Source organism: Lontra canadensis, unplaced genomic scaffold (genome assembly GCF_010015895.1).
Source record: "Lontra canadensis isolate GAN:19392208 unplaced genomic scaffold, GSC_riverotter_1.0 scaffold118, whole genome shotgun sequence".
NCBI classification, from domain to species: domain Eukaryota; kingdom Metazoa; phylum Chordata; class Mammalia; order Carnivora; family Mustelidae; genus Lontra; species Lontra canadensis.
Genome location: NW_022631112.1, coordinates 1,854,038 through 1,917,223, shown reverse-complemented (window position 1 = coordinate 1,917,223; position 63,186 = coordinate 1,854,038). Strand labels below are relative to the sequence as shown.

General features: G+C 39.5%; 1 protein-coding gene across 2 annotated transcripts; it reads right to left on the bottom strand.

Moving 5' to 3' along the window:
- Nucleotides 1-2,532: 2,532 nt before the first annotated feature.
- CAPRIN1 (cell cycle associated protein 1) lies at nucleotides 2,533-40,379 on the bottom strand. 2 transcript variants are annotated; one of them, XM_032841016.1, is made up of 19 exons: nucleotides 40,193-40,379; nucleotides 39,390-39,599; nucleotides 26,116-26,178; nucleotides 25,918-26,004; nucleotides 22,259-22,497; nucleotides 22,088-22,170; nucleotides 19,230-19,367; nucleotides 17,619-17,671; nucleotides 17,455-17,541; nucleotides 15,282-15,437; nucleotides 15,090-15,198; nucleotides 13,165-13,226; nucleotides 12,588-12,698; nucleotides 12,212-12,361; nucleotides 11,157-11,307; nucleotides 8,263-8,457; nucleotides 7,277-7,377; nucleotides 6,193-6,256; nucleotides 2,533-4,654 (listed from the first exon to the last, which is right to left on the bottom strand). In XM_032841016.1, exons 2-19 carry the CDS (start codon nucleotides 39,597-39,599, stop codon nucleotides 4,590-4,592), a joined length of 2,124 nt encoding a protein of 707 aa, XP_032696907.1. In that variant the 5' UTR covers nucleotides 40,193-40,379; the 3' UTR covers nucleotides 2,533-4,589. The 2 variants fall into 2 exon arrangements, with proteins under 2 accessions (XP_032696907.1, XP_032696908.1); XM_032841017.1 differs by lacking the exons at nucleotides 7,277-7,377; nucleotides 40,193-40,379 and having other exon boundaries at nucleotides 2,536-4,654; nucleotides 39,390-39,617.
- Nucleotides 40,380-63,186: the final 22,807 nt, after the last annotated feature.

Genomic DNA, 63,186 nt, shown 5'->3' with positions numbered 1-63,186 from the left:
TGTAGGTTACTTAAGGACTAGATACAGGGTATGTATGAAAGAAAAAACAATGGTAGCCGAAGTATTTGCCCTAAGCAAATGGATGAATGCGGGTTAATTAAGAGATTAATTTGGAACACTCAAGACATTCAAATAGAGATTACAGACTAGGACTGGAGTTTTCGGGAGTTTGGGACCTAGGAGTATGTAGAAGTGAACTAAAGTGATTGTATTCAAAGTCCTGGGATTAGATGAGATCACCTAGGAAAGATTCTAGCTGGAGATCAAGGTCTCACAAGTGGATTACCCAGCAAAGAATACTGATTACTGAGTAGTGGCCAGCGAGACAGGAAACATGTAGAAGCCATTCACTACCACCCTCCACTTTATGTTATAATAATTTCTCACATGGGCTACTCCAATAGACATATCTAGCCCCATGTATTTTGTTCTCAACAATGCATTGTGTATTCTTTAAATGGCAATTTTATTAGGTGACCATCCTTTAACCCACCCCTGGCCCCATACACAGTTTAGAAACCCTTTAGTTTCCAACTGTTAAGAGACAAAACTTAACATGGAACATAACTATAAAGCCCCCTATAGTACCCTTTACCTGTTTCTTCAGCAACTAACTATTAACACCCACCCTTCTCCCACTTGAGCAGACAGCCTTCTCAATCACTGGAGATGACACCTTTGGACATTACTCTCCACTTCTCTGCCTAATTACTCCTCATCCATCAAGTCTTAGTTCAATTATCCCTTTCACCAAAGTCTTTCCTGATCATTTTGACTAGGTCATAAACTATCTGAGTCACGGCCTTTATACTTGTCATCAATCACGTTGCTCCATCATGGCATTGGTACGTTTTTGTGTCACCACATCATTATCTTTGATGAGGTTGTTCAGTGAAAGCAGGAACCACAGTGATTTTTGTCACCACTGAATACTTAGTGCTTGCCACGATGCTCGGAAAGGACACCCAGATTTGCCTAATGAAGCCTTCGTTCAGTGGCTTAATACAGTGTCTCCCGAATATAAACACAGTACTTAAAGAAAACTTGTATTTATAAATAAAAATACAACACTGAGAATTGCCTTTACTAGATCAGGTGGTCTTGCACTGTCTATACTCAATGAGCCACTCTTCCACATGAGACTGATTAGACCTTGCCAACATCTGTTAAATTAAGGTATTAAGATCCTGACTGAAAGAAGGTATGGTAGTCCAGTCTCTTTAGAAGACAAGGCTACCAGAGAGACTTCTTTTAAGCTTTTTCCTTCTCCTCTTATAAGTAGCACTTCAGAGCTTCGCTGGATAGTATACACAACTAATGTAGACTTCACTCAAGGACAGTAAAGAATCAGATTTTAATATTTAATCTAATGTAATTTAAGACAAATAGTCTTTTCCAGCATTTTTATAAACCCCAGAATGGGAAAAGGTATAGAGATAAGCCTTAACTAATTTACATTCATTTTCCTGATGGTTTCCCTCCCCGTTGACTATACAGAAGGGATAGGCTCAAGGGCAATACTGATTCTTTGAAAATAATTTATAGTCAGTAAAACTTAAAAGTGCTTAATAAGAACTCAAGTAGGATGAGAATTCAGGAACTTAAAGATGAAATGAAGAAGGGTTTGAACTCAGTGCTTCCCTGTATCTCACTCCCCTAATTAGATATATTACTGCAAATATAATGAACAGTACAAATTTCCCAAGACACTGAGGAAACTACTCAACTGCCTTCTATATTTTATGAACTGGTTGTCACAGAGCACCTCAGTTACTGAGGCTTCTGAGAATAAACACAAATTTTCATGCCTCCTTTAAGTGGAAAAGTTTCCCACCATAACAGAGATGCATATATAGGAGACAAAAGAACTGTAGAAGCTAACTGATTAAAAATGTTTAAAGGATATTTGTTTTAATATCAGGATACAGTGATTGCAAAAACCCTTCCATATTCTTTAGGGTATTAGGATCTAGAAACAAAACTGCTCTAACCAAGGTCATCAATGACATTCTACTTAAAGCTTAAAAAAAGGAGTCTCATTATCCACATGAGATGATTGATACTGTACATTTAAAAAGTACCTTATAATGTGGAGTCTTACTGTATCAAGAAGCTACAGTGACACATGTGACAGTCATTTCCTTGCAACTCTGCTAAAATAATCATTTGACCAAACAAAAGGCCTTCTGTAGGTAGGACAAGTATTCACATATTATGCAGGATGCTTAGTACCAAAACTCAGACCTTAACGGGACTTTTAAAAAGTTCTCTGCCTCATAACGAGGCACTCCTTTGAAAAATATAGTCTGAATTGTGACACAAAAGCTTAACATTTAAACTGTGATGATAGAATGCCAAAAAAAAAAAAATTCTATTTCCAAAAGAACAAACGATTCTTTAAAAACATACATAGAAATAATAAAACTGCTAACACCTTTTACACATTCACAACATCTACACTAATGCATAGAAGTTTGAAACCTAGAACGCATTTCTCCCCATCCCATCTCTAAACTGATTCATAGAGATCACTAGTATAAAGAACTTATTTACTTCCATTTTAAATGTCATGAAATTGTTTTCTACACAGATAGCAAATTTAGTTTTATATATAGGATTGTAAGCATACACATCTAGGGATTACCCAGTAAACCATGAATATTTTATCTATTGCCCATAAAATACAGCTAACATATGGTTGTGGTACATCCCAGGCAGATGTCATTTAAAGCACACAACGGGAGGTGCTAGCAAAAGAAATACTTGTTTGCAAAAGTAAACAGAACCCTTCCAATATGATGTACCACAACCACACATGAGAAAAGTCAAGAACTTATTTTATTTTAAAATAAACATTGAAGATATGCCCCCTTCCCCACCACCCTACAAAAAACTTTTTGAATGTGGAATGTTCAACAGCCTATCCATTTTAGTAGGTTACAAAACCAGCAAAAACTCCAGTTGTCTATGAATGTTTGAGAATAGTTTTGTGTCTTGTTTTTGTTTTTCTTTAGTAGCTGAGCACCTACTGGAAAAATTCCTTAGCTAAAGGCTAATAAAACAAAATTCCATTTCTGCACAGAAAATACCATTCACTTAGTATTAGTAGCCTTTGCTGAATAGATGGGATTAATTCTCCATGAAGTCAAGGTGGGATATGACAAGCAGCATTAAGTTCATAGGCACACAGAACTAGTGCTCAAACTGCTAGCACAAATTCCAACAGTACATAAATTACTAAACTGTCATCTCCATCAAACTTGTGACTCTCCCTATGCATCTAAGTGAAGGAATCACCACTTTGAATATAAATGCCTCCATGAGAAAAAGGTAATTCAATCAGGGTTAGACAAAAGATAAATGCAACTACAGAAATAGCTGCTGGAGATAACCATAAAATTTGAAGCACTAACAGTGCATGGGGTGCACCACCTAAGCTGCTAGCTGTTGAACACCAGTGCTTCAAGATACAACTTTTATAAACATGTTTTATTTGTTTTGCTTATACCATCAGAACTGAAACTACTGTCTGTCATTTCCCTAAAATAGGGAAATCAATCTAAAACACATACTGGTGCTTTGCAAAAGATAGCAATTTAAAAGGGTGGTAGCAGCAGGCATTTGATATTTTTCTTTTGAAAACCTTCAGGCTGCAGGAAAAACATGTGACCAAGAGTGTTATGATTATCCATTAGATACTTTCATCAGTACCTGTACCAATTTAGGTGACAATACAGCAAGATTCAAGGATTAGTGACAGACAATGGACATTATAAGGAATGATATATAGTACCAATCCTTACAAAAGTCATTGTCGAAGAAACTGTTAAGTGTTCAAAAAGGTATCTAAATACTTCACATTAAGTACAGAAGCGGCCATCCAGATTACATCCCATATTTGTTGCATATTTTTCAAAAAGTGCCAATCAAAGCCTAATTTTGCATTTTGGCTTTGTCTTATACAGTATCAGCTGTTAAAAAGCAATTTACATGTGTTTTTAACCACAGTCGTTTGGCCAGAGGATGAATAGTGCTGTGTCAAAGCTGGTAGCCAGCCTTTTATATTAAGGGCCCATGCATAATTTGGTATGCATCTAACGTTCAGTGCTCCAATTTAACTGGAAAAGCTGTGAAATGCAGTTGTTCCGCCAAACCACACTCCACTCCTTCTCGAAGGGAAATATTTTAGTTTTGTCAGTTACCACTGAATAACTCTAGGGCTGATTTATAGATTTTGTCCAATGTCAAAAGTCAATCTTGCTTTTTCCAAGCCACTTCAAATAACTATGGAGATATCACCCTGTAAAGTGTATTATGTTTTACTCCTAAGCAAGGGTGAGGAATCTGAGTATCATGTGCAAGGCTCAAGATGACGCTTAGGACAGAACATGCAGAATAAAAATAGTTTCCTTCCATATCCAGGTAATATAAAGCTGACAATTGTAGTCCTGTCTTTATGGGATGAAAACAGTCCCTTTACAATAAGTTTCCTGAAAGGGAGAACAAATAGATAATAACTCTTCTGGTAACATATTATGGTACACTGGCCAGTGTGTTTTTGGCGTTTAAACATAATCCTGTGAATCAGATTAATTCACTTGCTGAGTGTTCATTTGCGGCATCCCTCTGTTGGGTCTTGGGGGCCCTCCACGACCTAGAAGACAAAAATGGCATTTGGTTTTTCTTTCAAATATTATTTGCTTTGCCTTCAAGCAGATTTTCATCTGAAGTCAAGAAGCATGTGGGCAGCTTGTCACCACATTATTAGGTTTAAGAAGTCAATTCTTCAGTGTTCACCTGTCCTGGAAGTTGTCATGCGCAAATTTGCTCACGTTCTCTAGCTAAAAGAAGAGTAGAGCTAATGGAGTATTCCACCAGTACTCATTCATTCATTCATTCAACAAGTATTTATTGAGTGCCTACTATGTGCCAGGCACTGTCATCAGGCGTTGGAAATAGATACAGCAGTAAAGACAGACAAGGTACCTGCTCTCATGGAGCTTACATTCTAGTGTACACTCTAGCTTACATTTCAGTAGTAAGTAACATCATACTATCAAAATTAATAAAAGCACCAGAATGAAAAACAGACCTTGTTACCTAAACTGTTAAAAAGAAACTACATAACATTCAAAATTGTATAATGACTTGTAACAGATAAAGTAACTTTTTACATGCTGTTAAAACAGATTTTTAGCTACCGGTCAACTCAACTTTCATAGAATATACTACAAGATGAGAAAGAACATAACCCACATTCACATGCAAATATCCTTTGATACTTCAAGTCAGTAATTCCCAAGTGATCCATTAATTTAAAAATAAAATGCACCTTTTTGCTGGCCAGCTTCTACTAGCATTGAAATCAAAGTACTTTGTAATTCCTCCTTAATATACATTTTATACATGTTATGGCCAATATCTAGAGGAAACCTATTCAATTTAACTTCCCTTAAATCAGAGAACCATTTAGAAATTCAGATCATACAAAATGCTACCTGTCTAATTGTTACACAGGTTGACTTCCTGTACAAATAGGAAGCAGTTTTCCTCTGGTAATAGACAAAATCAGAAACTTATTAAGCCTGCAATTTTTAAAGATAGTTCAATAAATTAGTTAGGATTTTGGATGTTTTATTTAGAAGTCAGAAATAATCTGACACTTGTATCGCTATTAGTGATCCAAAGGCATTGAAGTTTCAACTAGGTTCTATCACTTCTAAATGGTTCTCTAAATGTAACTATGGCTTATCTGGCCATTAAAGGATTTCTGACCCTAAAATATAATATGCATGTTCAAAAATGAAAGAGGAATAATAAATTTATATAAATGTTCAATCTCATTCCAAAAATGTCTTACAAAAATGTTTCAGTAAGTACTTCCTAAAAACATTTAGCAGGTTTTAGGACCTGAAAAATAATTTGCAGTTGGAAAAACACTTTTTCTGAGGAGGAGAAATGTTTTAGTTTTCAAGACAATTTATATAGTAACAGGGAAAGTCATTCAAAAAATTAAATTTGGGTTCAAGATTAGTTTTAGAAACAGAGCATTTCATTTAATCCCTAGCAACAAGTCTGGTAATGATAAATGTATTCCTAACATGTAACCTACATGCAGACTATGGAACAGCTCTTCCAAGGCCAGAACAGAAGCTCCACTTAGGAGCTAGGATCACCACCACAAAATATTACCTCGTGGGGCTCCCCGTGGTCCACTCTGCCCAGAGCCTCGCTTGAAATTCTGCTGATATCCATCCTAAAAGACAAGCTAGTTAGTACTGAAGGAAATGTAATTTTTTAATGCTTACTCATCATCTATCTATTCTTACTGACACAGAACACAAAATTCTTCCTTATTATTTTTTGCACATTTCAATATAATATAGCTAGAGAAGTTATTCTGTAATTGTACTTGTTATTCTCAATATTCAATGAGATGTCTCTGCTCTTAAAAATCATTTTTTTTCTCCTACACAAACTTATTTTTATTCATATATAATTAACATATAGTATTATATTAGTTTCAGGTGTACAAAAGGGTAATTCAAAAATTTTATCCATTTCACCCATTCCCCACCCACCCCCGCCCCTCTGGCAACTACCAAGTTTATTCTCCACTTAAAAGTGTTTTTTTTGTCCACCTCTGTTTAGTTTCTTAAATGCCACGTATGAGTGAGATCGTGTGGTGTATTTCTTTCTCTGACTTATTTCTCTTAGCATCACACTCTCTAGGTCCATCCACTTCCTGCAAATGGCAGTATTTCCTTTTCTCTCTTTTTTTTCTGTGGCTGATAATATTTCATTATATATACCAAATCTTCTTTATCCATTCATCTAATGATGGATAATTGGGGATGTTTCCACCCATACCTTGGCTATTACAAATAATGCTGCAATAAACACAGGAATGCATGTATCTTTTTGAATTAGTGTTTTCATTTTCTTTGGGTAGATACCCAGTAGTGGAATTACTGGGTCATATGGTAATTCTATTTTTAATTTTCTGAGGAAACACTACACTGTTTTTCACAGTAGCTGCACTAATTTGCAATCCCACAAACAGTGAACGAAAATCATTCTGTTTTCAAGACTCTATTAAATGAGCAACTATGCTGAGTGCTTAAGAAAAAGTTATCATTTTCCATAATGAAGTACCTTGTATAAAATTAAAAAATCAGCCCCAAATTACTTAATTACTAAAGTACAAACAGCCGTATCAGTCCACTTCATTGGTGTATTTAGGTCAGGTTTGTATTTTAAAGCAACTTCTACCTACCCGCTGATAGCCAGAGTAGTCCCGGGGAGCACTGAACTGAGGCTGTGTATAACCACTGTTTGGAGTGTTAGAGAATGAAGGGCGGTAACCATCATATCCTCCTAAAATTTAGGACAAGAACATAATTTTCTTATCTATACAAGGAATTTTTATTTCCTACTACTGACCAAAAAAAGAACTGAAAAACTGTAAGCCATGCTAATTATTTAAACTAATTTCTAGTTTCCAATCCTGATCCCATCTGCTCCTGAATTTCTGAGTATTAACTTACTTGGAAGATGACACTTTTACCCATTCATGCACACACACCCCCGCACAAAAAAATCCCCATAAAGTCTGATAATTAATGGAAACAAGTATCACCTAGAGGACACAGAAGTCAGGGATTTGACACCTAAAAAAATTCATTCCTAATTTTGTCGGTTTAAATGCCTAAAACAGGACCGCCTCAGCAGGCTCAGTTGGTTAAGCACCTGCCTTCAGCTGAGGTCATGATTTGGGGTCCTAGAATGGAGCCCCACATCAGGCTCGTGCTCAGCAGGGAATCTGTTTTCCCTCACCTGCTGCCCCTCCCCTGGCTTGTGCTCTCTCTCACTCTCTCAAATAAAATCTTTTATAAAAAATAAATAATTGCTGGGCGCCTGGGTGGCTCAGTCATTAAGCATCTGCCTTCAGCTCCAGTCATGATCCCAGGGACCTGGGACTGAGCCCCACCTCGGGCTCCCCACTCAGCGGGAAGCCTGCTTCTCCCTCTCCTGCTCCCCCTGCTTGTGTTCCCTCTCGCTATATCTCTGTCAAATAAATAAAATCTTTAATAAGTAAATTAATTAAATAAATAAATGCCTGTAACATACTAAAAAACGTTTAAGTTGTACATAAGAGACTAACTCAGATACATATCTTTCCCAAAAACCATACAACATATTTCTATGTATTTTATAAATTAAAAAAAGAACATAAATTTGCTGCTGCTTTTTTTTTTGTACCTCTGAATCCATTGGCAGGGCCCCTATATCCATTCATCAAGCCTCTAGCACCACGAGAACCACCACGAGACACACCACGACTGTTGTAATACGGCTGACTGCTACGTGGAAATCCAGTGTTCTGCTGGGGAGGCTGCTGGTGGTTACCAGTCACTTGATGGGGCTGGTCCTGGGAACCATGGTAGGTGCCAACCACTATAATAAAAAGAAAAAATTTATACACACACACACCCCGCATACACATAGCTCATTACAAACTGTTCTCTCAGTTTCTGGTTTAAGAGGTGCCTTGTACTTCCTCTTCAAATTGTCTTTAAATTTTCATATTAATAATAGTGATCACTATACATTAGTTAAGTCATTAAATCCCTATTTTCCTCCTACCAATATATTAATTAGCTAAAGAGAATATAATTATCCAACAATAATTCCAAACCTTTAGAAGCACACAAATGTGTAAGAGCACAAAATTCTATCCTTCCAAATGAAACAAAACCTGTATTATTAAATATCTTCTAAGAGGCACCTGTCTATTAGCACAAGAGACCCACAATAACTCAAAATATCTTACATACTGGAACAGTACAATTATCATTTTGTATCATTTAATTATTTCTTTTCACTAAAAAGTTCCTTTGTGGTAAAAGTTTTCATATCCTTTTAAATTGCCCTTGCTACTTAGTGAAACATACAAAACCATGCTCTCCCACACCTAGGCAATCATATGGTGGAAAATCCAGTCAATTATAAAGATAAATCAGCAGAGGCCTTCAGCTTATACCCCCCTTAATGCCTGATTCCACTTCAAGTCCTTTTAAGTACAACCAATTTAAAAGACAGTTAAATACTACTCACACTGGCACTCAACCTGATGAGGTGAAGAGAAGATTCTAAAAGGTTTATGCTAACCTTGCACACCCCTTCCTCCTTCCACAATGGGGAGAAGTCTAGAATCTAAAAATCTTCAAAAATTAAATCCTGAGGTATCTTTCTGATACTACCCCAATGTTTATAATTCATAGAGGAGACAAAACGGGATGTAAACAGTGCCTTTGGAAGGTGAGGAAGGTAGAGACTAAAGGAAGGCCTACACCCCAAGAACAAAAACAATCAGCAGCCTCTTGCCAGCCCAAATCTCCCATGTTTAGGCAGACAGAAGAGGTGGTGTGACTCTTGAAAAACTTCACCTGATATATTTTATATCCTGAAGAAACCCCAAACACATTTATCAGTGTTCAGAATGATATCTGGAGTGAGTAAGCCCAAGTATGCCTAGGAGGAGAAGGAGTGGTGGCTCCTTTTTGAACTATGTAATTAATGGACCAATTATACTATTCACAGTGTGATCTTTCTATAGACTGCCTTTCACTACGTTCCCCAAATTTAAAATTACAGGCAACTATCATGATTACAGGTAACATTTTCTATCTGAAGAGATTCATTCACATGCATGTAGAGTGGTCAAAAGTGAATTTTCAACTCAACTTTTTATCAGTAAGAATTTTATTAGTCTTGGTCAAATCTCACTGCAAGAAAACTCTTAGTGGTACAATTAAAGTGTAATCTTTATTTAAAAATACCAGAAATCAGGGCATCTGGGTGGTTCAGTTGGTTAAGCATCTGTGCCTTCGGCTCAGGTCATGATCCCAGGGTTCTGGAATCAAGACCTGCATCAGGTGCCTGCTCAGTGGGGAGTCTGCTTCTCCCTTTGTGCCTCCCCCCAGGCTCATATCTTCATTTTCTCTCTCTCGCAAAAATAAATAATAAAATCTTTTAAAAAAAATGAAAATACCAGAATTCTTTTTAAAAAACAGAATTTCTATTAAAGTGTTTGTATACCATAAACTCCAAGTCCATAAATAATAGCCAGGTTCTTGCCTTATCCCTTTTTCATGTTGTTCCTGACTAAACAGTACAATTTGCTATGGAGCAGGTGTATTTGGGGCCTTTAGACATTGTGCTGACATGCTTATGAGCACATGGCAATAATTAAAGGAGCATGAGGGCATGAAACCCAGTTTTATCCCTCAGCAGCTGAACACAAATAGCGTAATGGATAAATATCAGATTATAGCTGATTCAAACTCCTTACTAATTACTGGTGCTTAATATTATAGGAAATATGTAAGAATTTAGTACTGAAAAATCCGTAATGTTGATCCAGGTCTACCAAGAATATGGACAATTAAAAGATCTCATAGTAATTTAAATCAGTCTGATAAAATTAAGCTATTAACTCCTATGATTTTAGAAAGGTCTGCTAGTTTGCTATGGGATTCCAATTAAACAACCTGGGATCTAAATAACCACAGACCTAAAGCAGTTATTTCATGCCTTACAAAAGTTAAGAAATCCCCAGCTACATTACTACGATGGGTGTGGTAACCAGCCAACTTATGAATGACCTTACTTGCCAACAAAAGACTTTGTTTTAACCTAGTCTACCAAAGACAGCTACCATGGGATTTTTGCTTGCTTTATTCTAACTAGTGTACTGACAACCAAGCCAACTCCTTACTGCTTCTTAACTGTATAACTAACTGACTTACTACCTACCAGGTATCACACTATTTGGCTTTAATTAATTAGCAATCAAAGTTGATCATAATTTAAGTAACAAGCTTAATTCCACTAAAATCATAGAATGAAAAAGGGATATTATGAGCACTTACTGATCAAAAGAAAATTGGTGTAAGGCCTCCAAAAAAAGTACAGGCACATAAAATAAATATGGACTCAATTGAATTCAGGTTCTGTAATGAAAAATCTGTAAGGTCTACTACTAAAACAAAAATTCTTGGACCCTGACACTCTAAAAATCTAAACTCTCCTACCACCATCAGTTAACTGTGTTGGAGGGCAAGAAGCCAAGGAAGAGACACTGGTTTTCCTACCTGTTTGAAGCTGTTCTTGCTGAAGGTCTGTTTGTTCTACTTGATGAGGCTGACTAGAAAAGCTCTGGTTGTAACTGGCCTGGTACTGATTTTGCTGTTTCAAAGTTTCTGGTTCATTAACAGGAGGAACCGGGGCATTCATATTGAACACCTGTAAGTAAATAAAGTAAATGATTACATCATCCCTTTACGCTAATAATTTCCCTATTTTTAATAAGGCAGACCTCAATGCTGGTTTTACCTCAACTGTAAACGCATTATAGTCCCACACACACACACACACACTCACTCTACATATACAGTATATATATTTTTAATATACAGACATACACACCACACAGCACTTAAAGGAGAGCATAAGAGGGGATGAAAATCTAAAAAGACACAAAAATAGCAGCTTGGAAATGCAATTATAAATGAGAAAGCTTTTTAAAGATGCAAACCACTGATACAATGTCACTAACAGAAATTAATTCTATGAACTTTAACTTTGAGTTGAATACTTCATTTTTATTTTTATTGACATTTTTAGCAAGTTACTACTTTAATATTTAATTCTGAACTTTCCCATGAGCACGAATTTAACTGTGTCCCATTAATTATGGTATTTTCATCAGCATTTTCTAGAAACCCTGCGGTTTAGAGATGAAAAACTGAAAAACCACAATGAACTATAACATGTGAAATTTACTATGAGAAATGTCCATAAAATAAAAGATTAAGCAAATATGGAAAAAAGTAGACAACTGTTAAATCTAGGTAATGATTTATATATAAATATTGTAGTAGTCTACTTTTCTGCACATTTACTTTTATTAATCAAACCAAAAGGGATGAAACTATAAAAAACAAAGATGTGAGCACATAATTCCTAAGACTCAAATACTATCTCTGGGATCAGGAAAAAATTAGAGTTTATGTTCAATTAAATATACTCTACAGTTTGGAAAGATGCAAACTCAAATACAAAGGTAAATGAAGACTTTTTTTGTTGAGACTCTGGCATGATCATACTACACAATAGGCATTTAATATTAGTTCAATTAATTACTCACCGTTTGCATGGATTGGAATGGAGCTGCATTTACATTGATTCCACTGCTATGTAATGGTTTGCTTGTCCCAGCCTGGAACACCTGAGGCTGAGAAGCAGCCGGAAGGGAAGATGATGCGGTAGTCTGATCTGTATTTAAGGAGATTGTTGCCTAAACACAAAATGAATAGATGCACTTTAGTGATAAACTGTATTTAGCCAAGTCTACTATCCAAGACTTAGTATGTTAAGAAATTCAACTATTTCATAAAAGCAAAATACTGTATTGCTTGCATTAGGTCCAAAAAGAGTAACAATATTAATAGTAATTTACCTCTGCACCCAATTCATGAGTAAGTGCCTCATCAAATTTATGTTACCTAGTAACAGAAACTTGCCTGAATCTGGTCAATTGGTTCCTTTTGTGGTCGCTGCTCTGTAGCGTGAGAAGGCTGGTACAAGGGTTGAGATGCTGTGTACCCCTCACTTGTGGATGAAACCAAAGGAACCTACACAGAAACAAAGCAATCAAAGCTGCTTTCTGTTATAAACTGTAACACAGGGCTAAGAAACAGATATACCTGTTAAGGAGACTATAAAACTTAACTGCAAAAAATACATCTAATATTAAAATTGAAAGTTAAATATACCCAAGTCCAGTTATGAAGTCCCCAACAAATGCTTCTAAATGGCAATATCGACACTGAATTTTAGAATTTTGACATTTAAATATGTCTTCTCAAATTCTACTCAGTTCAAAGTTAAAAAATTATTGTAAACATGAGACTTAACAAAAACAATGTTTTTTAAGTTATTAAAACAAAAGTAAATGTAACATGGAAATAAAGGCTGGCAGCTACCCACAACAGACTTGGACAATGATAAAATTCATACCTCACTTTCATGAGCCATTAATGAAAGAGACCCAAGAACTAATTAAAAACAAACCTACAGCAGTATTTCTGTCACTCTTACCTGTGTAGCTTCTGGTTGTACCGGAACTTGATTAGGCTGAGCAAGTCTAGATTCAGAATGAACTGTAAAATTGACCCCAAAAAATCCACTGTTAATCCAAAAATCAAATTTCTTCAGAGAAAACTTTTATAGCCAAATCCTAAAAAAACTTTAGTGATCATGAAAATAAACTGGAAAAGTATCGTTAGGATTTTAGCTTTTAAGTGAGCTTTTCTGGTTTCCTTCTAGTCATAATGCTTCCACAAGAAAAAATAAGAATATGCTTTTAAAACACCTATATTCAATTCAGTGTGTAAACTGTCAACTCCCACCAGTCTTCTACTCCCTTCCCCAACCATGGTTAAAGAATCAAAAATTTGGATCTGTGGTTAGTCATTTAGAAATCACCCATTTTGCTAAGGGAGGCTAATGAACTCAGCATTAACTGAGTATCTAAATGGCTTACAGGTTCTATCAATGCTGTATATGTTGATCCTGCCACAACTTTTCAGCTATTAAAACTATGTGGGGTCTTTCTCTGGTAGAACTTGGAAAATGAACACTAATAACTGATTCTTTTCCATAAGGCCTAACCATAATTTGTTTTCTAACTCTTGGTAGAAATATTAGATATGAGCTTCCTTTACTTTGGAGAAATCCTAACTAACAAACTAACAGTGTCATTAAACATGCTTTCCTCAGCAATTCCTTTTATGACACTGAAGATTTACATGATATTACATGTTATTTTATTTAAGATTCTATCCATCTATTATTTGACAGAGAGATCACAAGCAGGCAAAGCAGCAGCAGAGGGAGAGGGAGAATGAGACTCGCCCCTTGAGAAAAGAGCCTAACACAGGACTCCATCCCAGGACCCTAGGGATTACGACCTGAGCTGAAGGCAGACTCTTAACCGACTGAGCCACCCAGGCGCCCCTAAGTATGTTACTTTATACAGTCCCACTTTTGTACCCTTAATAATGACATGTTTGGGGGGAAAAAACCAAGACTCAAAATGACTGACGGTCCTGGAGAAAAATGGACCACTTAACCAGGTACAAGATGCCAATCCTCTTTAGTGCTATTTCTAATAACGGTGTAAGACTAGTAATACAAGTTTGAAACTTCAACTGTCTTTTTTTTTTTAAGATTTTTTTTTTTTTAATTTATTCACTTGAGAGAGAGTGAGAGAGCATGAGAAGGGAGGGGGTCAGAGGGAGAAGCAGACTCCCTGCTGAGCAGGGAGCCTGATGCGGGACTCAATCAAGGGACTCTAGGATCATGACCTGAGCCGAAGGCTGTCGCTTAACCAACTGAGCCACCCAGGCACCCAGAAACTTCAACTGTCTATAGGCCAATCTTCCCCTTTCCTCTTAAGCATCCCCTTAACCACCTCACTGTTGCATCTCATTTTTATTTAGGTAATAAAATGTTCAAAAATTCTCCTAAAAAGCTGCAAACACCCTTCAGAGAAAGACACCTCTATTATTTTCATGCTTAATTTTGAAATTTAAAAAGCCAAGCACAATTTAACTTACATAAATTACAGTAATAAGCAAAACTGGTCTGTAATGTTACAAATCAGGAAATGGTTCCCACAGAGCCAAAAGAGAGGGTAAACTAGTGACTGAAAAGGGACACAAATAGGCTTCTGAGGTACAGGTAATGTCCCATTTCTGGGTGCTGGTGTGTTCAGTCTGTGAAACTCATCAAACTACATTTGCACGTACTTAAGTTTATGTATGACAATAAAAGGTTAAAAAGAAGCAACGTAACTACAGTTACTCATATTACAGGGAACAACAGTATTTCTTACCAAATTAAAAGACCCAAGATCCAAAAGTTAAGCAAACATTAAAAGGAAATAATTAATTTTCACATACTTCACAAAACCTGAGAGCACCGGCCCTGTATTTTTCACATAAGAATACACCATTACTAACCCGGAGGGCAAACCAGCTGGGGCATGTCCATATTTTGCGTCGGATTCATAGGCTGTGCAGATACAATGGCAGGATCAAGTGTCTGGTTTTCAAAATCCAGCATTGAATCCTGCAAGTCAGGATATAATGGAGTTAAATCAAATAATGTAAACACTTAAACTTTCAGTTAGTGTTTGACTCAACTGCACCTACCTGTATGAAATTATAGGGCCCCTGCATTTGCGCCATAAGGTCCTGGACTCGCTGTCTTCTCACAACGGGATCTGCCTGAGCCACTGGAGTCAAAGAATGGGGCTCTGGCACTGAAGGAGATGCAGCCTGAGGTTGCTGCTGGAGTGAATTTACCACCTAAAGGGGAAAATAAGGGGAGAGATGCAGACTGGGAGCATGAAAGAGCTCCATTCATTACCATGACAGGTCCCCCAAACTCTATATGGCACTATACTATAAACAAAGTAGCAGGCTTTAATGTAGTTTCTCAAACTGACCATAGTTATAAATTTAACACTGAGTGCTGTCACTTCTACAGTGTTCTCAATTCCACATGACGATTATGTAGCATTTCAGATTTACTTTATAACCTGCTTTCGAAGATTACCCGTGCTTGCTTCCTAAAAGAATGTACTGTGCTTAAAACTGCTATGCCTTCTATAGAAAGAAATTAAACCTGCATTTACCTCAATACTTGACTGAGTCAGCACTCAAGAAAAGTTAGTTGTTATCATCATCAAACTTTGAGTTCCTACTGTTTCATTCTCTCTAGGATGAGGCCCTATCACCTTATATAACTTGCTACAAAAGCCAAAGATCACTATACCTACCTTTTACCTACCTCTAATAATTTCTTCTGATTACTATTTAGTAATTCCCCACTTCTGGGAAATCTCACTAATTTTTATTATATTAAATTTATGTTCTGTCTGGCTTCTAATCCTGGGCAAGTCATACCTGGTGAGCCTGGATAAATCATAAGCTTACTTCTCTTATAAGCAATAGTGAGATAATCACTACCTAAACTGTTAAGAAGACCAACTGATGTGTCATCTACATCTATATCTCAAAAAATTCCTTAGAATTCCATCTGAATAGCCTTTGGAAAGGCCCTACCTATCAAGTACTTAAGAACAAACCATACTGGCACAGTACTAAGTAAGATAATATACTATTCTCTCCCAATAAAAAGCAAAAAGTCCTACTAAGCACTGTTACTTCCCAAACTTTTCTACTATGCCAACACATACTTTTCATCCCTAACATTCAATTTTTTAAAAAATGCTAATAATTCATATTTCTACCCCTATATTCATGCTAATATATACCTATTACCTCACTCCCCTAAAAATATACACCAAATCTACTTAGTCAAGGCCCAGGAGGTTTGCTTACCTCTTACACAAATCACCATTCTACAGAGAGATCTCTTAGATCTATTTTTCTTCTAACCCTCCTCTAATACTTCTGAACTGCCTTGCATAATTCACCAATTACATATACTGTCTTGCTAGCGCTTCATGGGACACTATTTTCATCCAAACTAGGTAACTTTCTAGAGTACAGGGCAAGTTCTTTACTCAACCTATCAACAGTGCATTTTGGCACATTTATAAAGAGCTAAAGGTACTAACACACCTTTGAAGAATGATCTTGATGGAATAATATTAAAGAGAAAAGCATTATTATTCACAGTTGAAAGCTATTTTTTCTGTACTTCAGATATATAAAAGAAGCAACCAAAAAGAGGATGGAAAGGATGGCAAGGACCAACCTGGTAAGACATTCTGATTTTATCTTATAGGTTACACAGCACCATCAAAAGTTTCAAGTAAAAGTAACTTAATTAAAACTATTCTAGTAATTGGCCTATAAAAATGAGTAAGATAGCCTGGAGCACTCAGGAAAGAGAAATATGAAAGGGGCACCTGAACTAGACATGAGGACCTGAAGGTAATGTCAATTGAGAAACAGAATTAAGAAACACTAGAGAAATCCAGAGCATTAGGGAGAAGGAGTCTAAGATGACACTCCAACATATTCCCCTGGAAGGTGGGCCTTTTCTAAAGGCTATCCATGTGGGTGCCCAGATTTTTATAAAGCAACCTGGTATCAACAACATACAAATCATGTACTTTAATAAACCCAAGTTACACACATATAACTTTATATATATGTTCTATAGCTGGATCAACTAGAGATTCTACTAAACATCCACAAGTATAAATAATCTCTTAAACATAATGATCTTTTAAGTTTAATAAGTTTGTTATGATAATAAATGTACTAAAAACATACAATCTTAATTTGTTCTTAGGAGATAAAAATTACTAATAAAAAAAGACAACAACCTCGCACCCAAGAGAACTCTTACCTCAACTGTTTCGACTGTCCACTCATCTACCTGCTCCTTTTCACCACTGCTGAACTGTGTTTCTGCCATAAATTGTCTATTTACATACTGCAAAGCAAAGTAAACGTTTCAGAGTTCTGCGTGAAAGGCAGAAAAAGAAGGCCAGCATTAAATAAAAATTATACCTCTGTTGATTCAACTTCACTTTGTTCAGTGTATTCTTCTGCTGGCTCAGGTTCTAAGACGTTAAAAGATGATATAAATGAAGAGTAAGAAAAAAATTTGTATTTAAATATTTTATTTATTTATTTGACAGACAGATCACAAGTAGGCAGAGAAGCAGGCAGAGAGAGAAGAGGAAGCAGGCTCCCTGCTGAGAGAGCTGGATTCGGGGGCTCAATCCCAGGACCCTGGGATCATGACCTGAGCTGAAGGCAGAGGCTTTAACCCACTGAGCCACCCAGGCGCCCTAAGAAAATTTTTTTTAAAAATTAACAATTCTTTTAAACTCCAAAAAAGTTAGTTTACCATCAAATAACCACAACTTATTAACAAAGTTATAGTTAGCATTAAGTTTCTGTATTTTAATCATTCTTATAATAATGTATTTAGAAAGAGTTTTCTTTACATTTACTCCAGAATGAATCAGGCTCAAGAGTAGTTATCCTGGATTAGGTATAATGCCAGTAAAAGAGCTAAGTTAAAACTTCTCTCTCTAGCCTAAGAAGTAATATTATAAAGCAGCATACAGATTGAAATCTTCCTCTCTATTTTAATCCTTGGTGAAAGCAGTTAAATGTGGAGAAAAGACTTCCCTATGTTGATCTGCAACCATAAATTCCACCAACGTGCAATCTTCCTTTGTAGCTTCAACCTAATAGCTAACATTGTAGGAAGCACTTACTATGTGCCAGATACCTGATACATACTTCTCTCTGAACAGAGAACCTGAGGTACAGAGAAATTCAGTCACTTGCCCAAAGTTACACAGCTAATGAGTGTCAAAGCCAAGATTTCAATCCAGGCAATCTGATTCAAGAATCCATGCTTTTTAACCACTACAAAATTTATGCTCTGACAATGCTTCCAATGATACTCAGACTTAAGTTATCGTAAAAGGACTCCTAATGAGTGCTTACCTACTTATTAGTTTATGCCAAGTGTTAAAGTTAACTGGAAAAAATCTCTTTCCATTGAGATCTTTACACTTGGGGATGATTACGGAGTTATAATCACCCCAACATTTAAAACATACACATGCACATATGTGCCCTCATACTACTCACTTCATATACCAGCATGGTAAACAACGATAAAATCTGGGCAGGTCAGCCAAAATGTACTTTAAAAAGCCCTACAACATTTCTTCTCATCTATATTACAAGAGCCCAGCAATACTGCAACAAAAAAATATCGGTTTGTAACAGTGATCCAACTGAACATTTGAACCAGTAAGTAAATGACTGGTATTTGGGCAGAGGGAAAGGGAGGCATTCTTAAACAGATTCCTGACCCAGCATGGAGTCAGACACAGGCTCTATCTCACAACCCCGAGATCATGACGTGAGATGCAGTCAAGACTGGGACACTGGCCTGAGCTACCCAGGTGCCCCTAAATGACTGATACTTAATACCTCTGGAATAACTCTTAATACACATTTAATATTTTGTCATGCAAAAGTTTCATTAAAAACCTCCATGTGCTTATGTAACTAAGTAAATGTATGGCCTGAACTTGTGCAAAAGAAGTAAAACCAGGACTATGAACTAAAGCTCATATCCACCCAAGTACTTACCAGCTTCAGCTACCTGGTCTTCAGCTGTAGGTGCTGAAGCTGACTCTTCTTCCTCACACAGCCCATTCTGGTGGTTGTGGGTGCTGTCAAAGTAGTTTGACTGGAAAACACGCTCAACAATTTCCTTTAGAGCTTTATCTAGAAATTGAATATGAATTATAATGTTAGACCATCTCAGAATGCCTGACTTGAGTAAGATTCAACACGCTACAAAATACTGCTCCAAGAAAAAAAACTTGTCAACCCATACTGAAACATACATATAAAAAACATAAAATCCACCAAAAACAGAAACGATGGAATGATAGAGGACAAAAAGAACCTATTAGTATTAAACTTTACACACTTAAAGGAAGTTAGTTCAAAACAAAAAGCTGACAGTTATTATTTATTCATTTAGTATATATTTAATGCCTACCTATATGCTGGGCAATGAATGCAGTAGGCAATGGGGCTACAACAAGATTTGTAAAAGATACAGTATCTGCCCTAAGTTTATAGTCTAATAGAGAAGAATTATCAGATACAAAAACAGTAAAATCACATCTGTGAAAAGTACTACACAAAGGTACAATGGATTGGACCTAGGCAGGAAACTTGAGAGGCTTTCCTCATAAGTGCTTCAAGAGCACAGATCTGGAAGATGAGTAGTAGAAAGAAGAGAAGTGCTTCAAAGCAGAGACAAAAGCATTTACAAAAGCCCTATATGAAGAGAAAGGGTGCCAAATACAAGAAAATGAAAGCATGTGCTGTGGCTTGAGCCATAGGGAGCAAGAAAAAACATGAAGAAAAGACAAGTCTGGTAAAGGCCAGAACATGCAAGATCTTTAAGTTAAAAACAACTGTATGTAAAATATAATATAAGAAAGCCATTAAAAGAATTTAAAGAAGGATGGGAGGGTGGACTAAGTTAAGAGATTGCATTAGACAAGAGACAGGCAGAAAAGTAGAAGGAAAAGAAAAAGAAGTAGATAGATTCAAAACGTATTTAAAAGGGAAAGCTGTCAGAATTTGATACACCTGGATATAAGGGGGCAGGGCAGCAGGTGAAGGTATGTGTCAAGAATTAATCCTGGGGCGCCTGGGTGGCTCAGTGGGTTAAAGCCTCTGCCTTCGGCTCAGGTCATGATCTCGGGGTCCTGGGATCAAGCCCCACATCAGGTTCTCTGCTTAGCAGAGAGCCTGCTTCCCCCTCCCTCTCTGCCTGCCTCTCTGCCTACTTGTGATCTCTGTCTGTCAAATAAATAAAATCTTAAAAAAAATAATAATAATAATTAATCTCAACTTCCTGGCCTTATATAGTACATGCAGAATGTACCTATGTATGTAGAATGTATCTATTCCCTAATAATAGGTCACTTTACAGATAAATAAAACGTCAAGGACATTATCACAATATAGTTAATCCTGTTAACAATAAAACTAACAAGTTTTTGAATGAACATTCACATCTCCCTTCCTCTGCATCAGAGCCTCGTAACTAAGAATTACTTGTTTTAAAAAACTTGTGAAAACTAAATGCACATAAAAACACCAATTTGAGTTCATTAGTAACTTTTCATTAGCAATAAAGATGTTACATTCTTAAGATAAACAAAACTAGGTAGAAAATAACACCAAAGTAAGATATAAGCTTAGACATTTAACCCTCATTACTCCTCAGTAACGTTCATGAAAATTTGATCAGGCTTGACCTAAAACTACTTTTTAAGCTAACAAGTTTATACACACAGTAGATTTCTATTTGAACTTCAAATGATAAATTCAGTACATATTTGATGCAGATCTAAAATTAAGAAGCAAATGATTTTTTTAATGAAGAAATACAGTAAATAATGCAAGTTGACAAACCAAGAAAATTATTTCTTACATGAAAAGATACAAAAAGGTTGGTTCCCATATTTGATTTACCTATTTCCTTAAAGAAAATACACTCCAAATTACATCATACAGTTTTGCCAATTAAAGCTTTTTATCCAATTTTCCACCAAACAGCTAAAAATAAGGTATAAACACAGATACATTCATCTTAATATGTTCAAAATCTACTTTCCTAAATCAACTTAATAAATAGCAAAGATAAGAACCTATTCCCTTATTTACTAAGGAAATAAACCTAAAATTCCTAATTTACTGAGGTAGTGAAACTTTTTTTTTTCCTAAAGATTTTATTTATTTATTTGACAGAGATCACAAGCAGGCAGAGAAGCAGGCTGGGGGGGACTGAGGGAAGCAGGCTCCCTGCTGAGCAGAGATGTGGGGCTCCATCCCAGAACCCTGAGATCATGACCTGAGCCAAAGGCAGAGGCTTAACCCATTGAGTCACCCAGGCACCCTGGTAGTGAAACTTAAATGTCCTTTTATTTTCTTTAAAATGAATGTGCACCGTTCATTTGCGATTAAGGTTTTAAAAAAATACAAAGAAAATAACATCCTCAAATTAGCAGAAGTCTAAAAAATAACTAAGCAAAAATGAAAGCAAGGATCATGAGTAAAATGTATGAGGTATGGAAAATACTCTTCATAAAATTTCACCAATAAGGAAAAAAACCAGTCCCCTATCTAATACCAACAACTCTGAAAAGTTTATTTGGTGTTAATCTGTCCAACTTCAAGCAGAGTAAGTTATACACAAAACCATGGTAAGTTAGGATTCCCATCTCTACCGATTTATGATTGGTGTTTGTGACTGACACACACACACAGCAAAAAGGAAACAAACCAATAAACCAAAAGTAAACAGCAGATGAATGTTATTTACACAGTTCTGAAATTTCTTCAATTAACATTACTTTTAAACAGAAAACTAATTTTTAAAGATTCTTAGTTACAAAATAAAAAATTATGGTAATACTCACAGGTTGTTCCACACACAGATTTTTCCTTTCCTTCCAGCAAGTCCCATAGGTGAATAGAAGCATGTTCATACTGCTCATTCAACCTTATAATAATAGTAATTTAAAGATTAATTAATTACATTTTAGTTGTCAAGTCAACATTTAGAAGTTTCTACTATCAAATAACTATACCTTAAGCTCATGTCCCGTTCAGGGTCTGCTAATTTGTAGAATTCATCCAACAATGACAATTCCTCGTCAGACAATATCGGCACTCCATTCAAACCTTGCTTCAGGTCAGTTCTCACCTCATCATCTCCCAATTTGTCCAGAACATACTGGAGCTCAAGTACAGTTTTTAAACGTTTTTGTTCTGCTTCTTCTCTCATAAGCTGCTCCCGACGCGCTGTCTTCTTTATTGTTTTCTGAATCTGCATTAAAAGTGTAAGCATAAGACACTGAAAATAATTTCACAAAATTCCTAATACAGTTCAACCAATTTCAGGTCCAATAAAAATAAGACCTACTCATTGAGTATGTGACCTGGACACACAAAATGAGGATTCCCAAATTACAAGTAAGAATATTTAATACATTATCTGTTTTAAACAGTTGTTAGAAATTTAGAACACATCCTCCCCTCCCTATAAACTATTATACTACTGAAATGTTACCAGTAAAGGATGTATTTGGGATTTGCTTCAAAATAACCTAGCTGAGAGCGAACAAGGGAGTAGTTGTGGGTATGTATGAAATAGGACTGCCATGAGATGAAAATCATAGAAGCTGAGTGTGGATATAGGGGTGTTCATTATATCCCTTTCTTTAGTTTTGCCATTTTTCATAATAAAAAGCATAAAAACTAAAATTTCTAATTAAGTCCTGAGTCAATTAAAAAAGAAACCCAAACACAGCAACAATAAAAAATCTTACCTATATCCATCTCTTCTATGGAAAAATGGTCCAAATTTTTTCATTTTAAATATCTACTATCAACTCACAGGGATGACTGGGTTGTGGGATGCCACAACCCACCATTGCCTTCCTCATCCCCAACTATCCACATTAGTACTGTATTATCCCAACATACTGAAAATTGTGACTATGGGGCGCCTGGGTGGCTCAGTGGGTTAAGCCTCTGCCTTCGGCTCAGGTCATAATCTCAGGGTCCTGGAATCAAGCCCCACATCGGGCTCTCTGCTTAGTAGAGAGCCTGCTTCCCCCTCCCTCTCTGCCTGCCTCTCTGCCTACTTGTGATCTCTCTGTCAAATAAATAAATAAAATCTTAAAAAACAAATAAAATAAAATAAATAAAAATATTAAAAAAAAATAGTGACTGTGGAGTACCTGGCTGGCTCAGTCAGTAAAGCATGCAACTCTTGATCTCCAACGTCATGAGTTCAAGCCCCATGTTGGATGTGGAACTTACTTAAAAACAGTAACAAATTAACAAAAGAAAAAGAAACTTGTTTTTATGAATAAGGGTATACTGGCAGACAAAAAGAAGGTGGCAGAAGAACAGAGATATATACTAAGTACACATATTTTTTTCCCCACTATTCTTTTCCTTCTGCTAGTCTTATATTTTCCTGGGAAGGTAGAGGGAGACCCAGTAGGTCTCTTTTTTCTCACGCATAGTGCCAGCCTGGGGTCAAAGGTCAGACTTCTAAAAAAAAAAAAAAAAAAGTCACTCTTTTCAAGAGTCCTAAAAAGTATTTTACTTCCTACCTTTCCCCCTTTCTCAAGCCTCACTAGGATAAACTGAGAGAAAACCAAATAAAAGCATACAAAATGAATAGTAAAGGGAGATATGGGAAAGAGAGACCTAGGAGAACAATGTAGTCTACAAGAAGACAAATTTAGGATGGCAGCAGAGAGGGTAACAGATTAAATGATATTTAGCAGTAAGTAGCATGTGAACATAGAGATGAAATCTAAGCTAGGGCAGTACAGAAAGCTTTCAAGGAGAAAGTGACATCTACTCCTAAGATAGATAAGCCTTCCATCTTACTGGGGAGCAGAGGCTGGGTGTGTTTGTGTATGTGCAATTTTAGGACAGAGAGGCAGCCAGTAGCCAGGGGCCGGAAATACAGGAGGACGGGCAGGAATGTGAAATAAGTAAAGAAAGCAAAAGAAATAAGAAGATAAAGAATGCCACTTTGGATAAAGTGAGTTCAAGTAAAGAATACGAAAACTCAAAAAGGTAGGCTGGAGCAACATTAAAGAATTCTTTTTTTTTTTTTTTTTTTTAATTTGAGAGAGCGAGTGAGTGAGAGAGCATGAGCAGGGGGGAGAAGGAGAAGCAGGCTCCCCACAGAGCCAGGACCTGGACTTGGGATTCGATCCCAGGACTCTGGGATCATGACCCAAGCCAAAGGCAGATGCTTAAACAACAGAGCCATCCAGGTGCCCCAAGAACTCCTGAATGCAAAACAAAAAAGGTGTTTAACTGTGGGAAGGTGCAATAAAGGATCAGAGTTCAATAAAGACTGCAAATGAATTTAAATGCCTGGTGAAAAAAGTTCCTGCAAACATCAGTGTTAAATCAAAAGCAAAGGAGAATGCAAGTATTTTCACTTATACAGTGTTAGTAGCCTGAGAAATTGACTGTATTATTAAACTGTATAGCAATCCTACTTCTATGATCCATTTTTTTTTAAAGAAATCAGAAAAACAAATTGGCCAGGATTCATCAAGCCTAAGGGTCTGACCTAGGTGAAGTGGAACAATTCCCTATTTTGGTGTAAAATTAAGCTTCCTTTATTCCATTTGGAGGGATATCATTAATATTTTCCACATTTAATCAAATTTAATAAGTAATAATGATATTAAGTGCCTGAAATATATTAGCTGTAAGTCAAATGCTGTTCCAAGCACAACTCTGTGATGAGGCAGGGGCCATTATTATCGCCACTTTACAGATCAGTAAACTGAAGTAGTGTTGACAGCCTCTCCCTGCTTCTCTTCTGATACTCCTGGTCCTATTTCTCTGGAAAACCCTGAATGTTATAGGGACAGACAAGTAACTAAAAGTTAACAGTAACTCAGAGTCCTACAACTACTAAGTAAAAGTGGGAGAATCAGGATTCAAAACAGACTGGTTCCAGAATCAGAATTTTTTATCTCTGTACTGCAATGTCTCTCCTCACATAACAAATTGTTTTGTTTATTCATTTTACAAAATCAGAGGCAACTTTGTATTTAATGCTGTTAACCCCTCTCCAAATAAGCTAAAACCAATTCAGGATAGGAATTTTCTGGTCTCAACTTTCAACAAATTATTTGCCTTTGTTTGTATATAATTTTTGTCTTGTTCCCAAAGACTTCTATCAGATCCAAAGATGTTGGGAAAAACACACCACTTTGGTGGATCACAAATTGATACAAGAGGAATGTATCCCAGTCTGCCACATTCCTTAAGATCCCTAATGGAGACAGTGATTACCAAATATAAAAACAAGACTCTATTTTCTGATAGTTAACAGGATTGTAAGATGGTCATTAGGCATAAAGGAATATATGAAAAATAAATGTGCATACATACAAGGAATATACAGAAAATAAATGCATGTGTGTATATAAATAAGCTAATTTTTTTAACAATGAAATCTTTAGGGTAACTACTATATTAAGTTTCTCATATCTGAAACCTTGGTTCTCAGGCATCTTTCAGGTGTTACATTAAACTTTACAGAACTAGAAAGCATCTTAGGTGTAACTGAATACAATCCTCTCAACTCGCAGAGAGCTTATCAACAGTAAAACAAGGACTAAAGCCCAAAGAAACAAAAAAAAAAATGTTCTGCCTTACTTTTAATATTTCATAAACATATATATAGTCTTTTACTTACATCTTGACTTAATGCCATGAAACTCCTCTGTAATTCTTTTGCAAATTCCAAGTTATTTGTGACTTCCTGGTACTTAGATACGGCATCCTAAAATAATAAAGACAAAACCCAATTTTACTAAAACACAAAGAACCACAAATTAATTTTCTTATTAAAAATAGCAAACATACAATCCTTAATAAAATGTAGCATCTTTACCAGCTGATCTTGATTAAGCCTTTCCCCTTTGTTCATTCGTTCCTGGTAATCATCAAGCTTGCCCTATGTTAAAAGAAAAAAAAAAAAATTATGCCCCACATTAAAGTACATACCAGCCTAACCATGCTGAAATACAAACCCATATCATCCTCTAAGTTTGTCTCAAATCTTGCCCTAAAACTGCTTTTTAGTTAATTTCAGGGTGGGTTTTTTTTTTTTTTTTAAGATTTCATTTATTTATTTCACAGAGAGAGAGAGATCACAAGTAGGCAGAGAGGCAAGCAGAGAGAGGTGGAAACAGGCTTCCCGCTGAGCAGAGAGTCCAATACAGGGCTCGATCCCAGGAACCTGAGATCATGACCTGAGCCGAAGGCAGAGGCTTAACCCACTGAGCTACTCAGGCACCCCTAGTTAATTTCAGTGTAAGTTAGTGCATAAACTAAGTTATTTAATAAACAGTAAGCTAAATAAATGAACGTAGGTACTCCAGCCTGCTGAATGATACCAAATTTTGTACTATAAGCCAATGATCTGACACAGCAATGCTTATTCTTTAGGTTTCTCAAAAAAAGATATCCATCAGATGGCCTGAATAAATGGTTCCTACCCACATGAGTGCGGGATACAATTTGGTTACAATCCTACTTATACAGGAGCATACAGACATAGACATTTTATAGTGTTGAATTCTTGTCCCTCTCTTGCCCCTTGAAAAGAATTCATGTGACTTAAAAAAAAAAAAAGAAAGAAATCCTGTGACTAAGTCATAGAAAAAGAGTGTATTTTTCCTGATTAGACCCAAGTACTTATTATCTTTGATGTGCTTCATCCATTCCTTTTGAGTAACATGATACTTCAGTTATTCCATCCCCTTTGGATAGTGTGCCAGTCAAAGACTTTGCTTTATTTTCTCACAAACGGAATTAAATGTGTGAAAGTAGGAACAGAAAATTAACCTCTGGTTTAAAGTCATCTTTATTTTCACTAAAATGAAAACTGTGGCAGTTTCCCAGACTACAACTATTTGTTAAGACCCCAAAGAAAAGATATCCAGGTAATGCAAAAGTCAAGAATTAAGTTATTGTTTTAAAGGTCAGGAGGGGGAGTAAACAGAAACCTAAATTAAGGGGGAGAAATTTTTTAAGGGGGGGAGGGGCAGAAGAAGAGAGAGGGAAAATCTTAAGCAGACTCCCCACCCAGCGCTACACCTGACATTGGGGCTCAATCTCACAACCCTGAGATTATTACTTGAGCTGAAATCAAGAGTTGGGACACTTAACTAAGCAACCCAGAGACCCCAAGGGGGAAAAATATTTTTAATTAATATAATCACAATAAATTATGAACATATATTGTTCCTTACCCTTAGCAAAAATAAAACTAACCATGAAACAAAATACAAAATCTAATAAAATGCATTCAGGGTCAAATAAATTTAAAAACAATACTAATTAGTTTTAGGTCAAATGATCCATTTTCCTTATACCAGAAACAGTCAACTTGCATAACCATTCCACCCTAAATTAAAAAGCCTAACAGGATGCCTGGATGGCTCACAGTTGGTTAAGCATCTGCCACTGGCTCAGGTCATGAGACCAAGGTCCTGGTATCACGCCCTGCCCCTCTCCTGCTTATTCTCGCTCTCTCTCAAATAAATAAATAAAACCTCCAAAAAAAAAAAAAAAGGTGTAACAATCCCTTAGTTATCTTGGAGGTAAATAAAACCAAGATAAACATTAAAACATTAAAGGCTGTTGAAACTATCCAATTGTATTCTTAGGTGGATTATTTCACAAAATAACCTTCAGCTGGAAAGGTATAAAATTTGTCTAAGGTTGACTGCTGAAAAATGACAGCAGGCCTAATTCCAGGTACAAAAGATATGCTCAACTGCCTTTGAACACTCTTTGAGGATGAATAAAGACAGTTCACCTCTTTTTTAAAAGAGTAGGCTACTTTTCTTTTAAAAGAAATAACAAACCAAACAAGATTTACTTTTAATGGTGATGACTTAGGGTATAATAATATTTTATTATAGTAAGGATTCCTGCTTAGAAATATGTAGATAATAGAAGATATAAGAATGGAAAGAGAGCCCGAAATGTAATGCTACTACAGTAAAAATTCTGAATTAACTATTAGGCAAAAGAAAAACTGCTATTAATTTATACGTGGCACTTATTATCTTCCCTTTTTATACATTTTTCAAAGAAGCTGTTGCTAAATCTAAAGTAATAGAGTTGAGTATACTATATACCCCTCATAAGGTACAGTTTTACATACCTGGCTTAGCTTTATCATTTAATGTCTTAAGAACTTAAAACATACATGCCAATTAAAATGGATGTCAAATCAAATCCTAAAACATGTACATATATAAATATATATGACAAGTTTTCTTATTGTTAAGAATGGTACCTGAGTGGTAGAATTATAGGTGGAACTTGTTTCCTTTTGCTCTGTTTTGTACACTTAGATAATTTGCGATGAACAGTTTGTATAATAAAAAATTGAAATTTCATACTATAGAAGATAGTAAGAATGACAGATTTCAGGATACTGCCAGGACTTTAACTATAATAATCCTTGAATAGGAATCTATACCGTCCTATACCAGGACAAGATATCCTAAAGCAGAAAAACCCCAATTTTCTACACAGTAACAAATTTAGTATTCATCCATCCCAAATTTCTATGGCAGATTACATTTTCCAAAGACGGCTACATTTGCAGTTCTACGTACTCTTCTACCATGTGACCCTGACACTGCCCCATGCAGAACTAGTCCAATTCCCCTGTAATTGTATCCAGTGGGCTTCTACCAACAGACCACATGGAAGCAATCCTGTAAACTTCCAAGGCTATATCATAAAAGCAATGTATCTCTGTTCTGTTTGCTAGTCACTAAAAACACTTGTGTTTGGAGCCCCAAGATATCCTGTAAAAAGTCCAGTAACCCTGAGGTTGCCATGCTATGAGGAAGCCAAGCCAATGAAGAGGCCTTATATAAGATTAGCAATACTAGTATGAGAATCATTCTAACCCAGGGATCAGACATGTGAGTGAACAAGCCTTAGTCTTCCCGCCTGGGGCCCCAGGAATCACAGAGCAGAGATACCAACTCCACTGTGTGCCTGTCTGAACCCCTGAGAGAGAGACTCTGTGCATCAAAAAATGGAGTAAGTTTTAGAGTAATCTACCACACAGGAGTAACTGGAAAAATGGTGAAAGGGAACTCAAAAGAAAGGGAAAGCAGCTGCTACGTGAAACTCAGCTTCACAGTACTTATCTTCATTGAATACCATCACCAAAAACTATGCAAAGACTTTGCTGCCAAAACAAAGGTTTTTTTTTTCATTAAAAATCATACATCTATTTCTTCTGCTTTTTATACTGCTATAACAGGTTTCAAATATTTCAATCTATAATAATTTAAGAGCCATGATTTTTTAAAGGGAGGGCTGCCACTGACACCACAAGAAATGACAGTTTACTGTAACAGAAGAAACATGTTAAAAAATAATGATATAATTGAACAATCTCAAGGCTCTTTAACAGGGGATTTTCAAAAGCTGACCACACTTCCTTATACCTGGTGAGTTGAATTAAGGCAGCTTTAGTGATCCAATCAAAAAATGTCATTAATTACATGAATGGAAACTATGGGTCTTATCTAAAACTCTTCTAACCATAATAAAACAAAAGTTTCATTAAAGCTTCACATTTGTTCCTCTACAGCCATTAACACTTGCTATACTACTGTTATAAATACCCTATCCCCTTATCCTGGCCCAATCTTCAAAAAAGCAAGATGCTAAGTCTGGTCAAAGTTCCTAATAAATAGCCCTCATTTGAGGAAACTCAAACTTACTAATAAGACTGCAGGGACAATTAAAAAACTGTTCTATACTAAAGGACACTAGTTTTTGTTTTTATCAGTATAATACAGGATCTCCTGGCTGCTTGGGTATGTAAGTCTTTTATCACCATGGAATTTGAACTAAGGGGGGACCTCTGTTGCCCATTACATATAACTAGATCTGTACATAGCAGAGACCCTGTGTTGATCTACAAGCCAGTGATTTCCAAAGTGTGGTCTCCAAACCAGCAATACATCTGCATCCTTTAGGAACTTGTTATAAATGTAAATTCTCAAGGTGCCTGGAGGGCCTGGCTCAGTTGGTGGAGATGCAACTCTGGATCTTAGGGTTGTGAGTTCAAACCCCATTGGGTATAGAGATCACTTAAAAAAAAATTAAGTCTTAAAAAGAAAAAGAAAAATGCAAGTTCTCAGGCACCACCCCAGATGCATCTGGGGATGGGACCCCATAATCTGTGTTTTATCAAGCCCTCTGGATGATTCCAACATGTGCTTAAGTTTGAGAAACAGTCACCTTGATCAAATGTATTGTAATTCCCTTGTAATAATCCAGTAGAAGACAGAAATAAATTATTTTGAATCAAACATCTAATACAAATTGTGACCATAAAAATCATTATATGGTAGCCTCAATTTGGTTACTTAAAGGTTTAGCTTTAAACAAATTCAGAAAATTTGTTGAATGGTGGTTTTCTAAACCAGTTTATGAATCTGTTTAACCTAGCCATTTACATAAGACCCATTTATGATCTGAACACTGAAGAGTTACCATCTTCCATTCACGGTACTTTTATTAAACCGTGCACTGTCCAGAAGTTCAGAGTGCTTTATAATTAAACATACTGATGAGGGCCAAATTTCACACTAGCAACAGAAAGCCTCTTAGGACAATCAATTGGTCTAATTTTCTGCCTTTCAAAATGAGGGTGGCTTGCAATCCCAGCTCACTCCTAAACAGCTTTCAGAGATTAAAAAAAAAAAAAAAAAAAAAAAAGACATGGTATCTGCTCTAGTCCCAAGAGCAGATAACTCAAAGACGAATGGCACTATCATAACTGGCTTCGTTCCTATTGTCACATCCCATTCAAATGGCTTAAAGTCCAAGTAGAAAAACTCTTCATTTGGGGTTAAATTTGCAGTATGAACTGTATCAATAAGCAAATAACTTGCTTTTCACAATGACTGATCCAACATTAACTCCAATGAATGTAAAGGGGCAAGTACAGGAGCAAAGGGCTCCAGACAGCTCCAAACAGAGCTTTTTTCTTCCCTAAGCTAGAACATGGCTACCTAACACCTAGAACTAACAAACTGGTCAATTACTCATAGCATCCACATAAAATGAATATTAAGTATTTTTTTCTGGAAAATAGAGCTGTTTTCCTAGCATAAAAAGATATCTTCATCAGAAGTCTATCACAATACTGGTAGCAAAAACCTGACCTCTTAAATTCTATCCTGAAATTCAATTTAGGGTTCCTTTTCAAACTACTGAACATTCTGAGAGTATTAAACGTTCATTTATAGCACCACATATGAGCAAGATAAAAATACAGCCATTTCACAGGTTACCCAGTCTTTAAAGGGGAACCATAGGATAGAGATGGGACTATACCCCAGAAATGTCAAAAGGCAGTATGTGGGGGCACCTAGGTGGCTTAGTCAGTTGGGTGTCTACTTTCAGCTCAGGTCATGATCCCAGGGTCCTAGGATCAAGCCCCACATCAGGCTCCCTGCTGGGTGTAGAGTCTACCTCTCCAGCTGCTTATTTGTGTACGCTTCAAAAAAAAAAAAAAAAAGAGAGAGAAAAGGGGAAAAAAAAACACCATGGTCCTAAGAAATAATTACTCCCAAGAAGTGCTGACCACTCCCACCCTATCTCCTGTTTGTTGCTTTTAATAGTTGACAGTATTCACTATGTGACAGACATTCAAATTTAAAGTATCAGGCAGCTAACCCTACCAGCAAGGGATATTACCAATCATATTTCACGTAACTAGAACCTGAAAGACAGGGCAGTTAATAACTTGCCTAAGGTCATCCATCTCAGAAAAATCATTTGTGCCTCATTATGTTCCTCCTTTAGGTCACTCTGGATTCTAGCCATTGCTACATCTCATTTTTGCCCTGATGTTTTCCTCCCTTCCTTTCTCCAGAGTACTATTATACTATTGAATCACAATACAACTAGATCTTCTGTTCTTCCCTAAGGTTTTTTTCATGACCACAAAAGTTACTTTATTGAAATGGTTTTTTAAAAATTTCAGGACAGTGCTATGCGGGTGCCAGAAGATAAATATCCAAAATAGCTATCCTGAACTTTCCTCCTTCCTCTTCTATCCAACAAATTCTATAAATGAAGAAAACATTTTCAAATTACATAATTAGAAAGAAAGAGAAAAGAGAGACTCCAAAAAAACAAAAATTCTTTAACTAGACAATTATAAATAGTCACACAAGAAAGATTAGGAGGGGACAACATCTGAAAACAAACTAGCTTGGCTATCCAGGAAACTATGTAACCTCTGTTCTCAAAGCAATCTCCAAACTTAAACAGAAAAGTTAAAAACGAAGCCTAAAATAACAAAAATAGTAAGAACGCCTATCTATAAATTATTTTGTGTCTCCAGGCCAAATAAATCCCTTCTACAGTATTGAAAACCTACAGAAAGACAAATGAAAAACCAAAAGACAAGGATTTCTTTTCTTCTCACTTTCTAGAATCATCAGTGGCGTTTCTATATCCTATTTCAAGCTTCCAATCCCTACATTCCCTGTTTTTCACCTAGAAATAACAATTCTGACTTTGCCCACGTAATGGTGGGCAGCTGACTGCCTCCTGCTCACCCTCCACCAATTCAACCGAAAATTAGTTACTAGTAAAATTCACAGGAAACAGAAAGAGATTAAGAAACAAGTTTCCAACTGTAAAAAGAAGGGTAGAGAGAACATATACTACAATCCATAGGTGATCCGTAACAGCTCTTCAAATGCTGGAAGTCTTCTCATGTAGCAGAAGTCTGAGCTGTTCCAGAAATACGGGAAGGGTGGGTTGAGAGTTGACTCTAACATCAAGACCTTAAAGAGTTGTCCAAAAATGAAACAGACTGAGAAATGAGCATTTTACCAGGCCCTACAAGACTGATTAACGCCGAAACTGAGTACTTGTCAAGAATTCAGGATTTCTTCAACACTAAGAGTAAGAGAATGCTAAACTAGATGTTATCTAAGATCCCACTGTAAGATAGTTTTTCAAGCAAATAAGTAACCAGGAGTTTAATTTGGTAAGACTTTCAGTCCCACTGAAAAGGAAAAAAAGATAAAAAGTAGTCCTATAAAAATCCTTATTCCTTGTCCATGGCTGTAATTATGCAGTTAAGTCTGAATGAATGGAAGCAGCTGACCCTAGTATAATGTTTTAGAGTTCCAGCCTCACCTACTTTGAATTATATTAAGAAGTCTAAAAGCTTGTGCATATGAAAAACAAATGATTATTGATAATCTTAATATCTTTTGAATTATTAGTTGTTTTAACCAAACTACTCATTAGGATGAGTAAGTACAACTGAATGATTTTATACACACTGCTGAGAGTTATATAAAAAGATGGGAACTTTAATTCATTTAAAATGGAGACCAAAAGGGTTTTTTTCAATGATTTAAGAGTGTATTTTAGTTACTTCTATGTCTAGATTAACAATATTAAGGGAAATGCAATGAAATTTCTAAAAATTTACAATGGTTCAAATACCAAGATTCATCAATGTCCTCCTTCCTAAGACTATTTACAAATCATGCTTATAGTACCAAGATTTTAAAATGTGCTGTAACTGCCTACCCATCTATGCTACTGACTTAAAAAATGAATCAAAAGAGAAGAAAATTCTTCAGGAAAAAATCCGTTTCAGTAAAACACTGCAGTAAATAGCTCTGTACAAAAAACATTTTCTCCCTCATGGATTAATCCATCTGAACAGGATTTTGTTGATGAAGCTACAAATATTTCTATATAATGAGTTAGTCAAACTAACAAGTATTTATTTAGCATGTCCCATGCATAAGGCACACTGTAGTATCAATCATAGTCTCTGCCCCAGAGGAGCTTAACCACTTATTCAGAAAAACACAAAAGGTAAGAACATAAGACAATACCAAAATGTCAAGGAAGTATACAGATACAGACAGTACAGGACATTAAAGGAAACAGACTACTTTAGCTGAACATGGCCAAGCATACCTTTCCTTTTCCTAAGGAAATATGAATTCTGAACTCTGCCCTATAGTCTCTTTCATGTATGTTTTTACACTCATACTCTATCCAACAAAAGCACCAGTGTAGCTAGTGCGAGATATAAAGAACAGAAGCCAAGCAATTTACAATTCCAACTTTGGCTGTCTCTTCTGCTACTCCTCTCATCCTTTTCTAGTGCTACATACAATTCATTGCCCCTAGAAAAGGGGACCTATTACTAAAAGATACGCAGAAGCTTGAAATACAAGAATTAAGATGGAAAGGAGGACTTCCCTTCCTTCCTACTTCCTTCCACTGGTAATGCTTTTCCCAAATTATCTGGTCTACAATCATATCAAGCCTGAGTCCAGAGGGGCAAATGCGGGTTCAGGGCTTAACTATGCATAGACACTTCAGAATTTAGACTTTAAAAATTCATTCCATTACAATACAGATGTCCCAATGATACCTGATACAATGGGACTGAACAGCCTACAAACACAAATTTAACAAGGTATTAATAAAGGTTTAACAATGAAGATATAAAAAAGCTTTGTCCTTTTGCTTTCACAGCTTTTTAAAACAGAGGAACTCTAATTAAGATTTAATGTAAAAAGCCTCACTTGGTTCTAAAGGATCAGCTTAAATATGAAAAATTACTTATGTTGCAGAGCATTACAAATTCTAATTACCCTCATAATACAAGAGACTTTGGAATTCACTCATTCCAAACTGGGTCATTTTACCCGAGCTTCTCAATTTACATTTCTGTAAAATGAATTTGACCAAATCCTAAAATTACTTTAAGGATTTATATCTTAGATTCTATCAACAATATAGTAATAAAATTAATACCATGTTGTTATAATTTTAATATCTGAAAGTAATCTTTAAAGATGAAACAGTACTAATCTTCCTAAACGTAAACTAAATATTAAATACATAAAATGACAAATTGTATGTTTAATCTCTAAGTCACACAAAATGTATTTGGACAGAAATATTTGCCACATGGGAATTATCTAGAGTAAAAGAACATGCTCAGGTTAAACCAATTCATCCTCATTACAATACTTGGAATTCTACTCATGCAAGAAAAAGATAGCCGTATTATCACATGAGGAAATTAACATCTTTTCCTTTTTAAATTCAAATTTTGAATACTTCTCTCTCTCTCTCTCTCTCTCTCTCTCACACACACACACACACACACACACACCCCACACCCAGGAAGGCAGAGAGAAGCAAATAAAGGATTACAAATGCTTTTTTTCCCCCTGTTAACAAGGTGAATGCAAAACAAAGTAATCTTGCCCTCTGCATTGCAGAGAAATACTTCATGCAACCAACGGGAGAAGCAAATACATCAGAGATTTTTAACTCTGTCAAGAAAAACTTTAGATGTTAGCCCTAAGAAAGATTTTACTTACAAAATAGTTAAGAATGTTTTTATTTCAAAATACTTAACAGAAATTCTGTACAACAGCTGCACTGAATATTCTAAGTAGAGGCACACTGCAGTGCTCTGCAAAGAAATGTTTTCTCTAACAATGACAGCATCCTTTTTCAGTATATTTACTGAAAAGATATAAAGAACAAAAGGACTTTAGGGAGTAGTATGTAAAACAGTAAGTACACTTTGACTATCACTTATGGTCACATATTGGTTACAAAGCTGTCAAGCTGTCTTGCAACAGAACACTTGGTTAATCTCTCACCTACCAAAATCACTAGTGTCTAAACCTTTTATATTTCCAAAAAGCATAAAATTTTAAAATGTCATCTATTAAAACATCCTTTATTCTACATTAAAATGATTGCATCTTACCATATAAATGAGCTCTCTCTTCAATTAAAATTAAGGCTTGGTTTCAAAGTACCATCTTGCATAGCCTAGAACCCAATTCTATACCAACAAACTGACTAGGCAATCAGTCAATTGATTATTACTTATAAAAGTTCAAAGATCTGTAAATGAAGTTTTGCACTTCATTCTTTTGATTACAGCTCCATTTCTTCTCTTTGCTAAATACACACATAGTCTCTATAAGCCCAAATTTCAAAAACTACCAGGCCATTTAGTTGCATTACATAAAAGGATCATATTTCATTAATGTTAAGCATGCATTCTCACTAACAGATGCTTAGCTTTCCTCTCATGGCTCAACTTACTAGAAAATTAATGAATAACTCTCTATTTTATATGAAATACAATAATATTATTGCAATTCTCCAACTCTTAAACTAAGTAACACTATATATCTGGTATTAATTTTGGTCAGGATACTTGATTTTAGAATCCATTAAAAAAAGATTCTGTCCAAAAGACTTATGAATAAGTCAAGTCTGAAATACAGCTCAAATATAAGTTGCTATGTGGACTGAAATAAAAGGAAATCCAGGTATAAATATCATCTTACTTTACTGCACAAGGATTTCCACAAAGGTTCAAAACTGATTTGTAAAGTAAAATCCTATTTTAGGTGTTTTAGAAATGCTCACTCACTACCGAGAAATGACAGTTAAATCCTTTCATACAGTAAATCCTCTAGATATAGAATACAATTTAAATTAGAAACTGGATGTTTAGAGAAAAATCCAAATGCCTTGAGTTTCTCAAAAAGTAAAACTTAATTTCGATAGTAATTAAGTCACAACATCATTACTGCCAAGATTTAACTATTTAACAAGTAGGTAGCTCATTCTGTGAGTTATTAAGAAAACCTCACGTAACTGTAATTTGATCCAAAACACTGAGAAGATGGGGGGGGGGGGGAAGACATGAAATACTTTTTGTTACTTTGTGAAGTCCTCCCCCTCCCCCCCATACAAGGAATTTTTCCAGTACTTACTAGCCTAGTCTATTATCTTTGTAATAATAGTTACATTACTTTCCCCTGTATAAAGGGGGGCTGGGGGGCGGGTGTTAGGCGATATATATATAATATAAATGCACACACGAGTGACCTGTCACTGTCATGTCCTCATAGAGCTTATAAACTGAACTCCCATAGGCATCTGGAGCACTAGACTCAGTCACCTCACAACTAAACTGGCTGTTAATCCAGTGCCTGCCTTTACACTAAGAACTTTGAAAAATTATTTTTGAGTCATTAAAATATATGTATCTATATTCAAATGTCTATATTTACAGTATTACATCATTACTATTTACCTTTTGATTCCTATCCTAAAAGAAAACAGGCATTTCCTAAGAATTTTGGAAATTAAGCCACTCAGGTATCAACCAAATTGACAGGATTGTTTATTGCAGTAAGATGTTTTAAAAAGATACCTAAGTCTCAAGTTCAAATAGAGTAGCAAAAACTAAATCAGAGGGCATACTCAGAAGATACTAGCCTTGGGCAGGCTAATTCCATTACATATTTAAATGTAGCTACTTTACAAGTAAAATACTTTTTGTTTTATTGCTATTGATAAATCTAGTATCTTTCATTTATAATAAACCACACTTGTTTATCAAAATAAAATATCACCAATAAGGTAGGCATTTACAAGCAGTGCATCTCTTGATTTCAAATAAAATCTAAGAAATTCAAGTAAAATTCCCAGTAAGAAAAATGAGATTAGTATCAAATCTAAAAATGTGTAAAAACTCCCAAGATAGAAAATAAATCCTAGAACAAGCAATTAAAATAATTATGGCCTACACCATTTTCTTCAAGTTATTTGTTATGGCCCAAATTTTAGCTAAATAAGTCTCAGCATCTTAAGTAACACTGTTAGGTAGGTGGCTAAATAAACATTTTTAAATGACTTCGTCAAAATTCAAAATGTTCTAATATATATGTTTTACCAGAAGCAAACAAGCGGAAGTTATCCAAGCAAAGTTCTTATTTTTAAGGTAAAAGGCAAAAAGTTTGCAGAACAGTCACAGATGTAATTACCCTATTTTTTGTTCTACTGATTTGCTTCCTTTCCACCTCCAGTCTTACTGAAGGTTGAATTTTTCACTCTACCGAGACCCTTTCTCTATATACATACACACCCACACACACATACACACCCACACATACACACACACACGTGTCGCTCTCAACAGAGTTGGTACAATGTCCTGCACTGAGAGCATAAAACAAAAGACCTACTTGAAGATCAACCTCACGGTGTGACCTAGAATGCCAACTTGGATCCAAAAAATTGTGGGTGTGGCTCGACTGTTTTTTGGAGGAGGGGGACGACGAAGGCCAGCCGGGGCGGCTGCCTGGTCTCTGCCCTCCCCCTCTGCTTTCGCTTTGTGCTCACAATGCAGCTCCTGTAAAGCGCTTCCCTCTCCTCGCAGCCGCCGCCATGTTAGACGCTCTCTCCATGTGCCCAGAGACCTGGCGATCCCCTCGGTCTAACCCGGACCCACGCCCCCCAACGAATCTCAATCGTGGCAGTCTCCCTCCCATCCCTCTTTACAGTCCGGGTGGGGCAAAGAGCCGCTGCAGAAAATCTTCCCGGGGTCAAGTTGAGCGTGAGGCTCAGGGGGCACCTAGACAATTGAAACAAAGAAGGAAACGTGGGGGCGCCCATCAGACGGGGGCGGGGGGTGGGCAGCAAATCGAAGCCCCACTCCAAAGGGGCCTGACAGAGAACCAATTCTAGATGGTCCTAAACACACTTCCCCCTCCCGAGAGGAGAGGAGACACTGAACAGGCCTCGGGTATACGGTAACGGAGCGGACCAGCCCCACGGCGACACAACGTAGGCCGCCCCAACTCCACGAGGCGGTCGGTTGAGCCCTCAGTCCCCTCACCCGGACCCCTTCATTTCTCCCCGCTGGCCCTCTGTCAAAGAAATCGGGCCTCGATGAGAGAGAGGGGCATCACTCAGTTCAGCCTGGCGACAGGACAGCCCCCCGCCCTCACGCATCCCACTCCCAAAGGCCAAAAAGCCTGGCCCACCGCCGGAGGAGAGTAATAAAGCTGCCCGAGCGGGGGGGGGGGGGGGGGGGGGGGGGGGAAGCGCCGCGTCCGGGTCAGGTGACAAGCACCTCCCCTAGGAGCCCGTTTTCTGGGCTCCACGCTCCGTTGACTGAGCAGGCCGGGCATGGGGGGTGGGGGTGAGTGGAGGGGATGCGCCAGGGAGAGCAGAGGGCAGGCCCCGGCAGTCAGGGTCGGAGCATCCAACCCTCCCGTCCCCGCCAACTCCTGGCACCTTTTTCTTCTCCAGGTTCCGAAGTTTCTTGTCGATCACCCCGAGGATCTGCTTCATGGCCTCGGTCTGGACAGCACCGGTGCCGGTTGCGGGGTGCTGGGAAGCCGGCGCAGCTGCCCCGGCCCCCGCCTCACTCCCGGAGGAACCTGACGGGGGTGGCGGTCCGGACGACTTGCTACCGCTTCCGCTATGGCTGGTGGCCGAGGGCATCTTCAGACCGTGAGAGGAGAGAAGAAAAAGCGGGAGGAAGGAGGACAAGAGCGGCGAGTCAGGCGGCGGACGGGGCGAGACGCGGGACAAAACGCGCAGCCGGCGGGAGCCTGCGCGAGCGGGTGGGGGTGGGGATGGGGCCGGCGCGCGCCGCGAGGGCAGGAAGAGACCGAGAACGCGCGCGCGACCCGCCAGCTGGGCGCCCGGCCCGGCCTCGCACCGCCCCCCGCCCCGCCCCTCCCCCGCGCGGGCCGCCGGCTCGGCCTACCCGCCCCGGGGTACCGAGGCTCGCGCCGGGGGCGGGGCCTCGCAGCGCCGGCCGCCAACGGCCAGTGCAACGGTCCCCGCCGGGGAGGGCCGGCACTCGTCACCTGGCGGGGAAGGGAGGGAGGAGAGGTCGGGGCTAAAAGGCGGAGAAGGGTGGAGAAGGGTGGAGAAGGGCACTGGTAATAACCGGGGTGGGAGGTTGGGGTTGGGGGTAGGGGAGACTTGGGGAGCAAGCCCCTCGAGAAGGTCCAGCCGATCCGGAGGTAAAGGACACTCGGGGCAGCGGCCCTCTTCCCGGTCAGCGCCTCGGTCCGGGTGGCGCTCACCGTGCGCGCGCGGAGGCCGCTGGAGATCCCGAGTGGGCGGCTGAGGGGGCAAGGGTGGCTGTGCGTTCCGGGCAGTGTCGTGCGCTCCGTGGGCGCAGGCCGCTTCGCCCTATCCCCGCAGCACCGAGAGCCGCTGCTAGTGAGGCGGAGAGCCGAGAGCGGGAGGGACTTTGCCAGCCGGCCCTCTGGGGCGGAGGGGGCGGGAGAAGCTGCGGGAGGGGGCCTTCGCGGCCGCTCGGGCTGCCCAGCGCGAACGCCTGCGGGGAAGGGCCCACCGGGCCTCCTACCGCGCTGCTCCAGCTTATGTCGTTGGGGGGCGGCCGCTAAGCGTAGGTCTGGACGGCCCCGGCGGTGCTGCAGGAGCGGCGCCTTGAGTTTGGAGCGAAATCGAGGCTAGGGTCCTTCAGGCAAAGTCGCTTGACATCCAAACGGGGACAATAGGTGTCAAGCAGCTGGATCGGAGCTGGCGTCTGCCCTGTAAAGAGCCCTTGGCGGCGGGGAGCGGGGGGGGGGGCAAAGGTTTCTGCAAGTAAGGGGTGCGTGGGGTGGGTGGTGCCATCCCAGCTTCTAGAATTCCTTCTGTGTGTAGAGCAAGCAAACTCTCACATCCCAAAAGGTCTTTTGAAAAAAAGACTGTTCTCTGCTTTCCCCACAAAACAATCACCGGGTAGGTAACCTAGGAGTCCTCTGTAGAACGCGCTGGAAATGAGCAAGATGGCTTATTAAAAATCTTAAAACTATGGATTAGGGTTAAAAATAAATCTGTCTTAAAATGACACTTATCCAATAAGCCCGAATAGTACAAATTAGACTGTTTAATTTTTGTTTCGGATTTACCTAATACTCTTTAATAAGAGAATGTTGAATGAATACAAAACAAATTTTTTTTTCTCCAAGAGAATTATTCCAGTCCTGCAATTAAACTAGGGGCGGGATGGGTGTGGACAGTGAACAGACAATAAAGCCAAGTGCTGGAAGAAAATGTATTAAAGGAACATAATCTGAGAGATCTCAGCCACATAATGCGTGACAACAGCAAATGACCAATTTATAATTTAAATTCTCTGAAGAAGGGTTTTGAAGAGGATTGTAGCAAACCCCACTATTCTCTAGGGAATAAAATGAGTAATTCTGGCTGGCAACAGTGTATCCTGAGGGAGGCTAGGAAAACAACTGCAGCCTCCAGGCTCAAGATACTCCAGTTAGTGGCAAAGTATGTTAGCTATTTGTTCAAATATTTATTGAGCACCTTAGTATGTGTTAGGAACTCTTTAATGCTAGGGATTGTGATCAAAACAAAATTATCTTTGTGGGATTTCGTTTTAAGTGTGGAAAAGAAAAGTAAATGTCAGATAGTGAAATGGTACAGAAGAAAAAAACAAACAAGGTTGTCAGGAAAAGCCTTATTGGCACTTGAGGCAAAGAAGGGTGTGAGGCCAAGCTGTTATCTTGGAGGAATAATTTTCCAGGTAGAGGAAACACCCAAGTTTCAGGATCTGAGATGGGAGTGTACTCGGTGGGTTCAAGAACAGCAAGCAGGCCACAGTGACTAAAGCAGAGAGTAGGAGAGGAGGTCAAAGACAAAAAAGAGATACAGTGTTTTGAAGCCTGCCAGGCCATGGTAAGGACTTTGTCCTTTGCCAAGTGAAATGGGTAGCACCGCATACATAGTTTCAATTTTAAGCAGGGGCGTGACTGGATCACCCTGGGTTTTAAAGAAATCCTCTCACTGCTGTGTAAAAGAATTTACCACGTGTGTTGGATTAAGAGGAAGAGTGGGGCAAGAGGAGAAGCTGGGAGCCCAACAAGGAGGCTGTTTGAAATAATATGGCCCAGAGATGGGAGTGGCCTAGGTCAGGGTGCTACAATGAAGGTAGTGACTGGTGGTTGGATGCTTTACATATTGTAATAGAACCAACAGTATTTGCTAACAAATTGTAAGGTGTGAGAGAAGTCATAGTTGACCTAAGGTTATTCAAGACTGAAGCACTTGTACTGTGCTACACCTAGAGGCTAGAAGGGAAGATTAGAATCCTTTAGCCCCTTGTATCTCTTAGTGTGCTCACCCTGACCACTATCACTATCAAAATCTCGGGCCTTATCCTGGACCTACTGTGTGAATCTGCATTTTAACAAGATCGTCTGTGCGCACAGAAGTTTGAAAAAGTCACCACTTTATTCCTTAGAACTTGACCAATGTCTTTAAGATCAGACATGAAATATTCTACTAGATAAATTGTGCCCAGAAATTCCAGGGGTGGAGCCCAGCACCCTGTTTTTGTTTTTGCTTTTTAAACCCCCTTCTGGGGTTTAAATTCTAAAGTATGGAAACCAATGATTTGGAGACCGCTAATGAAGGATTCAGGTTTGAGCTGAAGAGGGCTTCTGTGAAAGAGAGGCCTCTTGTGCCTTTCATGGGCACATGATACAGTAACAGGTATGGAAGCATAAAGACCCACAGTTAGCTAAGTTAGGCTTTTCTTCCAGGAAAAAGGAAAGATCATGGAGAGGGAGCAGGAAAGATGACAACACAGGTGACAAAGATCTCACTTGGGGGGCCATCTCACAGCCCCAGTATATCAAAATAGGCTACGTTACGCTGCAGTAACAATCCTAAAAGGTCTGTGACAAAAGGGGGGTCTACAAACTATAGTCCCAGGGTCAAGTGGCCTTTATGTAAAGCTTTTTGGAGTGTTGCAGCCCCATCCATGTATATCTTACGGCTGCTTTCATGCCACAGCAGAGCAGAGTTGAATAGTTGTGACAGAGAGAGTCTGGTGTACAAAACCTAAAATACTCATGCTGGAAGAAGCCAATTTTTTGCTAAAAACAAATATGTATCCACCGTGGTTCAGCAGAGGGTTATGTCCACTGTAAGTAGATTCAGGCTGATGAAGAAGCCATATCTCATGTGCTGCTGGTCATTATAAGGAAAGCGAAGTAGGGAGTATCTCTGGTCAATAGCCCAGACTTGCCACCTGTGTGCTCACACCCCATTGGCCAGAAAGAATCACATGATCCCACAACCAAGAGGTGCTACCCTGTCAAATGCCTTGCAGGAAGCCAGATGAACCAGAAATGTTTGGTGAATATGCTACCTGCCCACGCTGTCACTTCCTACAATACAGTGACCCCAATCCCATTTCCTTGGGTTTCAGACATTTTCATAGTTGTGCATTCAGGTCAGCAAGTCCAGGAAGACCAATACATCTTAAGGCAAATCAATGTCTTTAGTCTGACTTCCTCCCCAGTTCAATGCCATGGTCCCAGCAAACCAAATTTGTCTATTTCCTACTTGACAGGACTGAAGCTATGTTTATGTAGATTTTTAATCCTTTATTTTATTTTTTTTTTTTTAGCCTTTTTTTCTAATCCAAAGCCATGCAGTAGCTTGGGGGCATTGTGTCACTAAAGAAACAAGAAAAAGTAAACCAGTGGGAGCAAACCACTGGGAGAGCAGCATATGTCTATACAGGTATACTTTGGAGATATTCTGCATTCAGTTCCAGACCACCACAATAAAGCAAATATTGCAATAAAACAAGTTACGTGAATGTTCTGGTTTCCCAGTGCATATAAAAACTATCCTGTAGTCTATTAAGTGTGCAGTAATAGGTCTAAAACATAATGTATGTTCCTTAATTTAAAAATATTGTTGAAAAATGCAAACCATCATCTGAGCTTTCAGCAAGTCACAATCTGATCACAGAACAGAACACCATAGCAAATATAATGTTGAAAAAGTTTGAAATATTGAGAATTACCAAGATGTGACATAGACCCAAAGAAGATGCTGTTTGCTCGACACAGGGTTGCCACAAACCTTCAATTTAAAAAAAAAAACTCAGTATTTGCAAAGCACAATAAAATGAGATATGCTTGTAAATGGAAAACACTCTAAAAATGTTGGTTTTAAAGTTATAGTCAATATTAACGTATTTTGAGGGTGCCTGGGTGGCTCAGTTAAGCAGCTGCCTTCAGCTCAGGTCATGATCCCAGGTTCCTGGGATCAAGCCCCACATTGGGCTCCCCACTCTCCTGCTCTTCCTCCCTACTTATACTGTCTCTCTAAATATTTGAGAGAGAGCACAAGCAGACAGGAGGGGCAGAAGGAGGAGGAGAAGTGGGCTTCAATATCAGGACCCTGGGATCGTGACCTCAGCTGCAGTTAGCCACTTAACCAACTGAGCCACCCAGGCACCCCTAAGTGGATAAAATCTTATTTAAAAAATTAACATTTTAACACAAATCTCCCAAGTTGGCGTTCATTTCATTCATTAGATCACAGCATGCTGAAGTCTTCATAGGCAAGTGAAGTGAATAATTGAACTACTTATCCTGATCATTTTGGCAATATAGTCCACCTGCTTCAACTTCAATCACCCAATAAACTAATGCCAAGTTTATTTATGATAAGGAAAAGAGGGGAAATTTCATCTGAATTACATTACCTCTCTGTGTCAGAGTGACAGAAACCTAGCCCAGGTATGAACTGTCCACACAGCTAAGGCTTTTAAAGCCTCTTAATTTGTTTTTCCAGTCATTTTACTACAAATGAACTGTAAACATTGCTATAAAATTTTTCCCAGTTCTGCCCTTTTAAATGATAATTCAGAATTGTAATTATTCATCCACATGTCCTTGAGTCTCCCCACTAGACTCTGAGCCTTTCGAGAGAAGACACTTGTTTTGTTTCTTATCTCTGCGTTCTCAGAAGCAATAATATGCCTGGCACAAATTTTTTTTTAAAGATTTTATTTACTTGAGAGGGAGAGAGAGAGAGAGAAATCAAGGAGAGACAAAGGGGGAGGGAGAAAGAATCTGAAGCAGACTCCACACTGAGCGAGGAGCCTGACATGGGGCTCGATCCCACAACCTTGAGAGCATGACCTGAGCCAAAAGCAGGAGTCAGACACTCAACCGACTGAGCCACCCAGGTGCCCCCTGGCACAAATGTTTGGTCAATATTGCCTAATGTATTAGCATATCAGCACAGTATTGATATTATTATTATTGTTGTTGGTCCACACTACCTCTCACATACTGAGATAACATTCTTGTCCACTTACATTTTCATGTGTCCACCCTTAATTTTAACTTAATCTCACTTTTAGAGATATGCTTCATATTTCGTAGAGGTACAATATGTCCAGAATAGTTTTTTTTGGATTTCACAAAATACTGTCATTTCTAATTAAACACTCTCAAGAAGCTACACACTATTTTCAACATAAAAGCAAAATTACTTTGACCGCAGGTATTAAAATGTTCCATAGAGTTACCATGTGAATTGTACGTTTTCTTCACTTAATGTTCGACTTCAATGATTCTCAACCTGTGGCAATTTTGCTCCCCCGAGGAGATTTGACAATGTCTGGAGGTATTTTTAAGTTGTCACAGCTTGAGGGCGTGGAGGGCAGGTGCTTCTGACATCTAGAGGGCAAAGGCTAAGGGTGCTTCTAATCCTGCAATTCCCTGGACAGCACAGAATTATCCAGACCAAAATACTGATACTGCTGAAATCGGGCAGCTCTATTGTATGGGGCCAAAAATGTCATTTCCTCCAGTACTTCACAAGTAAAAATATTGGGATGACAATGATGGGGTGGAGGAGTCTTAAGAAAGAAAATGTGCAAGGAGGCACCTAGGTGGCTCAGTCAGTGAAATGTTTACCTTGGGCTCAGACCATGATCCCAGAGTCCAGGGACTGAACCCTTTGGTAGGCTCCCTACTGTGCAGGGCGTCTGCTTCTCGATCTCCCTCTGACCCTGCTCCTGTGCTCGCTCTCTTGCTCGCTCACTCTCTCAAATAAAATCTTTTAAAAATAATTTTAAAAGAAGGGGGCACCTGGTGGCTCAGTTGGTTAAGTGACTGCCTTCAGGGGCACCTGGGTGGCTCAGTGGGTTAAAGCCCCTGCCTTTGGCTCGGGTCATGATCCCAGGGTCCTGGGATCAAGCCCCTCATCGGGCTCTCTGCTCAGCGGGGAGCGTGCTTCCCCCTCTCTCTCTGCCTGTCTCTCTGCCTACTTGTGATCTCTGTCTGTCAAGTAAATAAAATCTTAAAAAAAAAAAAAAAGTGACTGCCTTCAGCTCAGGTCATGATCCTGGAATCCCAAGATCGAGTCCCACGGCGGGCTCCCTGCTCAGCAGGGAGTCTGCATCTCCCTCTGACTTTCTCCTCTTTCATGCTCTCTTTTATTCTCTCTCTCAAATAAATAAATAAAATCTTTTTAAAAAATAATGTAATTTAAAAAGGGGGTGCCTGGGTAGCTCAGTCATTTAAGCATCTGCCTTTGGCTCTGGTCATGGTCCCAGGGTCCTGGGATTACGACCCCACATTGGGCTTCCTCTGCCCCCTCCTCTCTGCTTGTGTTCTCTCTTTCAAATAAATAAATAACGTCTTAAAAAAAATTTTTTTTTAAAGAAAGAAAATGTGGAAGGATGTAACACTGAACTGTAAACAGATTATCATCTCACATCTTGGCAACTGATGCACAATCATGATCTTTTCTCAGGTAATATATAATATATATATTCGTTTCTTCCACTAATACTTATAACCCACTGTGAACAGTAATCTGAGAAAACTTCCTCCAAAGTGACAACTTTAGAAGGAATAAAACATTATGTATCTCAAAGTTATATCTAGGAGAACATAAGTGCAAAGATAATTAGCTTATTCAGGATTATTTCTACAATTATTTAGGTTATGTATTATTTCAAGAATGACTTTACCACTTAACAGCAGAACTGCCCCTACATTAACAGTTTACCCTTCAGGTGTTAGAACATTTTTTTTCTTTTTGAGAGTCTAAGTACTTGATTTAAAAGTCTCCTGAGCACTCCATTGCTAAATTAACGACGTGGAAAATGTCACTAAAAGATGTGGGTCCTGTGTTACTTTCTTTTTGTAGAAACTTCCAGTGGGTGGAGACTCTGTCTGCAAAGGGGAGAGGTATGGAAGCCCCCCCACCCCACCCCATAAGACTCATGCTTTACCTGGTTTTTCTCAAAGTGGGCAAGGTCCACACCTTCCAAATCACCTGAGGCACTTGTGAGAATGAAGGTTCCTGAACTCCAACCCAGATACTGCATCTGGAGCCCAGAATCTGAAGCTTAGTAACATGCATTTTAAAAACCACAAACTCCCCTCTGCACATTCAAGTTTGTCAGTCTCTGCTCCGCAGAAGTAGCATACTTATTTTTGCCAGAATAAGTACCATACATGTTCAAACAAAAATCTTTCTTCTCACGGTTACCCTCTTCTCTTTCTCCCTGGGGACGTGCTGTGAGGGATTCTTAAGTAGGGGATGTTGACAATCACCAGGTATGTGGGAAAGGACAGAAACACGTGTTGCGATTTGGGCAAGAGCAGATTCCAAGATGGGAGAGAAAATGCTGAGAGAAACAGGCTGAGGGAAGAATCCAAGCAGAGTGGCGAAGGGAAGGTAGGGTTAGGGAAAGAAAGGTGACTCAGCAGATCTGCAGCGGTCTACTAATAATGTGCATTATGCCTGGATAGCTGATGGCTGGGAAGAGGGGCAGGAACTGAGCCAGCGGACTCCACACTCACCTGGCAGACTACTTAAGCCCCGCCCCCCAGCTCGCGGGCGGTGGGGGGGGGTCGGTTAGGGGGTTGGGGGGCTCCCCCAGTACCAGCCCATTCAAGTCCCTGAAGCCTATAATTTACATTTCTGACAAGTCCTCTGGTGATGTGGGTGCTGCTCAACTGGGAACCGCGTTTTGAGAAGTACAGGATTAGAGGAATTTTTAAGTTTTTAAAAAATCATTGGAGTAAGGGAAAAAAACTAAGGGGAAGACGAAATTTTAAAAAGTAATCAAAGATGACAGTAGTAGTCTCTAATACCACGTTTTATGCATCTTTTTTTGCTTCGTATTTTCCTCTTCAAGAGATCAGAAGAGAAAAATAAGAGAGGACATTGATTGGGCCAGTCGTACTGGATTAAGACGTTGCTTCCAGAGGACAACGAAACCAGCAAACTTTTACGTAGGTTCTTCTTATCTAAACCAAATGCCTGTGGCAGCCCTGTCCTACTTAATCATATACTTGATCCTTTAGGACGGTATGGTTGGTTCAATGAGAGAAAAAGAAGAGGTAATAATACAGGAATAAAATACAAATCATAATAAATATACAGTTGACCCTTGAGCAATGGGGAATTTAGGGATGCTGGCACCCTCCCCTGCATAATCAAAAATCCGTGTATATTAGGGCGCCTGGATGGCTCAGTCAAGTGTATGCCTTTGGCTCAGGTCATGGTCCCACTGTTAGGTCCGTCATTAAACAAAACGAGACTGAGAAAAAGTGAGTTATTTAAAGCTTTATTTTATGATAAGTATTAGATGTCAGACTGACCAGCCAGGGCCGTCTCCGAAGAGGGCGACCCCTCCCCATCTTACAGACTACCTTTAATAGAGCAAAAGTCCGGCCACACATAGGTGGCCAATGAGATTATAGTCATGTTAGGTCACACACAGGTGGCCAATTGAATTACAATTTACCCTATAGTAGCTGTTTGACCTAACCTATTACTCTGGTCAGAATTGGTGCTCAAGGTTGGCACCCAAACAGCAGGGTTTACATTCTTTGGTGGTTAGGGAAAAAGTATGTGTGTTTCTTACTGACTGGATGTCTCCACCTGGCCCGACTCGTCCTTGTGTTCTGGGCTCTGTTATCAAGAACTGGCCGACCTGGCCTTGTATTCTGGGCTCTGTTATTAGGAACTAGCTGGCCATATTTTACTGGTTTGCCAGACTTGCTTCTCAGTAAGTTCCTCGGGGGGAGGGGGGCAGGGTCAGTTTAAGTTTTACTGCACCAACAACAAAATGGCTTTTAACCAAGATGGAGTCACTCTGGCTAAATAGGTCCTTACATCCACAATTCAAGGGTCACCCGTATTTTTAAAAACCTTTGTTTTCTTGAAATTGCAAGAATAATACAAGCTTATAGCAAATAGTTCAGGAAAGAAGCAAATTATGCAAAAAAGTAAGTGTAATAGTTCGAGGTATTTGTATAACAGCTTTATTGAGATACAATTAACATACCATAAAATTCATCCTTCTAAGGTGTACAATTCAGTGGTTTTTAGCGTATTAGTAGAGTCATGCAAACATTACCATTATCTAATTTTAATACATTTTTATCACCCCCCAAAGTAACATGTACCTACGAGCAGTTACACCCCATTTATTCCTCCTTGCGGCCTCTAGCTACCACTAACCACTAACTAACCACTAGCTACCACTGTCTCTGTGAATTTGCTTATCGTGGGCATTTTATATAGATGGCCCTATATGATATGTGGCCTCTGTGGCTGATTTCACTTAGCAGAATATTTTCAAGGTTCGCTCATGTTCTAGCGTATATTTCATCCCTTTTTATGACTGAGTAGTATGCCATTGTAGGGATTCCATTCATCAGCTGATGGACATTTGGGGTGTTTCCGCTTCTTGATTATTATGGATAATGCTGCTATGAACATTTGTTTACAACTTTGTGTGTGAACATTTTTAATTTTCTAGATATATGCCTAGAGAAGAATATTTGGGTCAAGTAGTAACTCTACATTCATATTTTTCTGTTTGTTTTAAAGACTTTTTTTTTTTTAAGTAATTTCCATGTCCAATGCGGGGCTTGAACTCACAACCCCAAGATCAGGAGTCACATGCTCTACCGACTGAGCCAGCCAGGCACCTCTGCATTCATGTTTTTGAGCAACAGCCAAACTGTTTTTCAAAGCAGCTACACCGTTTTACCCTCCTACCAGCCACATATGAGGCTTCCCATTTCTCCACATCCTCGCCAACACTTATTATCCATTTTTTTTACTAAAGCTATCCTAGTGACTGTTATCTCGGGAAAAAGTGATGTGCATTAAACTCACAAGGTTCAAACAAGGATTAACTTCTTTAATCATGGACTTAAGTAAAGATTAACATCTGTAAATAAGGATTAGCCTCTTCTCTGCCTTGGGTGACTTAGATGTGATTTTGCCAGAAAGTAGGGAAATACAGTTATATTTCAAGGTGTCTTTTAACTTTATGGTCAGAATTGTCACTGCCTTGGTATATAAATTCTCAATGAATGCTAAGGAGTACCTAGATAGTGATTCCTTGAGAAAGTACCAGAAGAACAATACTGGCAGGGGAAGGACATTCGAACAAGTCTGATGATTAGGACTTGACTCAAAGTTAGGCAAAAATAGACAGTCATTCACCTTAAAAGCTTGATTTTCGCATTAGGAAGACTTGTCAGCCCCTTCTCGCTTCTCCAACTCTGTTCACTCAACAAACAGTTCCTTAGCACCGGAGCGTGCCAGACACTGTACCTGTCGGTACACAGTGCTGCCTAAGACATAGTCCCATGGCCTCAAGGAAATCAGTGTTGAGAAGAGTAGACCGCTACATAAATAAAGTTCAGTATAGTATATACCTCGGTGTACCATTATATCACCAAAATGACTAAAACTTAAAAATGAAATGACCAAGTAGTGGCAAGAATGTACAGCAGCTGAACTCTCAGACAGTTGATGGGAGTTGAAATTGACCCAACCACTTTAGGACGGTATTTGGCAGCAGCTCCTAAAGCTCGATGATCACATACCCCATAACCCAGAAATTGTACTTTTAGATACATACTTGATAGAAATGCATATGTAAGGTAACTGAAAGACAGGGATAAGAAAGTTCATAGCAACCTGTTCTTAGTAGCTGAAAATGGAAACAATTCAAATGTCTGTCAGTAGTAAAAAATGATAAATTATACAACAGAATACCATACAGCAGCGAAAATTAGCAAACTATTACTAGGAACATGAGTGAGCCTAAGGCACAGAATGTTGAATCAAAGAAGCTGGATGGGGCGGGGTGGGGGCGCCTGTACAAGAAAGAGACGTGGCTCATAAGCCAGAGCGGTTAACTCTTTATAGGAGGGAACCAGGGAAATCTCTCTAAAAATGTTGCCAGTGCCAGATTTTGAAAGGTAAATTTTACAAGCAGATGAGAGGGGATAAAGAAAAGAGCATTGCAGGCAGAGGGAGCACGATGCCCAAAAGTACAGGAAGGCATAAGATCGTAAGGTATGTTTTAGCAATCATAAACAGTTTTATATTGTTGGAGTGTTAAGTGGAGAGGGATGGCAGGAGGGAGATGCAAATGATAAGATTGGCCAGGTCAGTAGCAACCAGGTCATGAAAATCCTTTTCACCCCAGCTAAACAGCTTGAGCTTCAACTGTAGACCTTAGCTTTTCTATGGAAATATATCCTCCTGAAGCTCTGATGAAAACCATGAGCTATCTCGTTGGAGAAATGCACGTACAAAATTTTGTGCATCATTCACAATTCCTCTGATGCCCATCCATTGATTCCTACTTCTTGCATCTCAGACTAAGAATCCCATCCTTGCAGTAGATAAAAGGGGATTAATTAAAGAGCTTTAAACAGAACAGGGGCAGGATCAATTTATATTTTAGAAAGATCAACAAAGGCAATATGGAGGTTAAGCCTGGAAGTCAAGCCAGGGTGATATGTAGGAATGATTAAAATGGTAAAAGAACAAAGAAGGGCTTGAACTAAGTGTCAGAGCTGAACTCTATGGGAGTTCATAGGTAGAATCGTCAAGGATTTGTGACCGGTTATATGTGACAGAGGGAGAAGGCAACTCCTGGGATTCTCCTGTGTTTCTACCTTGAGTTAGGAGTCAGACCATCTACTAAAGACAGGAACTAGAGAGTGTCAAGGACATCTAGATTGAAAATTATCTTCTTTCTCCAATAGAAGTAGACTGTACCCTGACTGGTTAGGCTTCAGGTCCATTCTGATTAGTATTGGGGCTCAGGCTGCTGGCCTCTGGTAACATCTTTGCATTTGGGTCTTAAGGCCTGGGTGAGAGCAAATCAGTCTGCATGCACAAATTCAAAAAGGTATTATGGCTTTGTCTTGGGAAATGTAAGCGGGTTCTGACACCCACCATCTCTCCTTGTCCATGTGTATGAGGAAGGGAAGAGCTCTAACATTTGGGTCCCATGCCTACTGTGACATTGAGCCATCGTAGTGGACTATGACATTTGTAAAGCAAGGTTTCCTCCCCCATCTTCCAGAATTGAAACACTGTTAGACTTAGACCATCAAAACACTTTCTTTTGCTGGGTAAGGATTACCCTGGGGTATTTGGTGGACATCAGTGCCTGGTCACTACAGATCATACTCCAATGGGCAAGGACTATCCTAGGGCAGAGGACTAGTACACTCTGATGTTCTACGGACAGCCAAGCAGTCAAAAAGAATATAAGCAGATTTTTTCTGTTCCATCTATGAAGACAATTTGAACCTTTGGAATCTGAAGTTATAACACCAGGCAGACAAGGCTGGCTCTAGCTTATCTGGTTTGAACATTAAGAGGAATGTGACCTCATTTTGAATCCCAGGGGAGTAAAACAGAATATATTGGTTTAATCAGATTTGCATTTTGCAAAAGATCACTCTGGCTGTTTTAGAGAAAATACAATGGAGAGAGGCAGATATGGATGCAGGAATCCAAGAGGCCTCTATGATCAGTGAGGTGAGAGGGGATGGTGGCTTGAACCAGAGACCGGAGGGGATATGGAAGCCAATGGAATGGATTTAATATATATCCCATGTAGGTTAGAAAGAGACTAAATAGGGGGCGGCCTGGGTGGCTCCAGTTGGTTGAATGTTTGACTCTTGATTTCAACTCAGGTCATGACCTCAGGATCATGAGATTGAGCCCCACGTTGGGCTCCACACTCAGTATGGAGTTTGCTTGGAATTCTCTCTCTCCCTCTCCCTACGCCCCTCCTCCCATTCATGTGTGTATGCACTCTCTCCTTCTAGACAAGTAAATAAATAAATAAATAAATAAATTTTTTTAAAAGAGAAAGAGACTAAATAGAACATGATAATTGATGGAAGATGAGGGGGTGGTGAGGGGAAAGGAGGAGTTACAGATGACTCCTCGTTGTCTGATTTGTACATCTGGGTGGATGGTAGAACACACTCAGCAGAAGGACCAGATGGGGAGCTAGGAGCTAGGAAGTGCAATTTTATGTAACATTTGTAGACTTTATGAGACATCCAAATGGTATGCTAAGCAGATATTTGAGTCAGGTCTGGAGTTCAGAGGAGAGGTTTGGTTAAACATTTAATGTAGAATTTATTCACATACAGATGGTAATTGAAAGCATGAGGTGAGAATAAGTGAGATCTATTGAGATTTCAAAGAGAAGAGGATCCAGAACAATATCAACATTTAAAGGTTATGTCAATGGGGGAAAGTCAGTGCAGCAAACTGAAAAGTGCAGGAAGAAAATCAAGAGTGTGGGATCACAGAGATCAGAGAAAGAGACTATTTCAAATATTTGAGTGTGTTAAATGATTCTGAACAGTCAAGAAGGAGCCTGGAAAATCTGTTGATTTTAGCTGAGTTATACTAAAAAATGTAACACACAAACCAATCAAAAAGTCTGTTAGCCTGATATGGGAGTTGGGCGAGGGGGACCCTTGCTGTGATGGCTTAACCCCTCAGTTACTAGGTGATGGGGATCTAAGGAGGAGGGTCTGGGACAGGGAAAGAGAAGATGTAATGGGGTGGGTTTGGCGTGGTGACAGCTCTTTATAAATCTCATGCAGAAGTATTCTAATAACACAAAGCACAGATACACTTTTGTGACATGGCTCAATGTTATCTATGGTTTTAGCAGCAAAAGATCATTGGGAACCTGGTGAGAGATCTTTCTGTGTAAGGGTGGGAACCAAAGCCAGGTTCAAGTAGGTTGGGGAAGGGAGGGAGACCAGAGGACAGAGAGAATGGATGTAGCAGTTCTTCCAAGATCTTTGTTCAGCTTTTGGACCGAGTGAGGGCTGGAGGTAGAGGTGGGGAGAAATTATTTTTAACATGTTGACAGGGACCTGAGCAGGCATGAACCATAAACACAGATAAGACAGAGAGGCCACAGTTAGAAGCAGGGATACCTCTTTCGTATGAAAAGAGTGAAAGGATATAATTTTATAGATATGGTAGGCAGAAATGGAGGAATTCTTCCATGATGTATCCCCCCCCCCACTGTGAAGTATGAAGTGAGAGTTATTTTCTGAGAATGAGAGGATATGTAAGAGATCAGAAGTTTAATAAATGTAGGTCGATGAGGTGGGTAGGGCCTGGGAATTTGCATTAGAAGGTTCCAGATGATATGGATGATGCTGGTTCAGGGACTACACTTTCAGGGAAAAGTACAGAGAAACTATATGGTTACACCTTCATCTCCCAGTTGGATCACAGCAGAATTCCCTCATTGTGTCCTGCTCCATTCATGCCTTCCCCACAGTATAATTTCTACACAGTCCCCAGAGTGATGTTTTCCAAGGAAAGTCAGACCATTTCAGACAAAGGTGTAAAACCCTTCAGTGGCTCCTCTGGAATAAGCAAACTCCCAAGTCCTCATTTGGATCCATAAGGCCTTCATGATGTGTCCTCTGGGCACCTTTCCCACCGCATCTTTTTCTACTGTCTGCATTTCAGTCCTGCTATCACCTTGTTCTTCCTCTAACAGATGAAGCACATGCCCACCCCAGGATCTTTGCACCTGCTATTCTCTGGAGCCTCCACCCACACCTTGGTTCTCAGCTTATTCAGGTCTCTGCTCAAAAGTCACCTCCTCCTGATGCCTTCTCAGACCATGGTGTCTAAATTAGCACCACCTCCTCTCCCCATCCTCCCACTTCCATTACTTTCTGTCTCCCTTCTTGGCACTTATTTTTCCTGGAAGCACTTATCATGACCCTGACATATATTAAATATCTCTATGCCTGTTTTTTTTCATCCCCCATCTACCCTCCAATAGGGGATAAACTCCACAAGGCCAGGGCCATGATCCATCTTGTCCATTTTGCATCTTTCTTTAGTGCTTATAAAAGTACCTGTCATGAAGTTGGTGCTTATTCAATATCTGATTTATTGATGGCTGATGTCAACTATGATGGGATTTTGCCAGAGTAGAGACAGAAGGTCAGAAAGACAAGTAAATGAAGATGTATGCCAAAGACTGACAAAATGATAGGCCATCCCATCAAAGCTGGGAAAGGAACAAAAGAGGTGACTAGATGAAGAGAATTAAAGGGGGAGGTTTAGAATTAGATATTCCAAAGAGGTTGGGAAATGATCATAATGGGAAAAGCTAGTCAAGCAGAAGGGTAATGCAAGAATTTGTGGTCAGGAATGGGATGCTTGTGTTTGTGATTTTAGAGGGAAAGCAGAGGGGCACAGTTTCTATGGGTCCTGTGCAAGTCCATGTTAGAGGACCAAGAAGAAGGTCATCGGAGATAAGGTGGTCAAGAAACTGAGGGACTCAGGTGTTCTCCATCACAAGAGACTTCAAAGTGACTGAGGATGAGCCTGGTACAAAAGACCTGAATGATGAGAAGGGGGGAAGTTGGAGTAACCACAGGACATGAGCCTCAATGGAGTAGGTGTTTTTATGAGAGTAGTGGCTTTGAAACACTGATGGAGAGGAAGGACAAGGGGCTGTCCTGCAGTAAATAGATATGAGTGTATATCCACCACCACCAAGGACTTCTCTAGAAGAGAAGAGGGTTTCAGTTAATGCAAGGAGGTATGGAGAACATTCCTGGAAGATGTGGAGGGTGAAGGTGAATTTGCTGATCACAGAGCAGCTGCTCCAGGGGGTACATTGGAAAGCAGCGAGGGGAGCAGGGAACACAGAAATATGGAGCATATGGTGATGGTGTCCCAGTGCTGGCATTCTCAAACTTTAATGTGCCCGAGAATCCTGGGGGAGGACTTGTTATAACACAGACAGTTGGGACCCACTCCCAGAGTTTATGGTTGATTAGATCTGGGTGGACCCCCTGAGAATTTGTATGACAAGTTGTATTATAAGTGATGTGAATGCTCTCTGATCCAAGGACCATACCTCCAGACCACGGAGGTAATGTAAAACCAGTGACTAATGTGGCATGGGAGACAGGAATAGGGAGGGCAGAGGAGATTGGTCCCAACCATCTCCCGGAGGATGGCAGATTCTGCATTAATGAACAGAGGGGTTGGTTCCCCTCACTCTAGGGGGTATCAGCTTGACCCTGGTGGCCTCAGTGTATTCAGTGTGGGGTGGGGGTGAGGATCTGGTCTTAATTCAAATGATGTCAGCATGGTCCTGGAGAATACACCAGAAATCTTTTTTTTTTTTTTAAGATTATTTATTTATTTGACAGAGAGAGAGATTGAGATCACAAGTAGGCAGAGAGGCAGGCAGAGAGAGAGGGGGAAGCAGGCTCCCCGCCAAGTGGAGAGCCCGATGTGGGGCTCGATCCCAGGACCCTGAGACCATGACCTGAGCTCAAGGCAGAGGCTTAAACCACTGAGCCACCCAGGTGCCCCCACCAGAAATCTTTCTTATGGAACATCCCTTTCAGGATCCTAGCACAGAGCAGTGCTATCTTGCTAATGGAAGAATATTTCTATTATGCCCAGTAAAACTGGAGACCTAAAACAGCACCCCGTGGAGTTGCTGAGGCTCAGATTGTGAAGTCTCAGCAGTGATACAATCAGGTGTCGGCTCTACTAAGAAGCAGTGATAGTGCTGGAAACACCCAGGGTCTGCCAGGCATAGACTGCTGGATCAGAACAACAGAACCGCCCATAGCTCTTAGGTCTTGTGTTTCACAGGCTGGGGTACATATATGAAGTCACAACATCCCAATACCGACGCCCCCTAAGCCACCAATACCGCTCAACTTGTTGCTCCAAGACCTTCCCTAACTGACTAGCAGGGACTCAAACTGTTTCCAGGGTTTTCCTGAAAACATTGAGGGAGTGTTGTGGAACTGAAATTTGGAATAACCTCACTGATACTTGGCTTGAATTCTGGGAATCATTTTGAACCTTAACTCCAGACCCTCCAAGCTCCAGACCCTGACTTCGTTGATTTGAAGACGTTATGGTATCTGTCAGATTTCTCTCCCTCCCAGCATTTATGAAGTTCCCAGGGAACACCACGCATGTCCATGAATCACCGCTGGCCATCGTTTGCTGCTAGCCTGTTAGTAAAGGGAGAAGTCACATGTTTCGGGCAGAAACCCTAGCAGATGAGTCAGGAAGAAGCCAGAAGCCCAGTCTGAACAGATGCAGGAACCACAGAAGAGAAAGGCATGCACCTGAGTCAGAGCCAAACCAGCTCTCTGGGGATTGAAGGTGGAACTCTCATCCCAGCACCAATGTCCTGAAGGGGTTATAAAGAATTCTACAGGGTCACCCGAAGAGGCTAAGGACCCCAAGTTATACTAACTTAACATATTAGTCCCTGTGAAAGGTGCAAAATGAATCCCACTTCTGTTTCTTCTCAAGATGACACTGGACTTACGTTGGGCTCTTCCCTTTCATTGGCTCTAGGAACAAAGCAGGGCCACCCATAAGTACTGTGTGCTCTGGCTCAGGTGAGAGCAGCGCAAGCCCAGGCAGAGCCAAGGACCTATCATGACATATCTGGCTGCTAAGTCCTTAGAAGGTCTAAAAGTGTTGTGCCATGTACCCTCTGGGCATGCTAAAGTTAACTGGAAATTAGGGCAAGTGAGCACAGCTTGGCAACAGAATTTGAACATGCTCCCAGAGGTTCTCCACTGTGGGGTTTAGAGGAGTGGAAATCCATTCACTCGAATAAATATTTATGAGTGGACATCAGAATCACCAGGGGTACTTTCCCCCAAAATATCCACGTTCTCATAAATTTGCTTTGCACAGTCCTTTAGAGGCTGTTTATTTCTATCCACCATGCCTGAAATTTAGGTAAGAAAAAAACATGAATGATCGTATCTCTATAGGACTACATATCGAACTGTTTTTTCCTAAGTCCCAGGTAAACTGTGTTCATTGAACACCCTCTATTACTTTTCTGTAAAACCCATTAATGAAGCAATTCTTAATTTTTTTCTTTTCTTTTTTTTAAAGATTTTATTTATTCATTTGACAGACAGAGATCACAAGTAGGCAGAGAGGCAGGCAGAGAGAGAGAGAGAGAGATGGAAGCAGGCTCCCCGCTGAGCAAAGAGCCTGATGCGGGGCTCGATCCCAGAACTCTGGGATCATGACCAGAGCTGAAGGCAGGGGCTTTAACCCACTGAGCCACCCAGGTGCCCCGAAGCAATTCTTAATTTTAGAGAAGAATTTAAAGACATGAACCCTAAATAAAGCTGAACACTTTCTTAGACCTAAAAATCTAGTACGAAGCTAATCCAATGCTGATGGAAATGTCTCAGTAGAATCAATTCTGGTTACCATTTATTGACTGTCTGCTGTGTGCCAAGCACGTCATCTGTATTCTTATTTAACCTGCACAATAATCCAGCGAGGTGGGTGTATTTTACCAATATGAGAGAACCCTGACTCAGAGCCGTGGAATGACCTAACTGAGATCTACAGCTATGATTTGGTAACTCGGGCTCTGTCTGTGGTTGGGCCTCAGATTTAGAGGGCGAGAAAACAGGTCTTTGAAAAGACCACACATTTTAAAGTCCCTTCTTCCTTTATTTAGGAAACACCCTCTACCTTCAGTTCCCCACCTCCGGCTTCGGTGGCAAGCTCCCCTATAAGCTGGGACATCGCCCTTCGGTGACCTACCTAGATGTGGCTGTGTGAGAACCTTCACCCCCACTCCACTTCCGTTTTAAGGATGAATGTCATGTACTTTGCCGAGGTGCTACATTTGAACACAACTTAATGTTGGTCTTTAAAAACCAGGCAAAAGGTTTTTTTCCTTCTCCTCTCCCTCCGCTTTCCCCCACCCCTCTTCCTTTTTAAAATTAAGCTTCTGCTACTTCTCTAGAAAATAAATCTCATCTGACACTAAAACTTTACTTAGAGCCAAAGCCTTCTGGGACTTGGGGCATTATTAGCACAGCTTGGTTCCGGAAGCTGAAAGTCAGACTGACCTGCTGGAGCCTGAAGTCTTCTGCGTGTGCTCCCGGATGCTGCCCGCTGGCTCCAGTGGAAACCTGTGCTGTGTGCAGAGAAGTTTCCGCTCAATTCCGACCCCCGGAGCTAGGTCTCGCTGCCTGCTGAGAGTCTGGCGGGCCAGACTTGGGACAGAGGCTGATGGTCCTGATGCCAAGGTGCTCTCCGTCCAGATCACCCCTAGCTCCCTGAGCCATGGCAGCTCAGCGTCCCCAACACCGCCGTTCCCTGGAAGCTTGCCTTTCGGGAAGTTGGGCCAGGGCTTCTCATAGACCAGGGACCTTTATTTGCTTTCGAGTGATGCTGAAGCGAGCCCACTGCCCCCAGCTCTTTCTATCCTCACGGGGACTTTTATCGCAGTGAGTTTTTTGTGCTTCCTATCACAGACATCAAAGGGTCACCCAAGTCCCCTCTGGCAGATTTTAGTAACTTTGAATTTCAGAGTAAGATGATTGAGGACTTAGTTTTCTTCCAGATGATTACAGCTCCAGGAAGACATGCTGAGTTGAGGCAAGCCCAGTGGTGCTGGTGAATGTGCAACAACCGGCTTCCTGGGGGAAAGCTGTGTGTGTGTGTGTGTCTGTGTGTATGTCTGTGTGCATGTGAGATACACACATAGGTATGTGTTGTTGTATTATGTACTTTATAAAAGATGAATAGACACAACAGACAATAAGATATATAATACTTTCTATTTTATTGTTTTTAAAATATTTTATGTATTCATTCATTCATTCATTCATTTGAGAGAGAGCATGAGCACAAGCGGGGAGGAGGCGCGGAGGAAGCAAAGGGAGAAGCAGACTCTCTTCTGCTGAGCAGGGAACCCAACACCCGGGACCCTGAGATCATAGCCTGAGCAGAAGGCAGACACTCAACCGATTGAGCCACCCAGGCACCCCAATACATTTTATTTTAAATTCTCTATAGCAACTGATTGTTACAAAACGCTTTTGTTGTCAGCGTTGCTTCCACTGTGTTCTATGGGTTAAAGCAAGGAGCAGGGCCAGCCCAGATTTACCGTGGGAGGGGACTACGTGGAGGTGTCACTACTAGGAATACTGGGTCATGGGGGACATCTTTGGAGAGAGCTACCATACCTTCAAATGTTAACTTCCTGCGGCTTATTTCCATCCCAGCCTCTCCTCTCGTCAGCACATCTGCACTTTGGCAGATAGGGAATTTCACATATGTCATTTAAAGTATGATTTTTATGCACCTTACTTAGTAGTTGCATTGGAGTGACATGTATGTGTTCATTTGTGTGTATTTACATGCACTAGGAAGAGAGTTAAAAAGATACTCTTAAAATTTAATTTCTGGAGTGCCTGGGTGGCTCAGTGCGTTAAGCCTCTGCCTTCAGCTCAGGTCATGATCTCAGGGTCCTGGGATCAAGCCCCACACTGGGCTCTCTGCTCAGCAGGAAGCCTGCTCTCTGCCTGCCTCTCTGCCTACTTGTGATCTCTCTCTGTCAAATAAATAAAATCTTTAAAAACAATTTAATTTCCTTTATTTGTAACTGTGTGTTTATGTTGCTCTCTTTTATTATCTTGTGGGGTACCAGAAGAACTCAAATATATATATAGTAAGAAAAATCTTAGACTAAAATATGTAAGTGTATGTGCACAATTGTGTATATAGGGGTTCGTGTGTGTGCGTGTATACGCTGTGTGTAAATTCAGTTCATCTAAGTGAGCTATCATTTGTTTTAGCTTCTGGAGTTGCCTTTGGAGCTGACTTCTTGGTTTTGGGAAACTCACCACAACGGGCTCTTTATTTATGTTTATATAAGGCAAGCGTTCATCCACTGATCTCTAAGAAAGCCATGCAGCTCACCTTATATCCGTACACTGATGCCATCGACTGAGATTTCGTGTTCTGTCTAGTAATGCAAATTGAGCTTGTCTTTAGCCATCCTGTGACTTTGAAGAAGAGAGAGAAATGGCTTTCTAAAATTCTAGTAATTTCAGTTAGACTGTTCAGAGAGTAAAGGGGAAGTCCTGTGGACTATCATGCCTCATCTGCGTGGTGGGGTCTGCCTTTAGTTTGGGAGAATTTACGGATAATGACTGCATCCGTGCTTGGACCGAATACTTGCAGGTTGTACACGTGGTGGACTCTAGAACCTTCCTGACCGAGCTCTCCACGTGGATTGCAGAGGGAAGTGGTGACAGCAGCTGTGAGTCAGTGTTTCCCAGCACTGCTCGGCAGCCTGCGTTTCCAGGGTTGGGCCATGCCGTAGGTGCCACGGGCAACATGGGGAAGGGGCCTCTGTGATGGAGATCCTCAGAAGGAGGGACTTTCCATAAGTCTTAAGTCCTTTATATTTTATATTTGACTGTTGAAAGATTTGCTTGTGTTATACTGCAAACTGGTGACATGAAATATATCAGGTCTATTTTAGACTTGATCTTTTTTTTCCACTAAAATTTGTGTGTTTTAATTCAGTACAAGCAGAATTCCATCTGCAATGGCATATTGAATATCTTTGTATTAACAATACCAACCTAGGTAGACAGGCTTCCTTCACGTTTAAAAAAAACTTTTTATTTTCAAATAATTAAAGATGCATAGGAGGTTGCAAAAATAATACAGAAACGTTTTTTGTATTCTACACTCAGTTTACCCCACGCTATCATCTTACATAACACATGGATTTCATAAATTCTGTTATAATCAGATTTTTTAAAAGTATTTTTACAGTTCTTGAAAATGTTTTGTTTTTTTTTACTTTTTGTCCTTTTTTTTTCTTTCTTTAAGATTTTATTTATTTGACAGTGAGAGAGACAGTGAGAGAGGGAACATAAGCAGGGTGAGTGGGAGAGGGAGAAGCAGGCTTCCCACCGAGCAGGGAGCCCGATGCGGGGCTGATCCCAGTATCCTGGGATCATGACCTGAGCCAAAAGTAGACGCTTAAGTGACTGAGCCACCCAGGCACCCTAAATTTTGTTCTGAATTAGGTCCCTCTCCTGAGTTATAATCCCATCGAATTGTAACTCTTCGTGCATATTTCCAGGGGTGATATTGAAATTACATAAAGATATATAAAAACCTGACTTTGCTTTGGGAACAAATAATCAGAACAGCGGCCTGATCCCAACAACTGGAACGGAGTTCTGGATACGCATGCATTAATCTTTCAGTTTCTGGATCATGGAAATGTCTGGGAGACAGTAGCAGGGCAGCGGACTATTAAACAATGACGTAAAAATATTTCCATATTTGGGCCATCACGCTAGTCTGGACATCAGCTCAGCATCAGCCCACATTTTCCTGTAGTGCACTTATCACACTGCTTGGTATTCACAGGATTATTTTTACTTGCCCCCACCCCAGTATATTGCCAACTCTTTGAAAGCAAAGATTTTGTGCTTAATTCGTAGAACCACAGAGCCCAGCACAGCACCTAGCTCAATATTTGACAAATGACTAACACATAAATGAAACTGAGGTTCTAGTCCTGGGCCTGTCTTGACACTAGCGATGTGACCTTAGGCAGGTGACACTCCAGTCTCAGAATCTTCTGTAAAACAGGATTATTAAACCCTTTTGTCCTTTCACAGCTTTATAAGGAGTTTGTAAGAATTTCAAGACATGCAAGAATAAGGAATGACTGCTGACAAAATAAAAATTCCATTTTAACAATTATCTGAGTGTCTACTATGCAAAATACATAATTTTTAAAAGTCTGGAGGGAAAAGGAAAATGACTAAACAGTATTCCTCATGAAGAAATCATTGTGAAAACCATCTTCTGTCATATCACGATGCCACAGAGAATGAAATAAGTTCTATATTAGGTCCACAAATAAGGCATTTCAGAAGTACAGAGAAAAGAGAGATGCATGCTAATTGCCATATTGCTATGACTTCATGACGTCTATAACCAGTCTCTGCCAAATGCCAAGATTTAATTAATATTGATCTATAATCTTAGATGAGTAAATGATATTTTCAAGCCATTGTTACATCTAACATATAGTAAATTATTTTAA

Coding starts and splice junctions, on each gene's coding strand:
- CAPRIN1 (XM_032841016.1), bottom strand. CDS start 39,599: ATGCCCTCGGCCACCAGCCATAGCGGAAGCGGTAGCAAGTCGTCCGGA. Junction 17,542..17,618: donor GTGAAGTTGAATCAACAGAG/GTATAATTTTTA, acceptor TTTGCTTTGCAG/TATGTAAATAGACAATTTAT. Junction 13,227..15,089: donor CCAGCTGGTTTGCCCTCCGG/GTTAGTAATGGT, acceptor TCAATTTTACAG/TTCATTCTGAATCTAGACTT.